Genomic DNA, 51,921 nt, shown 5'->3' with positions numbered 1-51,921 from the left:
GTCTATGGCCTCTTCGGAGCCTATGGGCCCAGGGGGGGGGGGGGGGCACGGCCTCATTCTCCCTCTGGATCCGCCCTTTATACACACACACACACACACACACACACACACACACACACACACACACACACACACACACACACACACACACACACACACACACACACACACACACACACACACACACAACACACACACACACACACACACACACACACACACACACACACACACACACACACACACACACACACACACACACACACACACACACACACACACACACACACACACACACACACACACACACACACACACACACACACACAGTGTGTGTGAGTGTGTGTGTCTCTGTGTGATCCGTTTAGGCAGTCTGTTGATTATTTATTTATGTACTCAAATGAATGAATTGTCCAGAATATACGTGGCTATCGCGACTCATTTACATGCATGTTCTCGATACGCCAAAATCAATCGGCAAAGCAGATGCATTTCAGTTTATGGTAATATTTCACAGTCAAAGATATTGAAACAAACATCGGATATGATGAAATAAGCTCAGCTTTAACTAATGGTGTGCCTTTTAAGTGGGAAAACTGCTCTAGACGGCACAATTCTCTGTTCAGTAAATATGCTCCTCAATGAGGCACAGGTTGATTATGTTATTGTGCGCTGCACAAAATTGATTGAGAGCCAATTGACGGTCGTTACATCTGGAAATCATGCTCACGAACTCCAGATAAGAACGCCTCGACGATGCTATTTTTGGCCTTGGTGGCGCCGTGGCTTATGAAATGGCAAAATTTGAGTTACGTTATGATGATGTTATAAATGCCAAGGTGACTTTGAAATACTCTCCCTGCAGTACTCTCCCCATTTTCGAGGGCGCGCAGCTCAGAAACTAGAGGGGCTTAGGACTTGAGAAGGGCAAGGCTGTAAACATCACTGACAGGACTTCAAGATGGTCATTTCGGCTTAAACGACATTTAAGTGTGGAACAATCCCTTTAATATAAAACGATGTATGCATACTCTCCCACACACCATTTAAGACGACAGAACTCAACCTCTTCTCAAATACGTTTAGGCAGATGCTCTCCTGTTGCGAACGTCTTTTCCCGCTCGTTTCAATGAACACGCATTGCGAGCCTGCTGTATTCCTTGGCTTCATTGTTCCTAACTGCTCGCCCCTTAAACAGAACGCGTCCCTCTTTCGATTCATTTCGAACGTGCGGAAAACAAAATACGCATCATGTCATGCCAGTCATGCGCAGTGCAGGTTAATTGTAGCAGTGTTACTATTTGAGCTGGCTCTTTAGTGGCCATGCAACTTTACTTGAGTACGCATGCTCGATGCTCGATGAGCTCACCCACGCTCAGCCGGCCTGACTACCTCCGGAGTTCCGACGGCACTGACGGTGATCGTACGTTCGGAGCTTCACTATCACTTTGACCGAAAAAAAATAGTTTCGAACGCTGCACCCGTGCAGCGCCCGCTGCCTACAGCAGTGATGCAGTAGAACACCCTCAGATACACTGGAGATTGCGGTGCTGGACGAGTGAGGTTTTTTGGAATCAGATGACGATGATGTAATAGCACATCTGGAATCCCTGTGCACTTCCGTACAATTCCATGGTGTAATGATGTTCTGGAAGGCGTTTCACAAAACTTAACACCAAGTAGGCACCAAGAACATAAAAAAACAATCATTTCAGTTGTTAAATACCAACAAATTTATGGTTCAAATGCTTCGCGTCCGCGCTGCTGGCGGGAGCAGTGCAAGGTTTTTAAAATTAATCTTAGATGTTAAGCCGACTGCCAACGATGCAACGCTTTGATAATGCGTGTGAATGTATCGAATGGGTCTAACGTCTCCATGCGTGCCTGCTGATCGCTCTAGGTTCAGCGTGTCGGTTAATGCCTTTTACATAACGTGGACGATTTTGCAGACACGTCGAATACCTTCAATGTGACGAACCGACTGCGCATACCTTGAACGCGACGAACCGACTTAATGCTACAGCTCTTACATCACTGACAAATGTGGCCTTTGAGTGAGGATTGTTCTGGTTTTTGACGGAATAACAGTGACCACATTCGAACTCACTTCTGGTAGTCAGGCGCTACGGAACACGTTAGTGAATTATTTAGCGACGCTCGACTGCCTCGGTCAGTTGCGTGAAAACCTCTATCAGATTGCGCCGTCGGGTCTAATGAATTATGGATCGACCAAACCCGGCTCTTGAGATGGCGCTGCTCGCCGTTACGCCACTCACCCTCATGCGTGCGGAAACTACCGGTAATTCAGGGCTGCTAGTGACGCTGTTTGTTAGGAACCTTTAACTAATGATCCGCTGGTACAATTCAAAGCAATGCTGCAGGTTAAGACAGGTTTTCACGTTTGTTGAGGGCCACAATATGTAGGAAATGTATGACCTGGGTTGGTCCGATTAACTAAGGTGATATTCTAACAGCGCAGATACCCCACTTCAGGTTCACATTTGCGGAAGTGTGCAACTCAGTGCATGGGTTCCGAGAGCTATGCAATGTATCAATGATGAATTCAAACAAACGCAAATATAAATCCCTATATGCTCTTTATTAGTGCACTTTCACATCAAACACGCTTATTGGTGATTGGAGAGCGTCAGGGATGGGCGGAGTCTGCTGTTAGTGGCCACGTCATTGGCTGACTGATCACGAGCTCCGCCCCTCCCGTACGAGACGTCCGGTTCTGGCGAGTCTGGCAGAGACCAGGACGCCGCTGTAGAGCCTGTTGCTCCCGCCGAACCAGAGGTGAGACCATCTTCAGAGCCTGTTGCTCCCGCCGAACCAGAGGTGAGACCATCTTCAGAGCGTGTCGTTCCCGCCGGAGCAGAGGTGAGACCATCTTCAGAGCGTGTCGATCCCGCCGGAGCAGAGGTGAGACCATCCTCAGTGTGTGTTGCTCCCGCCAGAGCAGAGGTGAGACCATCTTCAGAGCATGCTGCTCCCGCCGAACCATAGGTGAGACCATCTTCAGAGCGTGTCGTTCCCGCCGGAGCAGAGGTGAGACCATCTACAGTGTGTGTTGCTCCCGCCGGAGCAGAGGTGAGACCATCTTCAGAGCATGCTGCTCCCGCCAACCAGAGGTGGAACAACCTTCGACTTCGACTTCGGCTCGTGCGTGTTACATCATCTACTCTGCAGACCGCTCTGCCATCCTATGGCAGCGCTTCATCCGCGCCCACTTTTGTACGCTACAGCGAACACAAAACCAGACTAATTGACACGTCATGGGCGTTACTACTGCGTGACCGGTTGGCTCCCGCCTGGGCCCCCATGGTTCCTGAGATCGCCTGTTTGCATTTATTGATCATATCAGACGGCAACAGAGAGAATTAAACATCAGCAGTATTTACTGCGTGATCACGCCCATGGGTGCCTTCTGAAACCCTTCCGCAGGTCATTTTGAGCCATGCCTCTCAGTTCACCAGTTGGAATTGCTCAAACAAGCTCATGTTCCCTTCTCGTATTATCGACGGTAGTCACAACGTACCCAACGTTAGTTCAGGCCCGGGAGGACCTGAATTGCATAATCCCAGCGGCGCACATGCACTTGCACAAGTCTTCACAAAAGTTGGGAAAAGTTTGACGTTTATGAACAGACTATCAAGTAATGTCGTGCTTGCACTCATTGTTTTTCAGGACTGAAAAAGACGGGTTGGTGACCGGCGTCCCCTCCTTGCGCTGCCCTTCTATGGACGTCTCTGGTGCTCGCGTCCATCCTCAACCAATGGCTATAGGAACGTTCTCAGATGCGTGGACAGAGGCTAGCGTAATATCTGGTGCAGATGCGGATGTAGTAATGCCCAAGCGGCGCCAAGTTGACTGGCTGTATCATTTTAGCCCTTTCCTAATTCTGAAACACTGCGCGCTGGACAACCCTGGGCTGCCCACCGCCCTCCCGTTGCCCGACGCTGTTTGAGTGCAGGTCCCGCCCAAACACCTCTGGCAGGTTTATACCTATTTGTGTATACATGACGTAAATTGAGTCCGTTCATCAGCATCAGCATATCAGCAGGATGTCTTGACGGAGAGCTACCTGGTTCCGTCTTGTGGAATTCGCAATGCGCCGATTCATTCGAATGTCCAAGGACGTAATGTTGGAAGCGCGTGATTTTCGTGCAAAACCGCCTTGGAGACAGTCATATTTTCATGAATCAGGTTTGACCTACGTCAGATGCTCGATGGCATTCTAAGGCATGTAAAAAATACTAGAATCTCCGAGATTGGATGACAACGATTGGGCCACATTCCAATGTTAATCATGGTCGTGGAACTGCAAAACTGGCAGCAAACGTAGGGCGTTTAGTGCGGGGTTAAGAATACGTATGGTGATATAATTCGCAATTCTCGTGATGATAAGGTTTGGTTCGGATCATCTAGAGCAGACAACATCTAAGTTACGTTTTCGTGCCTAACCACTTCAATTCGCACCGTACGAAAAAAGCATGACAGCGAAGACAAAAGTTTATAAATACTACACGTGATTGAAACAGGATTTAAGAGTATAAATAATATTAGCCTATTGCAGACTCATCTGCTTGCATGGAGTGGTTTTCGAATGTTCATGTTCGCCACTTCGTTCTATTATTCTCGACCTGGCTGTCCATGCGCAGATATGATAATGTGGAGGTCCAAGAAGACACGTTTCTGCTCCAACCGGCAGCGGTGGTCGTCGGATACTCATTGGTTCCGTGCATCAGCGATTGCCCGCTATCACCTTAATGCATGTCATGGCTAGAAATCGGGAGATGGATGTGGAAGTCTTGGCTCAGGATTGTCCCCTCCCCCCTTCAATAATGCAAAAGTACGACATCAGTCTTACGCGCACTACATCAGACCCACCATGCCGTGCACACCAGACACCTTGAGCCCGAAGCGATATGACGACCCTAGCCTGAGGAGTTCCCTCCTACGACGTAAATGTTTGACCCGTGATCGCCAGAGGGGACTAAAAGTGCCCCTTCCGAGCTGAGGAGGAGGACAATTAACACCAAAACTTACCAGGTAGGGCGACCAAGTTTTCAGGGCTTGTCAGATAAGCAGCTTGGCACAGGCTGGGATACAAGCCGTTATATGGCCATGTCAGGTTACTGAATTACGGTGTCATCAGAGAGAGAGCTGGGCTGTGTGTTTTTCCCACACTCGCGTTCGTACACATTTGAAGTTACATTTTTCATTTGGATTGTCTTAGTGCAATTCATTGTCCGGATGACTGTCATTTAAGGTTAGTCGCGCTATAGGAGGCCACATCAGCATGGGTGTAGCTGTACTACTCATTGCAGGCTCCTCTGGATCCCCACATATTAGAAAGTCAGCATAAGGTCCATTGCGGTGCAGAGAAAGAATGAGCCCAAAAAAGTAAGTTGTATTCCTGACATTTTCTGGAAAGTTTCACTTCTGCATATCAGTGGCGTAGCCAGGATTTCGCTCAGGAGAGCTCAAGTCGGGCCATAGGGGACCCTTCCATTCAGGGGACCCTTTCAGTCAGGAGACCCTTTCAGTCAGGCCCTCACATTCAATTCAGATGTTCATTTGAAGCGAGAGGAATCCATACATGAGGAGTGTTGGAAAACAGGTACACGTTTTGTGTCGGTTTTCCGCATCAAGAGACAAAGGCCATAAATGATGGATGAAATGTAGAAATGTGTATATATGCATCCCTCCTTAAATCTGCCGCGTGATATTCCTGTATTGAAAGATGTTGCAGGCTGTTTTAGTCCCTTTCACAGTCAAAACCTGCGTGTTTCGACACAGGGAATGAGTTGCCAGGGTCTGTGCCGTGCATGAAGGCAATATTGATTCCAGAAACAATTCATCCACTGAAATAAGCAGGCGGCTCGGGAAAGATGGTGTGGGCCTCCTACTACGAATGGCAAGCAGACGCTGAGAGAATATTCGCTGAGATCTGTCCATTCTAGCACATGCACTTTCCAACGGTGTTGGAATCGCTGTTAAGATGTTCCTGGTATAATTTTTGTAACTGAACCTAAAGCATCCCATGTTCGATGCTCGCAAGCATGTTTGAACACGAGAGACAACTGATTCCTATAATGTCCCTATCCATACGCGTGTCATGTTTGCTGCCTTTGGGGCCGACGTCTGCCCATTGTGATTCCAGAGGTTCCAGTATTATTGGCTTAATCGCAATAGCTGATAGGCTTTGCACAAGTGGCAAGGACTATCTTGTGATTATTGTTTGGTGCTAATTGGACATGTACTTACCTCGACGTTTGAATACGGATGGATCATCGGTAAGGCTTGATGTGGATTAGGGCAGCCACTTTTTCGGTCGAACGTCTTTCCCACTGCACAACGCACTTCGAAAACCCATAAGGGGCCGGCAATGCAAGCAAACACAAAACGCAACAGATACCCATGTAATAAACATCTAAGCCCAGCATCACAGCTCGGATTGTAACTACAGATACACCACATCGATCGTATAACTATAGAGTTTCCGTGTCGGGCAGGGGTTGACAGTTTAAGCCAAACCGCGTCTTTTTCCTCGTTTTTTTTGTCCAGTTTGATAGTTGCTTCTTCTGAACGACCGCAAAACCAAATGCTGGTCGTCAAAGGCGGAAGAAAGCCCGCTGTCTCACGCATTGTGGACCTACAGGCCCAAAAGTGGCCGCAAGGGCAGGGTCAGCTGTATTGTGGATCCTGAGGTTGACACATTCACAACCGTTTTGGGTCGGTGAGGGTGAACCGGTCAACCGGTCTTATTCCGGAACAAAGAACAGTCTCACAATAATAAATTAAGCAAGTGCTGGTATGCAAAGCCAACTGCCAGGCGAATGCGTCATGCAGTGGTCACAATATTCCAATCCTTACGATAATATGTTCGCTGTAGCTTGTCTCCGGTGTTGTGTGTATGGCAAGACGGTTTCTCACATAGATCCTCGATGGTATACTCCATGTAGTCGATTAATAGGCATAGATAAACCATGGTTTGTAGGACAGGTACGCCAAACATAATGACAAGATTGCACTGTCTGATAACTCTGCTAACAAAATCAGCAACATCCTTCGGCTCTCAAAAGCAAAGCGTCCGAAGTGCGAGTTTTTCGTCTCAAAAGAATGTTAGGTTTGAAATGCATCTTGCCCCTGAACAAAGTCCGTGGCGCCGACCCTTGAAGTAAAATGTGTCGCACTTTTACCCTCCTCCCAGGCGGTTGCGGTTGGGGATGGTAAAATGCCTCAGGCGGTGCCAGGTTACTCATAACTTTACGCAGAAGTGCTCATCACGTACATGAATGCTATCAACCGCGGTTCCTATGCAAGACCAGGGCCTGAGCTTGGGGAGCTGGCACAAATTCTGGGACGCAACGGGAATATGGACCTTTTTATGTCGCGTCCTCTGTTTTCAATGTCATTAAGTGCAGGAAAAGTTTGGGATCGGAGACGGTTTCCAAAAATGTGTTTTTATTCGATAGAACGAATCATTTCTAGGCCAAAGCGTGAAAGGCACTCTTTGTGCACAATGCCGATTACAGAAGCATAAAATCCATCATGGCAAGCATTGTGTGTGAAAACGAAGAGCTAATGCGTGGTTGAAATGTTTAGAGTTTTCGTCTCATAAATCGCGTTCCAAGATTCATGTCCGGCTGCAAGGATGCCGTGGGCAAGTCGTAAGCCGCTGAAATTGGCTAACCATGTTATTGCAACGTCTCTTATCGTTGCACGTGTAGTGTGCGCCGGTAAGTAAACATTTATACATCAAGCAAACGTTGAGTGATGAGCAGTAAGCAGGCTGGGGTGTATGTTTACTGCTCCGAATGGAGACGAACCAGTGCAGGTAACAGGCTGCAGCATGTTCAGCAACGCGCAATAATTTTGATACCGGTAAAGTTTTAACACGCACTCGGGTGAGGCCGATTCGACCACCTCCCCCCAAAGGTTTTCCGGAATAGGGTCCGAACGGCGTGGCGGGGCCGCGCCAAATTTTGCGGAACTGTAGAAAATTAAACAGCGGATTGTATGGTGTAAAAATTTAGATGTACCTTGTAAGGTCGCTGACCTCTAGCAGGTCAGAGTCAGGTCATGGATCCATCGAAGACAATTTCTAGGGGATAGTTCAATCTGACGCAGCAACGGGGTGTTAGACGAAGCCATACATCTCTAAGAGAGTTTCTTAGCCAACACAACAATTGCATGAGCAAATTCCATTGATTTAGGGTCAGGTATGAAGGTCAGACTAAGGTAAGGTAAGGTCAACCTATTTAATTACTCTAGAGCCTGCTGTATTGGGTACTCTCTGGTGCTCATTTTGAATTTGTCCATGACAGGAAGCGCATTATGCATATCCCATGGTCTTCTTAAACGTCAGAATAGTTCACTGACCTAAAATGACCCAGATCATCACCTTGTTTTAGGAGCGTACTGCCTAGTGGCATCTTTGACGCTTATTCAAATGCAGAATCCAGAGCAGTCTGGTATGATTCTAGTTACCATGACCTCCGAAAGATCAAACAAGGTCCCCGACCTTAAATGAGCATCAGCGACCTTTTACTTAAGACAGTTATCTAGGTTCTGGGGGTACTTAAGACGAAAACCTGGAGCTTGACCTTGTTTGACCTTATTTGACCCAAAGGCCATGACTTATAAACACAAAGTTTTGATCAAGTGAGTCCACGTTCAGGCCAACACACCCTGTGAATTTGGTGTTCGTGCCTCTTAATTTTTGAGGTCTCAGGGGGTCAAGTTGACCCCCGCACGAGCGAATATTATCCAACCGGCCACCCGGCGTGTGTCTTAACATTGCTTCAGCTCAGGCACCGCTTAAAATCACCACTCAGACATGCTGTAAACTAGGTAGTAGCGTGGGGAACGGCCCACCCGTAACATATTTTCCCGCAGGCAACAATGTACACCTTTCATTTCCACGATGGCGCCCCTGGTTCTGCTAAGGCTTCCTTCATTAATGGCACTGACCCTGGGAGTACCGATTACCATATACAGCCACATCCCTATCCGGAATGTTTGGCACACCTGCCGCTCTGCGTGTAACTAGTAGCATTGATAGATCATAGATATTTGATTGATAGGATAACTTCCACAATTTGTTAGTGTTAAACATTGCTTGCGGGGACACGCAATAGAGGCGTAGGGATGCACCTATTAAACAGGGAAGTAAATAGGGACATATTTACGAAAAAGACCTTTCTCTCTCACTTAGTCCGTACCCTAAACTAAACGAGGAACTTTTAAGCGATCACACGAAGGAACACTGAGGCTCCACCCGATAACAACGGAGGGTCCCGCGCGGCTGATTTCTCCGCCGATTCGACCCCATTTCTGAGATGGGACTTGAGTCCCCCTCCCCTAACTGAATAGGAAAGTGCACCTCAGGTTCTTGCTAAGCAAACATTTTTCTGACCCGTACCCACTAGAAAACCATGTCCCTTCCCACAACTGTACGGTCGTCAGGTGTTCAGGACTATAGGTGCCATTGTTATACCAGCGACTGTCATTGTTATAAAGCTCTATGGAACAGCGCTTTACGAGCCTGCTGCCTTACGAGTCGCGCCTCTAGACGCCTAATGTTCACTATGGCGGCATACCTGAGGTTAAGGTGAGGAGTTTTAGGGTGCGTCGCTTACAAATCTTTGTGCAGCTCATGTTGGGGCGAAGCGTTTTAGGGTGCGCCGCCTACAAATATTCATGCAGCGTATGCTGAGCTAAGTGGTTTCAAGTTAAACGGGATATGTACACAAATAAGATAGTATTAATAGCCTTATTCTTCATAAAATATCCAGGAAAATAGAGTGATAGAGGTATTGATATTCCGACCATAGATGCATAATGTTCCTCGCAAATGCACTTCAAAAAGTACGGGATGTGTGCGCACTGTTTGCTAGGTTTGGATGCACATTTCCGCGCAGTATTACACCAAAAATTATAAATGTATGGAAGAACCTCTGATGTGTTCTAAAAAAAACAACGAAAAGCTATCAACCCACTTGACCCTTAGAACGCAAGCCTCTCGGTACGCCCCGCCCCGAGCACGCCTCTGTTCAAAATGGTCTGATTACGGAGCATCACGCGTGTGGACGGCGCGATTCAGTTCATTTCTGTCGGCTGACGGAATATGCCACTGCTATGCAGCTTCCATCGTCAAACCTCCGCGCTATGGTTACGTGAAAAACGAATAGGTCATGGGTGGGGAGAGAGGGTGAGGGCCGTCGCTACCTGTTATGAACACATTTCTCGTTAGTTTAACAAAAATCTGTTTTGATGGAGATCACAAGATGCAGGGGTAGTTCCTGACTTTTGAAACCGGCTTATTCAGCTATTGATTCAAGACGTAATTATGGGGATTCTCCGCCCCCGCCCCCAGCAAGTAAACAGAAAACAGTTATATCCTAATTAGTCAGCGTTCTTACTCAGTTCAGCATATCAGCCTGATATATCTGTTTTGGTTACATGTAGCAAAACGGTATGTCTATCAAGTATTTCAGGAAAAAACCGCCTATCCGGATAGGGCGTGGAAAGCTAACAATGCCACTTTGACGTGCAAGCAAAGCATGTAGTCAGTTTGTTAGGTGTTTTAATTCATCTATTCCCGTGTTACCCAGAATTACATCTAAAATCTGATTTTGACTGTCAGACTTAACTTCCACGCGAATGCACTGTTCACGGCAGCATACCACACGCACATGTTATAGAGTGCGCAACACCAACACTCTCAGCATGGCGTCAAGCCTAGCAGCCTCCCGATGAAGCCCGGTGAGACAGAAACGTTCGCCTGCTTCACACCGCAGATGAGGGATCACATTCGATTATGCCGCCACAATCAGACCGACGCCATCATTCGCGCTTCAGCGAGCATTGCTACCAACTTGCTGTAACTGCATCAACCTGTTGGATCTTGTTAGGTGAAATCTGGCCGTCGGAGCTGGATAACGCTTTGCGTGGACGACGTAATTGCTTGGCGTCAAAAAGTATAAAAGTTTTTCAAGCGAACACAACCGAATCAAGGCATATATGTTTGCATTTGTAAAAACTCGCTACGCTCCAGCTAAAGCTCACGCGCGAGACAAGAGACGCTTAATGACTGAAAAACAATGTGCGGCTGCTAGGAGCAAGGCACTTCGGATGCGGGAACAGGCGTGTCCATTACAAGAGAAGGAATGCTGTCAAAAATTTGTACTTAGCTGATGTCAGACCACGACTGGAGTATTGTGTACAGGCTTGGTCTTCATGCTTCCAAATAGATATGAACATGCTTGAAAGAGTAGAGCGAAAAGCAATCGGATGTTAAATAGGATTGGTGACTTAGAATATAAAGATAGTGGCAGGCCTTGGATTTGTATTCACCGAAATATCGTAGACTTAGAGGGGATCTGAGGTATTCAAGAGTACAAAGGGATAGACAGGGCAGATCTACATGGAACACTGGAAATGAGGCCGAGACATAGAGGAAACCATTTGCATTTAGCAAAAGGTAGGAGTAGAACTACGAAGAGGCAGATGCCATTTAGTCAAAAAGTAGTAAACCATTGCAATGGGCTGTCAAACGAAGTTATGGGAAGTCCTTCTCCAGCAACATTCAAAAACCTTTTGGACAAGTTCAATCGGCCTAAAGATCCTATTTAGAGCTAGATTCATACAGGTCAGGTGGCAAGATTAGTTTCGAGCATTTATCGTTTTCTTAGCACGACAAGGCGTCCAAATCGTTGCTTCTCACACGTCTTCTTGATGCAATACCAGACGACAGTGCGCTGCGCTGCCGTAGTCGGGCGGTACCACCTGCGCCTGCCGGCCCCAGCCTCCTGCAGACATGCGGGTAGCGCCTGCGCGTCTGACCCCAGTTTGCTGTAGACATGCAGGTACAGCCTGCGCCTGCCGGCCCCAGCCTGTTGCAGGCATGCAGGTACCGCCTGCGCTTGCCGACCTCAGACTGCTGCAGGCATGCGGGTACCGCTGCGCCACCTGACCTGATCTGCGCCGCTGTACCTCCTGACCTTTACCCCGCTGCGGACAGCTGGTCGTCGTCGCTACTCCTGACTCTGCCCTCGTCGCAGCCATGTGGGCGCTGCCGCGCCGCGCCGCCGCGGCCGGGCCGCGCCGCTGACGGCCGCGCTGCTGAGCGCGATGGCGGCCGGCGCCGGCGCGCGGCCGCCGCCGCCGCGGCCCAGCGTGCCCTGGCCGCGCGACACGGAGGCCGCCCCGCCGACGCGCCCGCCGCCGGCCGACGCCGCCGCCGCCGCCGCCGCCGCCGCCGCCGCCGCTGCCGCCGCCGCTGCAGCCGAGCCCGGCGCCCTGATCAAGGCAGCGGACGCCGCCCCACCCCGCGAGACCTGGGACAAGAAGGTCGAATTTCTGCTCGCTGTCATCGGGTTCGCCGTCGACCTCGGCAACGTATGGCGCTTCCCCTACATCTGCTACAAGAACGGCGGCGGTCAGTGGCGTGGGGTTAGCGACAGGGCAGGGCGCTCGACACCGATTGTGACAAAAGTTGGCCTTTGCCTCTTTTGGAGCCCTTTGGATCTCCAGGGTTCGTCCGGATCGTCCGATGTATTATTCATTTTGCCCTAGATTTGCTTTAAATATTAATACAAAGACGTCAGAAAACCTGGGAGCTCGAGGATATCTGGTCTCGCTCATCCTAATTCCAATACTCGTGGAGTGCTGTTTATGTGCCGTCATGTGGGCAGCTAGGGGACCCGAACAACCCGTGCAGCTGTCACATGGGCCGTGCAACCGTCATGTGGGCAGTAAGGGGGACCCGAACAACCCGCGCAACTGTCGTATGGGCCGTGCAGCCGTCATGAGAGCGGCTTGGGGTCTGAACAACCTGTGCAAACTAAAACGAGCGTTTTGCCAATACGACAGATGTCAAGGAGCCCTTGCCGACCTTTTGTTAGGATGGGTTATTTCGACATAGGCTATAAGGCTGTGTCCCCTCCGAGCCATGACGCTATGTCCCCAGGCTATGGTGCTACGTCCCCTCCAGGCTATGGCCCTATGCCTCCTCCGGGCTATGACGCTATGCCTCCTCCAGGTTATGACGCTATGTCCCCTCCAGGCTATGATGCTATGCTGCCTCCAAGCTATGACGCCTTGTCCCCTCCAGGCTGTGACGCCTTCGCGTCGTTTTTATGCGTGAACGACTCGTTAATCTCTAGCTTTTCCTATCTCATTACCAACCGTTCCACCTGGAGTGCTGAAGTTTGATGATTTTTCCTGACTATCAAATTAGCGTTTCCAAACAAAGTTTGGCACACTGCACGAGCCAGGAACGGTTTACAGTATGATTTATCGGAGGCAAGCCAGAAAAAGTTACGACCTTTTCGGGGGCATTAAGTGTTACATACTGGAGATAGCCGATGTTTGGCTACAATATTAGCAGGCCGAAGGAGAACGTGTTATGACAGCCGAGGAAGCCCCCACGTTAACTATCATTTAACATAACACAATTTAACAATTTCATCTCAACAGGTCCTCACTGGAGTTTTCTGTGCGATTTTATCCAGTACTCTCATCCTTGACTGAGATAATTTCTCGCGGCAACTGCTTCCGTGGGATAGCTCAGCTGGTTAGAGCGCCTGTCTTCCGATCCACCCTGTCGTGGCGGGATGGGTTCAAGTCGATTTAGACGCTCGCTGTTTGCACTTGACCGAAGTGGCGCGCAGCCGGTGGCAGTGACCACGCGAAAAATTTGGTTGACGTCAGAGGGCAGGACGAACCGTGCGGAACAATATGTCTTGTTAAGCTTCCGTCGCAAAATTCTGCCGTTGACCCTAAGTGCCACGATCGGGTGGTGGGGCCAGGCCCCACACACCAAGCACTGCTTAGCGTTGGTGCTGGCCGACGAGTTCCTCATCCTGACCTTCGCCCATTAGCTAAGTGCTACATTATCCCAAATGTTGGGGAAGTCCCAACCACCCAAAGATCGATACAGCGCGATAGCTCCCGCACCTTTACCACCAAATTTACAGACTTTTACATGGCAGGTGCGTTCTTGATCCCGTACCTGATCATGCTGATCTTCGGCGGCCTTCCGCTCTTCTACATGGAGCTAGCTCTCGGCCAGTACCATCGCAGCGGCTGCCTCACCCTCTGGAAGAAGATCTGTCCGGCTCTGAAAGGTACGCCGACTCACTCTCTGGAAGAAGATCTGTCCGGCCCTGGAAGGTACGCCGACTCACTCTCTGGAAGAAGATCTGTCCGGCTCTGAAAGGTACGCCGACTCACTCTCTGGAAGAAGATCTGTCCGGCTTTGAAAGGTACGCCGACTCACTCTCTGGAAGAAGATCTGTCCGGCTCTGAAAGGTACGCCGACTCACTCTCTGGGAGAAGATCTGTCCGGCTCTGGAAGGTACGCCGACTCACTCTCTGGGAGAACATCTGCCCGGCTCTGGAAGGTATGCCGACTCACTCTCTGGGAGAAGATCTGTCCGGCTCTGGAAGGTACGCCGACTCACTCTCTGGGAGAACATCTGCCCGGCTCTGGAAGGTATGCCGACTCACTCTCTGGGAGAAGATCTGTCCGGCTCTGAAAGGTACGCCGACTCACTCTCTGGAAGAAGATCTGTCCGGCTCTGAAAGGTACGCCGACTCACCCTCTGGAAGAAGATCTGTCCGGCTCTGAAAGGTACGCCGACTCACTCTCTGGAAGAAGATCTGTCCGGCTCTGAAAGGTACGCCGACTCACTCTCTGGGAGAAGATCTGTCCGGCTCTGAAAGGTACGCCGACTCACTCTCTGGGAGAAGATCTGTCCGGCTCTGGAAGGTACGCCGACTCACTCTCTGGGAGAAGATCTGTCCGGCTCTGGAAGGTACGCCGACTCACTCTCTGGGAGAAGATCTGTCCGGCTCTGAAAGGTACGCCGACTCACACTCTGGGAGAAGATCTGTCCGGCTCTGAAAGGTACGCCGACTCACTCTCTGGAAGAAGATCTGTCCGGCTCTGAAAGGTTCGCCGACTCACTCTCTGGGAGAACATCTGTCCGGCTCTGAAAGGTACGTCGACTCACTCTCTGGGAGAAGATCTGTCCGGCTCTGAAAGGTACGCCGACTCACTCTCTGGAAGAAGATCTGTCCGACTCTGAAAGGTACGCCGACTCACTCTCTGGGAGAACATCTGTCCGGCTCTGGAAGGTACGCCGACTCACTCTCTGGGAGGAGATCTGTCCGGCTCTGAAAGGTATGCCGACTCACCCTCTGGGAGAACATCTGTCCGGCTCTGGAAGGTACGCCGACTCACTCTCTGGGAGAACATCTGTCCGGCTCTGGAAGGTACGCCGACTCACTCTCTGGGAGAACATCTGTCCGGCTCTGGAAGGTACGCCGACTCACTCTCTGGGAGGAGATCTGTCCGGCTCTGGAAGGTACGCCGACTCACTCTCTGGAAGAAGATCTGTCCGGCTCTGAAAGGTACGCCGACTCACTCTCTGGGAGAGCATCTGTCCGGCTCTGGAAGGTACGCCGACTCACTCTCTGGGAGGAGATCTGTCCGGCTCTGAAAGGTACGCCGACTCACTCTCTGGGAGGAGATCTGTCCGGCTCTGGAAGGTACGCCGACTCACTCTCTGGGAGAACATCTGCCCGGCTCTGGAAGGTACGCCGACTCACTCTCTGGGAGGAGATCTGTCCGGCTCTGAAAGGTACGCCGGCTCACTCTCTGGGAGGAGATCTGTCCGGCTCTGGAAGGTACGCCGACTCACTCTCTGGAAGAAGATCTGTCCGGCTCTGAAAGGTACGCCGACTCACTCTCTGGGAGAACATCTGCCCGGCTCTGGAAGGTATGCCGACTCACTCTCTGGAAGAAGATCTGTCCGGCTCTGAAAGGTACGCCGACTCACTCTCTGGGAGAAGATCTGTCCGGCTCTGGAAGGTAGGCCGACTCACTCTGGGAGAAGATCTGTCCGGCTCTGAAAGGTACGCCGACTCACTCTCTGGGAGAGCATCTGTCCGGCTCTGGAAGGTACGCCGACTCACTCTCTGGGAGGAGATCTGTCCGGCTCTGGAAGGTACGCCGACTCACTCTCTGGAAGAAGATCTGTCCGGCTCTGAAAGGTACGCCGACTCACTCTCTGGGAGAACATCTGCCCGGCTCTGGAAGGTATGCCGACTCACTCTCTGGAAGAAGATCTGTCCGGCTCTGGAAGGTAGGCCGACTCACTCTGGGAGAAGATCTGTCCGGCCCTGGAAGGTAGGCCGACTCACTCTGGGAGAAGATCTGTCCGGCTCTGGAAGGTAGGCCGACTCACTCTGGGAGAAGATCTGTCCGGCTCTGAAAGGTACGCCGACTCACTCTCTGGGAGGAGATCTGTCCGGCTCTGGAAGGTAGGCCGACACGGTGATACTGCAGAAGATTGCCACAGTTTTGACCGTCTCAGCTGGGATGGTGATTAAAATTAGGAAAATGGGGAGACCATATATTTAAGAGAATCAACTGTTGTTTAATATTTTACCATATGGGGAATCATCTAGTTAGTACCTAGACTCATCTAGTTTGCAATACAGCATTTGGGAGCAAGCGTGTTGTTGAAGTACGTTGACGTTCTGTCCGGTAAAAGGAAGTTTATATCGATAGTAGATAGTGTGCACTTTCATCTGCCATCGTGCCAGTGCTTGAGCTTTTAACCCTGTACTAAATTAACCCGAACAACGAGACCGATATAGCAGGGCACTGCGCTGCCGTAAGGGCACAAGGTCCCCATCCTGCAGCGAATGCAATGTCGTTAACGAAATGAAGGCCACTGACGCATCGCAATGTCCATCACCACCCTGCTTAATTTCACCTTTCCCTGATGGCCTCCCGTCCCGTGGATGCGTCCATTTTTCCCCGATTACCTCGAAAGTGGCGTCATCATTTATCATCGGCGCCAATCTCGGCGCGTCCTTCGACGCCATCGAGCCCGGTCGTTAGCCGCTCGGCGCAGGACGTCATCGGCGCTCCCCGCGGCGCCGCCGGCACGCTCCGGCTCGGCCCCGGCCGGGTAATGGTGCTCCGAGCGCCGCCGGCCTCCCCAGCCGTGACCGATTGGCCCCGCTGGGAGGCCCGTCGCCTGGGGTGTTGAGCGTGCCGCGCCAGCGACACTTGTGGCGCGCCGGGCGACGCGTACAGGCTCGCGCTGAGGGTTGTGAGGTACACGACGGCGGCGCCGTGCATAAATTCTTATTCCTACGCAATGGCGTAATCGTTGCGAGTCAGGTGGATTTGCTCTGAACAAAAAACATTAATATCCAAATGCATCAACCATCCCAAAATTTCAATCCTTTATTCGCAGCTCCACCTGTTCATTAAATGTTCTGGGTGACTCTTGCAGCATACGTCAACTGTCGATCACATCTGTTGTTCAGCAGTGCAGCTAACACAGAACCCCACTCAATTCCTACGTCCATCTACTCCCCTGCCGGGCAGGCATCGGCTACGCCATCTGCATCATCGACATCTACATGGCCATGTGCTACAACACGGTGCTGGCGTGGTCCGTCTACTACCTGGTGCAAAGCTTCCGTAACGAGCTGCCGTGGACGCGCTGCCAGAACGCCTGGAACACGGCCCGCTGTCGACAGACGCCGCTCAACGAGAGCTGGCCGCCGCCGGACGGCAACGCCACCAGTCCCGCCTATGAGTACTTCCAGTGAGCCCGCACCCACCCGTTCTCTGTGGGGGTGTCGTATGTGACGGAATTCGGAGCCCTAACGCCGGACTGCGGTCTATGCGCAGATCTACAATCAGTACAGGCCTCTAATTTGATCATGCGGGATATATCTGCTTGCAAGTCGTGCAGTACTGATCTATCGTAAGGCGTCCCTTGCCATTCAGGGGTAGTCTAATGCCATATCATCCTGAGGATCTTTTGCAGGTGAGCTTTCTGTCCGAACCTTGTGGCGCGAGCAGGATCTATTCTGATAGGTGTCACGGCCGATGAACGCTGAAAATTGAAGTTGACCGAGACGGAAACTGGAGAGGAAATGGTACTTCGGGCTACGACGCATTCGTGTGACATTTCAGCTACGCTGTATTGGAAGTTCAGAAAGCGGACGGAATCAACGATCTAGGGTCGGTCAAGTGGCCGCTGGCTGTCTCTCTGCTGGCTGTTTTCGTGCTGGTCTACTTCTCCTTGTGGAAGGGCGTGAAGAGCACAGGAAAGGTAACAAGGACGGTGGATGAGAGCTGAAGTAGATGAGATGTGCCATGTGCGTAGGCTGGTTTTGCCATTGATTTGAGTTAGTTAGTTAGTAATTGGGTTTTAAGGGTGCGTTAACTGCATTGGTTACTCGCGCCTGGCATTAATCCAAACGATAACACGTTCCAAGAAGCGTCTGTGTCGTCACCACCAATTTTCCAGCCGAAACATGACTTAGCGCGCAATTTCGGCCAGCAGGAGCACGCGCAGTGCCGTTACATTGATGCAGCATTTTGGCATCGCGAGGTTGGGGTAGCCGTCTCGATTCTTTAATGAAGCATTCAATTTCAAAATATTAGCCCATGCTCACTTGTCATCTTTTTCTTTCTCAATATTCCTGAGCCCCATGGTAGAACGGAGAAGTGAGCACATTGTAGAACTCTAAAGAGCTCGAGCCGCTGAAGATATGGAAACGCCCCCTCCCACCGTTATAGCAAAACTGAACGCTGCGCCTGAAAACGTCATGACGTTCCATAGGAATAAATACACCTCAATAACCTGGTCAAAGAACCCCAGAGGCAGACCGGGCCCGGGACATCGTGCACTGTTCCCACAAGCAAGCCATGAACCGGTGGCACTGCTTTGGATCCAGGGGTCTGGTAAGCACACGGCACGTGGTCCAGACACACCCCAGTTGCAGGTTTCCAGGCGTAGTGGTCTCGACCCAGGCGTCTGGCTCAGCTCCCGCAAAGGCAGATCACGCCGCCCCGAAAGAAAATGATTCGTATTGGATTTAAAAGTTTTTGCATAAGCGCTGCGAGAACGATCCCAAGGCACTACTAGCCTCAGTCTCATTGACACATGCGCTGTTTTACGCTACCTTGACCCCCATATGACCAATTTGACCCCCACACGCTAAGGTGGGGGTCAAATCAACCCCTGGGGGATTATCCGGAATGGTTTCTAAATGGCGCGGGGTAGCCCGACAAATTTTTCGTAGCAGTAGACAGTTGAATAGCGGATCGTGTGGTGCCAAAAACATATTTGTACCTTGTAAGGTTGCTGACCTACGGCAGGTCGAAGTCAGACAATTGATTCAGCGAAGACAATTTCTAGGGGTTCGTTCAATCTGATGGAACAGCGGAGTTTTAGACGAAGCCAAACATATCTAAGATACTTCCTTAGGCTACGCAACAATCGAATCACCAAATTCCATTGATCTGGGATCAGGTATAAAGGTCAGACCACGGTCAAAACCAACCGGTTCATTTACATAAAGCTTGCCGTACGAGGCAGTTTCTGTTGCCCATTTTGAATGTATTGATAACAGGAGCCGCAATAGATATATTACATGGACTTCTTAAGGACCAGAATAGATCACTGTCTTAAATGACCCCGATCAACATTTCGTTTTTTAGAAACATACTGCCTAGCGTAATCTTTGTCGCTGATTCGAATAAAAAAAACTCAAAACAGTCTTCCGTGCCTTTGGCCACCATGGCCTTAGAAAGGTCAAACAAGTTCGCTTAGCTTGAATGAGCATTTAATTTTTTGCTTCGAGCAAGTATCTAGGCTCTGGGAACACTTTGAAGACCAACTTAGAGTTTGTACGTTCTTGAACTTACTTGACCAGAAGGTTATGAACAGGGAGCCTCAAAATTTGACCTAAGTGAGTTTCTCATACAGGCCAACACACCTTGTAAATTCGGTGTCTCTAGCCCTCCTAGTTCCTGAGATCTCAAGGTGGTCAAATTGACCCCCCACCCGAGCGAAGGGTATCCAGCCGGCCACCCGGGCGCATGCCAAATAATGTTGAATAGCCTCAGCCTTTGCATAATGGGGGCGGCAAGCCATCCCGCTCCGCCCCGTGAACATCCCGCTCAGGCAAAGCGACTTGCAGCGATCGGCTGCGCCGCAAGACACGTGTCTTGCGGCACAGCATAACCGATACCAGGTGCTTGACACGTTAGAGAGTACGTTCTCGGGAAGGGGAGAATCACGTGAGCCTTGGATGGAGGTCAGATAAGATATTATGATGAATCACCAATCAGGTGATCAATCACCAAATCACCAATCACCAATCAATCACCAATCAATCACCAATCACCAATCAATCAAGGAAAAAAATCACTGAAGAAAATATGCAAACCTGTTAGGTAGTTTGCGCCCAACGGCTGAAATGAGCCGGTCACTGAACGCTTCTTGCGAACGGAACAGGACGCTCCGATGTTGGCTGTTTGAGCACACGCCACGCAACATCGCGCTGATTCACACAACTCTGCCGTGCCACAGGTGGTCTGGATCACAGCTCTGTTTCCCTATGTGGTCCTGTTCACCCTGCTGTTCCGCGGCATCACCCTGCCCGGAGCCTGGATGGGTATCAGATACTATCTCACTCCCCAATGGCACCGACTTAAGGACGTTAAGGTAAGGATAGCCATTCTCGCTTTCGGCAATTAACCAAGAGAATCTCAACGCACCAGTTACGTCGCCGTGATTTCTTCTAATGATTCCACTCTGACTGGGAATCTTTCCGAAATGCTGCTATGGCTTATCTAAAAAGCGTTCATAAAAATCAAGCTGCCTGTCCCACTAATCGACGAAAACCGTGTCGCTGCTGGGTAGGCTGCCCTCCGGCTTACCAGAGTGCGAAGTTTAGATGATTTTTGCGGATGCTCAAGCCTCTGTGGTGTTAAGCGTACACCTCCAAAGCAAATTCGATTCGGCTAGTTCATCTAGAAGCATTGCACGGCGATTACAAGGCGAACATCTTGACAGGTATGGATAGATGCGGCCACGCAGATCTTCTTCTCGCTAGGGCCCGGCTTCGGAACACTTCTGGCTCTCTCTAGCTACAACAAGTTTAATAACAACTGCTTCAGGTGGGTATCCAGCCACCATCGCCCGCGATCTTCCAGGAATATTTGCACCGTGAATAAGCTATTCGTTAACAATGATAGAATTGGGAGGGCTATGAGAAACGCCCACTCGTCATTACGTGTACTTAATGCATACTTTATGTCATGTCAGAAAACACTTTTATCAAAGTGTTCAGGAACTTTTGAAACCCTAAATATTCTAATATTGCCACATGGCAGCAAAGAAGGTTGGACCTAGCTTTGTCTCACAAGCAGCATTTGAGGCGACACTAAGCTGCGCTGCGCATGTGATTGCTCGTGATTGCTCGTGATGTGTTGCCACCTTTCCCTCTCTCCAGGGACGCAATGATTACGAGTACAATCAACTGTCTGACCAGCTTCCTTGCCGGCTTCGTCATCTTTTCAGTTCTGGGTAAGTTGCTCTTTTTCTATCGATATCATAATGACATTACTGGGATGCCGATGCTGAGAGAATGTTCTGATATCAAAAACGCTCCGCTTGCCAGAGACAGTACATGCTTGTTACGCTATTTATATTGTAATGAACTCCATTATATTTATTTTCCATTATATTGAGCGCATTTTACGTCACGAACGGTCACTCCTAACACGCGGTATGGGGCGAGCGATGTGATAGCAGGCGTAGATATTATCATAATGAAGATGCAATCAGAACTTGAGCAATAGGTCCACATCCCATTAAGGATACATGCGAATAGACGTCACTGCACTGGAATATTCTCATTCAATTCGTTCGGTAGGCAGAGATCCATTGATGTAACTTTTCAATGTGCCTACACGTGGCGGTAAGTTGAGCTAAGTTACGTTGGATAAGTTAAGTACATAAGTCGTGCACAAATTTTATTATCGTAACGATACACTGATAAATGTATGCACGAAGTGGTGCGTTCATGCACAAGACTGGAAACAACATGTCTTTAAGATTGCATGATCTTGGGCCTAAAATGGTCCGAAAGTTGATGTTGAAAAAACTAAGGAATTTTCGGCTGTTTAGGTTTTGGTGACTTCAACCGAACTCTTGATAAAAACAAAATATGCTGAGTGGATATCGGTTGCAAGAAAATGAGCTACTTGCTTGAGGAGTTTTCATGGTCTAACTTTTTCAAAGTTAGATATTCGATGGCGATGACGGGAATCGTGCCATTGGGCTTGTCCCGTATCTTTTACTGAAGCATCAGTGGATTCTACAATGTTGAAACCACCCAGGGATTTGTGTGTGGTACATCCGCTTATGCCGTGTGGTTTGTGCCAGCCATTGCCGGCTTTGGTAGCCGAGACGCAGTCCATTTTTTCATTAAAAAAACGTCCCAAGACGTACGCATTCACGGCTTGTGCACCAGAGTGCTTAGCAGCGTGTATGCGTCGATCCCCACTTTTGTCAACATGGTCATCCGTTCTCTCCTCCATCAGAATAAATTGGTCCCATATTGCTGCGACGCAGCGGCACGGGCAAAGGGGAGGGGGCACATGGGCACATGAGGTATGTGTCCATCCCCACCTTCTTAGGTTCCGGGTCATCCTTCGGAGCTCTCGGGACCGACGATTAAGGGCCCAAAGGACTGACCAGAGGTCGTATTAAGGGGTTGCGGCCGCAGGGTCGGGTCCTCAGATGTCATTCAGCTGGTCCTTTGGACCGATGGGTGCCTCCGTTGGACAATGTCAGTCTCTTTTTTGGGCAGAGACCATGAACACCAAACAGGCGGCTCTGTGTCGGTCTGAGCCCTGAGGGCCCACTTTTCAAGCGGGGACAAGGGCGGGCCCCGTGACTTACATTGGTCGGGCCCCCGGAGACAATGCGGTGTCCCGGTGTTTATCAGGGACCCACAGTTCCTGACATGGGGTCTTGTGTCGGCAAGGGACCCCAAGTCGGCTGGGGAACACTTTTTGCTTTGGTAGAGGGACTGTTATCATGAAAGGAGATATCAGAACCTTTGATGCGAGTCCACAAGGAGAACATGAACGCATCCTGCGTTAGTCAGGGGCTCCAGCACCGAAATACATCATCATGTTCGCCCGCCCGTTACCCGCGGCCTAGTGTTACCCGCGGGGCCGGCACCGCGCGGCCTAAGGAGACTGCAATGTCGGGCGTCTAGGTTTTCGCTTCTGAATAAAGGTTGAGCATTTCCAGACGAGCATGGGCTGGCCACGTTAATACAAATTTTAAAACCCATTTCGATCTACAACCTACGGTTCCGTGGTCCTCAATGCATGCACGGGGCCAACACAAATTCTAACGAAGCGTCTGGACACTGTGGGATTAGAATGAGTCCAGTGGACCATTGTAAAATCAATCGCTTTGTCGGCTTATTCCGTGCAGTTGATTAACGCCCGCATGCTTCAGTTTACTAACTTATGGCTTCTGTCACAGTAAAATAATGTAAAAATGATCTTACAACGACGAAAATTGTGCTCCCTCAAAACCAAGTGGATCGCATCCAGTGATTTATTTTGGGAGGGACTTTCGGCATCAGAGGCCCTTTATCAGCCCGGTGCCCGTTCCCACTTACCAGGACTCTGACTGCGCCCCTGCTGCGACGCTGCGTTATCGACATCTGGGTGTGTTTTTGGCACGTGCTCTACATTTTTTGCGATGTGAATATCTGTTTGCATGTTAAAAGGTGAAGCTATGTTTTGCCCAAATTGCAAAATTCAGTAAAATTACAAGTCGGGTAGCTTGCAATTTGTATGAATCGGCGGATACGAGGATGCTGTTTTCTGGACCTCGCGACGCCGGTGCTAGGCCCCGTAGTTCAAGTTAACAATACCATTAGGGGTCACCCATAAATAACGATTTCACTGAGAGGAGAAGGCACGTTTGATCGAGCGTGATCGAAGCGCAGCTAAGGGGGGGGGGGGGGGGTGGTAGGTTTAGACACCGTAACTTAACGCTAAGGTATGTTTGCGAATCATGCTAGCATCTTTGAAACATGTTTTAAAAGGTTGAAGGTGGGTGCTGCTGGCTTCCTTTCATTGAAAGCTACACTCTCGTCCTTTGTGTCGCACGTCTAGACAGATTATGGGCGAAACGGATGAGAGTTTTTGGGTGTTACATTTAATGCGCCGTAACCAGGGGATGAAGTTATGGCCTAGTGTAAACAGGGAATAAAAAGAAGAGAGGGTTGAAATGGCCAAAAGCGCGTTACGTAATTAATACATTGCCCCTCATAGTAAAGGAACGACTCGCTCGACATACAGTCCCACTCGTAACTGCAATCACACGCCCGCTCCCTCTCCCTTTTTGTCTTCATCTTCGTCTGCTCCATGGTCTCTCTCTCTCTCCCCCTCCCTCTCTCCCTCTCTCTCTCTCTCTCGCTTTCTCTCTCTCCCTCTCTCTCTCTCTCCCTTACTCTCTCCCTCTTTCCGTGGCACAAACGCATGTATTTGTCTTTACAGGGTACATGGCAACGGTCCAGAACAAGGACATCGACTCGGTTGGCACGGACGGTGAGAGAAGCTATACAGAAATTTATCTACCTCAGCATAGCGTCTTTCAACAAGCACATCAACAGATGTTTTCTTATCTGGCCGTTCTCCTCGCACAATGTAGCAATGTGCTCGCACTCATCGGTTCGATCGCTCTGTTAAGCTTGTGTGTGTGTGTGTGTGTGTGTGTTTGTGTGCGTGTGTGTGTGTGTGTGTGTGTGTGTGTGGTGTGTGTGGTGTGGGTGTGTGTGTGTGGTGTGTGTGTGTGTGTTGTGTGTGTGTGTGTGTGTGTGTGTGGTGTGTGTGTGTGTGTGTGTGTGGGTGTGTGTGTGGTGTGTGTGTGTGTGTGTGGTGTGTGTGTGTGTGAGGGAGAGAGAGAGAGAGAGAGAGAGAGAGAGAGAGAGAGAGAGAGAGAGAGAGAGAGAGGAGAGAGAGAGAGAGAGAGAGAGAGAGAGAGAGAGAGAGAGAAGCTGCGCCGTCCGCTAGATAGTCGCTGACCCATATAATTTACTTTACAGGTCCAGGTCTCGTCTTCTACGTCTATCCCGAGGCGGTGGCGATGATGTCTGGCTCGGTCTTTTGGGCCATCATCTTCTTCCTCATGTTGATAACGCTAGGTTGGTAGAAGTTTATCGCACAAATTTTGGGTTCATCGGGCTTACTACATCACAAAAAACGCAACTGCACTAAAATTCATCGAGGTATTAGGCAGAGCGTTTCAATTTGAGAAAAAAAACGTAACGTACGTACTCAGATTTTATGAAATTTGAAATAAGTGCATTAGCTAAGCACTAGAGCCCTGAAGCGTAACTGTATAAGCGCATCTGCGTATCTGCGTGAGCGTATAGGGCTTACTTACTTACTACATCACAGCGTTCGGTTAACAACTCTGTAGCGTAACTGTGTAAGCGTGTCTGAGTCGTACCTATCCATCACTCACCGTACGTCGTAGGTCATCTGTGGAGCTGCCACAGAGCACCACGATGGCTCGAAGTCACTACGTCCGGACAATGCAGTGTCTCTTCCACCCGCAGGTCTGGACAGCACCTTCGGAGGTCTCGAGGCCATGATTACCGGACTCTGTGACGAATACCCGAACGTGCTCGGCAAACATCGCGAGATCTTCGTTGGCTGCCTCCTGGTCTTCTGCTACATCTGCGCGCTCCCCACCACCACATACGTAAGGAGCCTGACACCGCGCCTTGTGACAGCCAGAGAACGCAGCAAAGAAATGTAAATGCCGATCATGATGACGTTACATTGGGTGATGACAAAGACACTAGATGATGTCTGCCTATGTCTGCCGAGTCTATGATGATGATTAAATGACCATGCCGTAGATGGGTGGGAGGCAAATGGAAGGAGTAAAGTATGGCTCTGGCCCGTTTTGTTGGGTGCATCACAAAGTACGCACACGATAGAAAGCATGCTTTCGCCTCCGCAACTGCTGTTATTGCATTGTTCGGTTAACAACTCAAAGCATTCAGCACCATTCTTCTTTACAACAGCGGCCACCAATTTATCGATATCATCACATGGTCCACGCGCTTCGACATCACGGAAGCCACCGACAGGGAAGAACAGACGCTGCATGCGCCGCACCTTGAGATCGCAGGGACTACCGTCCAGAGCACCGGAACTTAGTAATACCTGCCTTCATTGCGAGAGGAGCTGTTGAAACAGTAAACATGCAATTGCGTATCCACTTAGCCCTAAGAGCTAAACGGATCTTATTTGGGTACTCTCACATCTGAGAAATACGTGACACCACATCAGGTTTCTTATACACCCTTGATACATTTAGGTAGAAAGCGCCCAAGGAGCTTGAGGTCCTGAGCCAGTCTAGATAATATCAAATCCTACAGCAACGATACTTACACACTTGTCGCATTCATTTAAATCACTGTATCTTTACAAATCCAGCGTGGTGGAAAGCGGAAGCATTTATGAAAACAATGCGGGAGCCCCGTTTAGCCTTTGCCAGGACAGGGGTTTGATACAGAATTCCTCCGGGAGTTTCTGAACAACAGTTCTGCTATTAGAGCCCAATGTCACTTATCTACCATCAAACACGACATACTGTATCGATGTGGGAATCGAAGAACTTTGTTTCTCCCGCAGCTTTCAGCTCATCACCATTTATCCGTTTTCAGCTGCCGTAATAATCTTGTTTACGCTTGACAAACGCACGCTTTGTTTCTTACGTTACGTTCCGTCCCATTCCGACACCTTCTCATTCCGCAGCCCCGCTACTCCGCAACCCTGCCACTCCGCCACAGTCCACTCCCCCAGCCTTGCGCCGAGCCGGCACCTGCGAGCGCGCTGTGCGCCGTCGCGGCCCCGCTGTATTGTTTGCGGAGATAAGCGCAGTGCCGGCGGTCATCGCTCCTGCTGACCCGGGCCGATACGGTGCGGCGCCGGTGCCGCGCCCGCCGTTGACTCACAAATGAGCCGTCCGTCCATAAATTGTCGCCGGGAGGAGTCCCGCGAGGGTCGGCGAGGCGCCGCGCACCACCGATCAAACCCGCCCGCCGCGCCGATGGATCGACGTCAATAAAATAAACATTTCATCGGCTGATGGACTCTCAAGTGGCGCGGCCGACCTGGCGCAGCCTCGGTGGCCGAGGTCCGGCGACGTTACTGGAAGCCCCCTGGCGACATTTCGGGGCTGTTGTCTGTCTTCTTGTGCTTCATTGATGCCAGCGGTCCCCTCGAATCCTCTCGCTCTGAATGTCTTGGTGTTTTTCTGGTCTTCCTGGTTCAGTCCATTAAGCAGACGATGAATCGTACTGCGCCTGTTAAGTCGAGAGGATGGGTTGTTGAAAGTCTCCCGCGTGCAACGTTTACGAACCGAAAAGATTGCCCGTCCTTCAAAGTGATGTGAACACATGACTTGTGTTCATCTCGAAGCACCCGCTTCTTCTCTGATCAGTTACCGATAATAATCATAGAAGGAACTACCTAGTGACGAACAGGTGAATTACTTTGCAATAATTTTCGTCATTTTATATCTGGCCTGCAAATCTATGCATATGGAACGACACCGGCGTTCAAACTGTTTTGACGCATCGATCATTAATGGTGTTTATGGGAGAGTTAACTACCAGGATCGTTCTGCATCCATATTTCCACGCGCTGCTCCTTTTCTTTTCCCAGACTTTGTCTTATAAAGCTGCAAGTGATACATGAAAAGCCCACAGTACCGCAATTACGTTGACAACTGGAGACAATTGGAGCAGGACAAGTGAAAAACGCGATGTTTGTCGCGTTTCATTCTATGCAACGCCATGCCAATTTTTTCCAAGCGTATGAGAGGCAGTTTCTCGCCATACCCATCACGCCTCCCCGCTTCCTCCATCGTTGAGCTCAGGGCAGAAGCTAGCGACAAGGTCTGTCTGTCTCAGGGCGGGATGTACGTGGTGGACCTGCTGATGATCTACGGCCCCGGCATATCCGTGCTATTCATCGTGTTCGTGGAGGCGGTCGCCGTCTGCTGGTTTTACGGCGCTAACAGGTGGGCGCAGATAGCTTTTCACTTTATTTTTCACGCCTTTCATGATTTGAGGTTCCAAATAGAGGTTGTTTGGATCGTGTATAATGTGACAAAAAAACCTTTATATATGTACCTGATGCTCAAAAGTGTAGTTTTCTGCCTGGATCGTCGTGAAGAACGCCGGCAAATTCCCTTCTGGAACAACTAATTTCAAATGGATTTCTCAATAATGCAGTTCCGATCGTGCATTACAATGTTCGAAACTTGACACGTTCCTTGTCAAACAGTGACTATAAATGTCTCGATGCGCTATCACAAGTCTCTTTGCTGTTACCAAAAAAAAATCATGATTAGGCACATGAGCATCTGAAGGCAATGTGGCCATCTTTGGCTACACTTCGATGTTCTGCACGGCTCTCCAAGCGTGAACCTCAGCCCGTGTCTTGGTCCATGGCCACCTGGATTCAGGGATCAAATAGACAGTATTCTACGGTGTTCCCTGGCTATATTGCGACATGTAATCGTCCCACTCTTGCAATTGACTTGGTGCTCTGTCTTTTAAGGGATCATATAAAACTGGAGAATAGCGATCTCTAATTGGCCGGTTCTCTCCGAGGCCATGGCTGCTTCGGATTCGGAGCGTCGTGCACATATGCCCTACGTGTCTGCTTCCTCATGGCATATAAATAAATGACATTAGACCATACCTTTGAGTTTTTTATTCTTGTTCGCCAATAGCTACACCTTCCTGGCGGGTATTGCATTTCCTGCTGGTTTTGAATCGGCTCTCTAATGGCATTCATTTGGCATCGATAGAAGAAAGCGGACATGAAGCTCTCACTGAACTCGTTGTTCGTGGCAGGTTCGCGAGTGATGTCCGAGAGGATGATTGGATCCAGCCCGGCATATTCTGGCGCATCTGCTGAATTTGTCAGCCGCTGTTCTTATTGGTAAGTGATCTCCCGTTATTCTTACCATTTGTGTTGGTGGGGAATTTGCTTATGTATACATATGTATATATAATAATATCTATATATATATATATATATATATATATATATGTGTATAAATATATATATATATATATATATATATATATATCTCTCTTCTCCTCTCTCTCTCTCTCTCTCTCTCTCTCTCTCTCTCTCTCGCTCTCCCTCCTCTCTCTCTCCCTCTCTCTCTCTCTCTACCTATATACGCATGCATTGCAATTGTTGATAAAAGATCCCTGCTACGCAATTTAACATAGGCTTAAAGAACAATTTCACAATAAGAGGAATAGGCGGGGCAAGGTTTGCAGTTTAACTTCTGCCGAGGACACAAGCTGCCAAGAGGACCCTTTCTATGTGTGTGACATTTTCCGCATCTTGCACAAGGTGCGTCACAGGTTCAATGGTGTCCGTTCCCTTGCCACCGCCTTTCTGCATTTTTACGCTTCGGCAATTTCCACGCTGCGACGGAGGTTTTTGTCTGTTGACGCCTAGCCAGAACCCGTCGGTTTCTAGTCTTTATCAGTGCCCACTTCAGTTCCCATCCCGTATTTTATTTTCGCCCCGATCCAGTTTCCCTTTTCGACGGTTATTTTCCGTTTGTCGAACACAGTACTCAACTTTGATGGTTCACCCTTTCTCGCCAAACGCCATTTAGCTGCTCTCAGTTTTGTCAGCTTATTGTTGTTTGCTGAGTGCGATTCCTCTCTCTTCAGCTCGTTTTAGACAGCACTGTTGTTACCTTGGCCACACTTTTGTTCATTATTTAGGTACAAGATCAAAATTTCCTCTACTCGGAACTCCCTTCTGTTTGAATGGCTCACTTCTCCGTCTTGACGACCTCGACAGTAAACAGTCACCATTCCAGTCACCAATTTCAAACAGACACATTCCAAACAGTCACCAATCACCATTCCACGCCTCGGCAGCTGTGGGGCGTTCAACCTACGGACCCTGTGGCAGCATTTTAGTTTTACCTGTTGGCCCGTATCCACCACCATGAACACCCATTTTCGTCTACCAGCGCCTCTCCGCACCCAAAGGTCATATTTGTGGCGTCAGTGCAGTCTCGTCCGCTAATACCAGTTTGGTCCCGCCGTCAGTTCATCTTTGTGTGCTCGCTGGTGACGTACGAGGACCTGCGCACCAAGGAGTACGTCTATCCACGCTGGTCGATCGCGCTCGGCTGGGGCATGACGGCCAGCTCGCTCGTCTGCATCCCCGCCTACATCGTCTACATGTTCCTGACCACGCCCGGCTCTTTGAAGCAGGTCAGGGGCGCCACGGACCGGTGCAGGTCCGGCTCGAGAGCGGTGTGTCGAGCTGCACGAGGCGGTGCACGCATATTCGAAGGAACTAAAATGCAGGAGCAGTGCAAAGCATCACGGTAGGACGTAACAGGCACTGTTCCTTGACAAACGTGCGCCTGCGCTTGAAAATAGGCAGTGGTATGCAGCGCGCTTCTGTTACATGGCGATGACACATCCGGTTATCGTCAAAGTGAACCGTTCGCTCGTGTTGTGCGCTCGGAATCTGACCGTCGGCTGGGCCGCAGCGCTTCTACGTGTGCATCACGCCGGAGGGGGACCTTGGGCTGAACTCGACCCTGGTGCCGGCGGCGGTCACGGGGAAGGAGGCCGAGGCGCCGCCCACAGCCGTATGACTGGCCGACGGATGCCGCCGGCGCTCGACGCCCGACTGCAGCGCCCTCTGTGGCCGACAGCAGCGCTGCCAGCGGGAACTCTGGGCAACTCTCGACAAGCGGCTTTCGCTCCACACAAACGAGTGGTTGGTGTGAGGAGGAGGGCTGGAGAGGAGCATTGCACTGAATGCTGCTTGTTGTCTTACGCCTAGGGACCAAACTGGATGTCCGTCTTCAAGCCAAACCAGGTGCAGTGTGCAGAACACCCTTGATTATCTGCAAGTGCGCGCATTTTCCAAATGTAACGTGATTTGTGATCCTCACGGAAGTCAGGATTTTGGTAAACTCGGGCACGCCGGCCGTGTTTTTTGTAGAGCCGTGTTGGTCAATAACATAAATGTGCAGCACGCTCTCGGGGAGCTCGTAGGGAACATGTCATAGATGTTAAGTGGCAAGTGCACAGTGTTTGAAACCCTCAGACATCTTCGTACGTTTGTTAACGTTTAATGTAATGTCTTCTTTGTTATTTTGTGTGTGTACATGTCCGTTCGCGATAGTAGCAAAATATTGTGACTGTAGTGTCCGTAAAAGATGCTCTGTTTCTTGTCAACAGGAGCTAATACGCTGTCTGGGCCCCGCTGCCGAACTTGTAATACCAACTACCCCTCAAACAGTTTCAAAATTGTTCACATATAATTTAATGCATTGCTTTCGAGACTAACACCCCTACTCAATTTCCTCGGCCTCCATTGACGTCTTTAGGTCACAATGACCGGATTCCAGTCAGTTTCAGAACATACCCTCTTGCCCATCCTACCCCCGACTGTTGAAACAGATTCCGTGACCCATCGGACAGCACTTCTTACCGCGGCCGCCGGCGCCAGACCGCGGCACTCACAGGCTGCGCCACCGCTCGTCAATCACTCCGCAGTGGCCAGCGTGCCGCTCGAGCGCCCACGGCGGTGTGCTCCGCCCCAGCCATGCGGAGCACACCGCGGCGGCGCTCGTCAGCCCCGCTCTCGACGTCGTGAGCATCGAATACAGTCTCGTGATCGTGTGGAGACCACGCCTCTTCTCGGACGTCAGCAGATGCTGACGCGAGGCTTCGCCGTGATCGTGTGAAGACCACACCTTTTCTCGGACGTCAGCAGATGCTGTGAGGCCTCGCTGTGAGCTTGAAAGTGCGGCCAGACGCGACGCCGGCACGACCACCGGCCACGGCGAATAGAGTGGAAACACACATGCCGACCTTGGCGGTTCGGATGGTACTGTTGCACTGTACGAAGCCAAGAGAACCATGAAAGTAATCACGACAGCAAACACATGGCAGGCGGTGTACTGCAACTCTTTTATCACGAAGCGGAGAAGTCGTGACTGGACCGTGACGGCGATCGAGATCGGGATCGCACCCACATTCCCGCATTTTTCGAGAGATAACTGCCTTGCTGCGCTGCCTAGATATCGTGTCGCGTTGCCACCAGGCGCTTGGAAAGTCGGCTGGGAATGCATTCCTTTACGTTTGACGTTTACAAGTAAAGAAGACGGCAAAAACCGCTAACACACTGCTTCCCACCGGTATAAAATATATATTTTCGGTGTCCTGTTGTTACACAGATGCAGGTCACACGCCCATCCCGCGATCACCAGGTCCATCATACGATCAGCGCACCCACCAATCACACGCGCAGATCATGACGTCATCGCTCAATCCGCCAATGGGCACCACGAACCACCACCCGGCGGCCCGCGTCCTCGTCCTTTGTTCGTCGCGAGAAATACGGAAGTACACAAGCCTAACAAGTCGCACCTGGCTCGCGCCGCCGTTGGCACAACAGAAAACAACACCGAGCGAGAGCGCGGCATCGACCTCAACAACGTTGCGACATAACTCATTGCACTGTCTTCGTATCGGGCGGCTGGAGCGAGCCGCCTGCGCCCGCCACTCTCAATCCGGGCGAGGACAGCACGCCCTCGGCGGGCTGGTCCTGGGGCCGGTGCGTCACGCACTGCGATGACCCGTCATCCATTCCACCACGCGGCTCGCCGTGGAGCTTGGACCAGACGCAGCACGACTGCATGTGAAGAGGAGACGGGGGGGGGGGGGGAGATAAACGAGGTATAAATATTCCTCGTGGCAACAAGGTCCGGCCGGAGCGCCAGCGCGAGACGGCCGCCCCGCGCGCTCCGCTGGCGTTGAGCAAGGTTGAACACGGCCCGGGTTCCGGCGCCGGTCTAACAGGACAAGGCACCTCCGCCCGGCCGGAGCGCCTCGCACCCGCAGGCTCCGCCCTCAACGTCACCGGCCGGCCCGATTTACGGCCGGTTGGCTGGCGGCTGCGCACCGGCAGGTTTACGCACCCGCCGACGGCCGGGGCTGTGGTGATTGCTGCAGTGCTAAAGGACGACAATTTCGGTACCGGCGTCATGATGATTGCGACGGCGGCCCCGGCCGAATCATGGCCATGCCGCTGACGGGGCCCGGCCGGCCTCGCGGCTCGGAGCTGACGCCCCGACGCGACACCACTTCCGACACCGGCTCCGTCATCGGTGAACCACAGCGCCACCGGCTCCGTCACCGGTGAACCACAGCGCCACCGGCTCCGTCATCGGTGAACCACAGCGCCACCGGCTCCATCATCGAGGGCCGACAGCGCCACCAGTTCCGTCACCGGGGGAGCACAGCGCCACCGGCTCCATCATCGGGGGCCGACAGCGCCACCTGCTCCGTCATCGAGGAACCACAGCACCGCCAGTTCCGTCCTCGGGGACCACAGCCGCCACCGGCTCCGTCATTGCGAAACGACGGCGCCACCACGGCAGCCCACAGCCACGATGGGATCAGCTGCTTGCTCTATGCGGACCTGCCATCGCTACCACGGCTCCGCGTCCAGACCAAGCGTCAGGGCCATGGTCGTTAACCACTCGGATTCTGTCTCCGGCCCAGCCGTCCCAGCCATGGCCGCCCCACTCAGGACACCAACCGCTCCAGCTGTCCACTCCGTGGCTGACACACGCTGCCGGGCCTGCTGTCGAGCCTGTGGCCGCCATGCTACGGGCAGTGCTTGGTCACGATGTGGGGAGTGTGGCCACACCATCGGGTGAAGCCGTCCGGACGGCGACCGTCCACTGCTGCCCGGCAGGCCGCCACCCGCCGCTGCCTCACACCTCTTCAGCCCCGCGCACACCCGCGTCCCGCCCACCGCTCCGCCCGGCGAGCAGTCCAGCACGACCGGGCCACCGCGGCCCGGCTCCGCACACCGGCGCGTGGCACCGGGTCCCGCCCGCCGGAACGGCATCACACACCGGGCGGTCGCCGGCCCGGCCCGGCCCGCCGCTACTTGGTCCGACTGGCCAAATGGTTGGGCGCGTCGGCGAACGTGTACTTGAGCTTGTAAGCTTCGGCCACCAGCAGGCTGATCTCGGAGTTGGTCCAGTCGTGGGTGGGCAGGTTCTGTAGCGTCAGCATCAGGCCCTGGCGGTGCGAAGCGGCGGCTCAGGGGGATACGAACGGAGCGATCGCCTCTCGTAAGAGGTGGCAACAGCGTACGCTTTCAGCGGATAAATGACCACCGGAATGAAAAAAGGCGCCCACTGGATGGCGAGAGGCACTGCCAAGCCAGGCGAAAAGCCGCATGGCGCGAAATATATGACCTTATAGCGACGAATGTCACGAGTCATTTTCAAAGTTAAAACAGTTGTTGAGGACTGCCACCATTGTACGAGCAAAGAGAAATTAATCTAGATATCCGAAGCGGCATCAGGATTGTAAACCGGAAGGATAATCGAATTCAAGCATGGCAACTGGCGACTTCAACCCCAAAACGCTCCTCTTTTAAAATGAACTGAGCACAAACTGTAAGTCAATCATAAAAACAGCATCCAATGCATTAGCGGGTCCGGAAATGGCTTGACAGAAGCAAACTCAACCCGCAGACACGCGACCATCCCCACACCCTCGCTGGCGCTCCATGTGTCCGACTCAGACCCTCCATGCTTCTGGCCTCTGCACGCCTCCGCCGCGGTGGTGCTCACCTGGAAGTCCTTCTCCTGCATGAGCCGGCGGCTCCACCAGGTGAGGAAGGCGGCGCACACGTACAGGTGGAAGCTGGCGAAGCCGTCAGCCTCGGACAGGTACGTGTCCCACAGCCGGATGGTGCAGTGGAGAGGCAGCTCGCGCATCAGCAGGTTGTTCATCCAGCGGAACGCGAACTGCAGGTAGTCGATGCCTTGGCGCGCGATGTGAGCGTCCAGGGGCGCTGCGGGACAGGCGACCGCCACGAGACGTGAGACGGGCGCGTCCGATGAGGGAGTGACGTCCGGTGTGGAGGGGGAGAGAGGAGGTGGGCAGCTGGCACGAGATGGCGGCAAGGCGCTGTGCCGGTCAGGTGTGGCGACGGCCGCCCTGCCACTGCTCCCAGTCATACCACTACCGCCAGATCCCAGTTAGATGGAAGGCCCTTATAGCCCATACAGCCCGGCGAACGAGCTCTTTACGCCCGTGGACAGTTTCAGTCCAGCGGCCGCGGACTGCTGCCCCGACAGAAAGAACGTCCCCACACCCTACTCCGACGCCCACCGCCCTCCAGTCAGTGCCAACGTCCGTCCAACCGGGCTCACCGTCTATCCGCTGCACCAGCTCCTTCAGCTGGGTGACCTTGGTCTGGATGCCCGGCTGGGCGAACGTATAGTTGTCCTGGATGCCGTCCAGTAGCAACGACATGGACCAGAACGAGTCGGCTTCGATGACGCGCCGCTCCGGCTCGCTCAGCGACGACACGTCATAGCTGTCGATGTCGGCACCTGGCCGGCGGGGAACGCAGCGCGTCAACAGCGCGGAACGGGAGGCCCCCAGTGAAGGAACCTCGCGGGGTACTGAAGGATGGATGGACAGTTGACATACACGCATGGTAGGCGCACTCTGTCAGCCATTGTTTCGCATGGAAGAAAGCAGGAGCCTCTAGGAAATGGAAAGCTCGGGTTTGTTGGTATTAATTAAACGGAAGCAAAGGTGCTTGAACGCACACTTACAACTGTCCCAATTGTACGTCAATTTTCTGAGTAACGGCACCATTTACGCATCCTTTCTCACACAGCACACCAACATAAATGTGAGGTGGGTAGCAACACTGTTAACTGCCAACAGAACGCATTAGTCAAGGAATATCCCCTCTGCCCGCGACTAAGACAAAGTCTGCACCACGCCGTCGCGCATGGGCCTGCTAGCCACCTGCGCCGCTGCCTGAGTCCAGCCGACCGACCGCGTGGAAGACCGATACACCGGCCGGCCAGCGCTGGATCCAGCCAGTCGGCTCGCAGCCGGTCACCCCCGCAGCCCGGACACGCTCCCGGGCCAGTGGCGGCACGATCCCGCCGGCTCACCGGGTGGCAACACCTCCTGCAGGAAGACGATGAAGTAGGGCGTGACCAGGTCGTTGACACCCTGCACGTAGCCGGAGGCCGGGTGCCGGATGGCCCAGATGTACAGCACGCGCTCGAACATCTCCTGCACGCACTGCTGCTGGAACAGCGGGATCAGCGGCGACATCCGCGGAATGTCGATGTGGATCTGCCGGCACGGGGTGACACGGCGTCAGGCGGCAGTGACACGGCGTCAGGCGGCAGTGACATGGCGTCAGGCGGCAGAACGACACGGCCTCGGGCGGCAGTGGCACGGCGTCAGGCGGCAGTGACACGGCGTCAGGCGGCAGAACGACACGGCGTCAGGCGGCAGTGACGCGACGTCAGGCGGCAGTGACGGCGTCAGGCGGCAGTGACACGGCGTCAGGGGCAGTGACGCGCGTCAGGCGGCAGTGACACGGCGTCAGGCGGCAGAACGACACGGCGTCAGGCGGCAGAACGACGGCGTCAGGCGGCAGTGACGCGCGTCAGGCGGCAGTGACACGGCGTCAGGCGGCAGTGACACGGCGTCAGGTGGCAGTGACATGGCGTCAGGCGGCAGACAGCCGAGGCGGCAGTGGCACGGCGTCGGCGGCAGTGGCACGGCGTCAGGCGGCAGTGACACGGCGTCAGGCGGCAGAACGACACGGCGTCAGGCGGCAGTAACGCGACGTCAGGCGGCAGTGACACGGCGTCAAGCGGCAAAGTGACACGGCGTCAGGCGGCGGAGTGACACGGCTTCAGGCGACAGAGCGACACGGCGTCAGGCGGCGGAGAAACAGCCGCAGGTCGGAGAGCGACAAGCTGCCACGCGCCCCACACACGGATCCCGTGAGGGCCGTGAGGACGGTTGCAGCGCATCAGAAGTCACCACGGCAACACATCACGCACGCAGCACTCACAGAACAACCTATGCTACGTCGCATCCCATTAGAGACCACGCCGCGCGTGCTTTACGACACTAAAATTGGATTGGAAAGTGCTTATGCATCCCTGAATGCTATTCACGGTAACTTAATCACAGTATCCTTTATTCGTTATTATTATATATATTATATCACGTTATTCGAGACTCATCTATGCTCTGTCCAGACGTCCACCGTTGCCCGCACGTCTCAGTCATCAAGCCAGTCACCACGCGCGTCCAAGCGACTGCCGCTGCGCAGTCGCACGCCGGGACAGCCCTAGCGCCCCCCCCCCCCCCCCCCTCTTCCTGGGCGCGCGGGTCCGCACCTGTCGGTACGTATCCTGATGAATGTCGTCGTGGCGCGTGTCGTAGTACTGGTGCACGAAGCTCCAGTACTCGTCGCGCTTGCGTTGCATGGTGGGCTGGCGCCGCTCCAGCGGCAGCGGCAGGTAGCCGGAGAGGAGGCGCCAGGCGACGGCGCGCGCCGCGGCCGGCACGCCGCCCCAGCATAGCTTGCGCAGCTCATCCAGCGAGGCGGCGCCGCTGTCGATGGCCGAGCGCACCTTGACCAGGCGGGCCGCCTCGCGGTCCAGGCCTGAGGAGCCAGGCGGCACTATTGAAGGCTGCACGCACACCCTCACCAGAATCACGGCCAGCCTTGGACAACTGATAGCGCTCCATTGAGGGGGTGAAGAACGAGTCAAATGCCAGGACACGACACGAATCGGGCGGTGGTAATGGTGCACAAAGTGAAAAAGCACGATGACACCCAAAAAGTGAATAATGAAGGGCATTTAACAGCAGACCTTAGTACCTGAGCTTGAACGCCGCCTAAGGCTTGCAAACGCATTCATGACGCCTTACTAATGCATCAATGGCCAAACGAGGAGCGTTGCTACCTCTTGCTTCGGCCTGCTGATACCCCTCCCACGCATACACCACATCAGCGTTCAACCGGGCTCACTCCCCAGCGTCGTTCCCCGCCTCGGCTCGCCGGCCGCCGCTGGCACCGCGCGCCCTACCTGCGTTGGCCTTGTCCTGCAGGTAGCGGACGGGCGGCTGCCGGAGCACCGCGCCGGGCCGCAGCGGCTGCGGGTGGCCCGGCATCCGGGGACAGCTGGACGGGTTCATCAGGCCGGCCGGCTGGCCCTCCGCCGACGACGGCCCTGGCGCCGCGCACACACACGACGGTTATGCACCGCTCACAGCTCCCCCCCCCCCCCCCCCCCCCCACGACAGAGACGTCAGCCGGCGCGCTCGTCGGCAGTGCAGCCGAGCTGGGGCTACGGTGATGTCACGATAACGGGACAATGACACGGACGAGGAGCAATCCGAAGGAGCAAAGCTGACCGAGCGTTTGCTCTCAAATACTGCCAGTCGGTCACAAACGTCCGTAGCTTAGCCGCCCGGCGGCCCTTGCACCCACTTTTAAACCCGGTTACCAGGCCAACGTTGCTGCACTACGCTTCAGTAAATGTAGACACCACCCTCGCTCACACCCAGCAGTGTAGCGGACCAGCACAGCCGGTCATTACCAGACAACTCGCTCCGGGTCCCTGCCAATCCCCGTCAATATTCGATCCACCGCCGCCCGTCACGCACGGCACACGCCACAGCATGGCCGCCGCCCGCCCTACTCACGCTGGGCGGCCAGCCGGATCATGGCCTCAGCCTTGCCGGCCTCCGAGACCTCCGTCTTGCACGGTCTCGCCGCAGCTGGCGGCGGCGGCGGCGGCTCGCTGAAAAGGCGCAGGCAGTCCCTGTAGAACATGGGCGGCGCCCCGGGCCGCAGTCCGAGCTAGCCGGGCTGGGCGGGACAGCTACTCGGCACAGGAGACAGCGACGGCTACCGACGGCTGACGGCCGCGAGCAGCTGGTCGGTGCTCTGGAGCGCGGCGGTGGGTTGCGCAACAGACGCTTGAGCGGGCCGTGCCCGGGCGGCGGAGTCCGAGGCAAGACGGTAGATCTCGACCGCGCGCGGGTCCCCGAGCGATGGTGCCACGGCCCGGACCCGTCGGGGGCCAGTCCGCAGCGTCACGAAGCGCCCCGCAGCGTCACGACGCGCCCCAACTGCGCCTCGACAGGCACCGAGCCCTCGCTGGCACCGCAGAGCGACCGTTCCTCGGGGGCTGCGGGCACCCGTGTCCGACGCACCGCACCGGACCGTTCTGACCGCCCGCAGACCCAGGCCACGGACCCGACACCGCGACGCGTACGCGACTGTAGATCCGATGCCACGGCGGCAGCGGGCGACCGCAGGGCGACCACGCCGCTCGGCCGCGCGGCGGGTGACGGGACGCAGCTGTGACCCGCCCCCGCCCCATGGGGGTGGCCAGCTGCACACACCGCGTGACTGGGTGTCCCCAGAGCGGGGCCCGTTACACAGCGGTCACTCAACAACAGGTGTGCGACCCCGGCCGTCGTGACAACTGGGGGCGGGGCACACATCGCAAGATCAATCGAAACCAAAACAAACGGGCGATGGCCGGAAAAAGAGCACAGTTGCGACAACCGACGGAAATGGCGATGGCTGAACAGCAAAAACGTGTAGGTGACTCGCTTCGACACTAAAGCCGTTTCACAACGTGTTTTTTTCCTTTTGTTAGCAAACAAAAGGAATGTCACTTCTTTATTAGCGGAAAAAACGGGCGCTGGAAAGGATATTGTGAGACCATTCCGAGGAAAGCGTCCGCTGCCATTCAACCCAGCGTCTACTGATCCACATGTCAGAGCAAACCACACCGCAATAATGCATTGCTAGATACCTACGACCTTTAGCAGACCTGCTAACACACACATCGCAGGTGCTAATCATTGACCCTGCAATAAAACACGTGGCGCATTACACCACACCTTACCAAGGCACATCCTGCACCATCCGTAGCGCAGCCGGCATGGGCCGAGCTGCTCGGTATGTCCTCCCCACCTGTCGGTGTTGGGCGGGGCGGGGGGTCTCCCGCCGCCGCCGCCAGACCGGTGGGACCGGATCACGCTGAGCGCCGTCGACTGGGCGATGTTGGCCGAGATCTGGACGTCTGCAGCACACCGGGCAGCGTCACACGTGGGTCACATCCGCCGCACGACCGTGACAAAACCGGCAGAAGCGGGATTACGGCAGAGCTTGTATCGGTTCCCCGATGCGGCGCGGGCTGTTGGAGTCGCTCGCAACCATGGGGCGGACTGTTGGAGTCGCTCGGGGCCGTTGGGGCGGGCTGTTGGAGTCGCTCGGGGTCAATGGGGCGGGCTGTTGGAGTCGCTCGGGGTCACTGGGGCGGGGTTGGAGTCGCTCGGGGCTATTGGGGCGGGCTGTTGGAGTCGCTCGGGGCTATTGGGGCGGGCTGTTGGAGTCGCTCGGGGCTATTGGGGCGGACTGTTGGAGTCGCTCGGGGCTATTGGGGCGGGCTGTTGGAGTCGCTCGGGACTATTGGGGCGGCACTCGTAATACACTATGCGGTGGACTGGTTAACGTTTTGCAGGCCACAAGTCAAGCGACACCACTTTCCGCACCTGCCTGTGGGGAGGAAAAACTACGCGCAACTTCGCTACGCGCACCGATGTTGTTTCAAACCCAATCCATAGCTGATGGGCGTCTCCGGCCAGACCGACCACCCCCCTGAAATATGCACAGCAGCTGTCTGAGCAGTCCGCTCCCATCGGGGCTGCTGCGAGGCGGGTTTTTCGCCCACCGACCCGCCAGCGCGACCTTCTGCGGCCGCCGGCGGGCGATCACGTGACGCCGGCGGCAGCCCCCCAACCGTCCGCGGTCGGGTGAGGCGGCCGCGGCGGCGGTGGGCATACGGGAGTCGGTGGCTGTGCGGTCTGCCGGCCGGCCGGATGGGAGCCGGCTGCTGGTCGTGACCGCTAATACAGATGGCATGCGGGATATCAAAAGCCGGTCACGGAGCAGAGCGAGCTGCGCGGCCGGCGCCGAGCCGGTCGGTCGTAGTGAGCACCTAAAACAATGTGTTTCGCGTATCGCGGGTCTGGAAGTGCATTCGTATTACAAGCTCGCGAACAGGCGTGATCCGAGGAGTCACCGGCAGATCATTTAGACATTGAGGTCCGTGACGACATCCCGATAATCATGGGCGAGCTCGCAGGTATCAACCAGCGGACCTGGCTGTGTTAGCAATAGCCAGGACAAAGAAATGCGAACATTACCGTTGCCAAGCCAGCCACCTCAGAGCAACACTTGTTCGGCGGGGCTATCTGACCAAGAGAGCAGGTCATTTGCTCTGACAGACAAGCCGAGCGCAGGACCGGACCATAACCCCGGCATCCGCTCGGGGAGGGCCTCAGCGGAGCTCCCCGCCTTCCCCCCCCCCCCCCCCCCCCTCCCACATTCGACATGGGTGCGCCGACCCGAACCCAGACATGCACTAATGGCGTGTCCTTTGATGAGCCGTCGCTGGGGACTAACGTCTCAGCGCAGTAATGGCTGCGTGGGTGGGATAATGTCTCGTGGCGGCGAGGACGGGACTCGACTGACGCAAGAAACTATCGATTGTCCTAATATCCACGGAATGTTGCATCAGAAAACAGCATCACACATGTGTTGACGTATGCTGCATGGAAACGAATCACCGTATCTGCAGCATTGTTGTTGGTTCGTGATCAGTCAGTGATAAGGAGCACCTGTTGGCATCTGTTTCAGAAGCCCCTCTCCCGCCCTCAGGCGACCCGACCAAACATGTTCGTCATGACGGCAAAACCATCCACTGAATAAGTCTGCCCCACAGCGTTACGCTAGCCCCATACCCGACTCTCCGCGCTCGTCCTTAATCAGACACATGCACTCAGTTCACTCCGAGCAGTCGCGGACCACTCGCCTTTCTGGATTTTGCCCGAGATGATGCAGAACTCGTCATCGCCGTCGTCCCAGGCGTCGTCCACCGACTGCTGGAAGTCTTGGAAGTTCGCCGCCGACACCGTCTCGGAGGACGCATGGCGAGGACTGGCTCTGCAGAGAGCAGATTGGTCAGTTACTTACCACAGGGAGGACCCCATGCCTGACAGCACATGACATGGGGCATCATTTTCAGATGCTTGTAGCTCAGCTACTGGTTGGTGCTGTAGAACACCTGCAGGTCTCGCAAAACTAACATATCTATAAGATTGCTGAGCAGCAAAACCTCTGAACAAGTCATGCAGGAGTTAACTGTTAGAATAAATATTAAATAAATATATCCAACCACAGTAATGATCATCTCAATATTCTAAGACACATGCTAACACTCATGTTAATTATGCTCTTGTTAACATGGTTATCATGCCCTGTGCAGACATGCCACATTGTGTGCACTGTAACACCCACATGCACCAGCAATAATGATGTTAAGATGCCACAATGAGCAATTTTGAGCATGGTATGCAACATGATAGAGGCATGCAAATACCATCATAACTTTAATGACAGACCATGCAAACTTTACCATACTTGATATCCATAATTAATAAGCAGGTGTTAAAGCACCACACTGTATGCTGACTTACTGTGGGGACCAATCAGATGTGATAGGAGGATGTTGAGCTCCATAAACAGACTTCATACTGAATGCAGCATGTGTGAGAAAAGTTGTGAGATAAAATGCTCTCTAAAAGGAATCATACAATTTTCTGCATAAACTGATTGTGAAGTAATTACATACATGTGCACACAAAAATATTGGTCTACCCTAGCTGTGCTCCCATATCTTTTACCAAAATAGCTGCTCACAATGACAACCAATGCCGTTCCAGGTAACCCTGAGAATGGCGCCTTCAGGACACAATACCACATCTTAATGAGATCTTAAGGTAGTTGTGTTTCCAAAACATCAACAAATCAAACTGTCCCAGTATCCTTTCACATACATGCTGGCTTGCAGGCTTCATGGCTAACAGAACAAGAGTATCATCCAACCAATTTGTTTCATTACAAAAGCCTTCCATGAAAATGATTACCATATCTCTATACCAAAAAGCCAAACAACAATCATCTTCCAGATTTAATAGCTTATACCCTGAATATATCATAATATCTAAATAATACATAGATAAGTAACAAAATAATAAAATAAAAGATAACCCAAAATATACATAAGCAACACTGAAAATTAGGATTCAGGGATTGTTCAATAGTTACCAGTTTGTAAAGAATGTCTTCAGCCTTTAAAAGCACAATTTAAGTTATGAAGACAGATTGCCTTCATGTGTATATGCTTATGTTCAACCAACAGCTATAATCCTACAAATGTGGCAATGAAACCTTCCCATGACATATATGACATCTTACACAGTTGTATTCTTCATAAATCCAACTGTACCCTGAATAGGATTGGAACTCATAGTATGACACTGAAAAGAGAAAGTGGAAAGTGAATCCAATCCAATCCATTCAAAGAACCAGCACAAACTTGTCCTCAGTGGATGCTGAGGGAAATGAGGGGAAAATGGTTAGTGGTGATCCATGCTGGCAAAACTTCTGTGAACTGGGGGAAATCTGATTTTTTACTTCTTTCTCTGCATGCACTGCTGTGGGCTTAATGTCAACCACTCCATTAAGTTGGTAAGGTAGATGCCACCTGTCCAAACTGTAAAAATGCATGTTATGCTGAACAGGTACAGGAACAATTTCAGCACATGCAAGCTGTAAATTCAACTAATGAGAGCATGGAGCCTGGTTGGTTCGTTTTGATGCAAAGAGCCAATGTGTAAAGGAATCATTATTGCACAAAGGTCATTTCAAATAAAAATACTTCAAAAGACATGCCATTAACATTTATAGAGGCAGACTTACCCCTGACCCAACCCCAGCCTCCCTAGTTGAGCAGTGATGTCAATGCTCACCCCACTAGTTGAGTGTTGGCATCACTGCTCAACTAGCGGGGCTCTCACACAAAGCCTGAAGACAACCCCAATCACAATAGATGGTAAGACAACTTCATGATTACCAAACTTTGCACATGCTGCATAATTAACTGCAGCATACCAGTCTGGACAAACCAAAGGGGGCCTCAAAATGCGGATTGTCAGCAAAAAAAAAAACTCATAAAAATATTATAGAAAATGACAGAGTACAGAAATGCTACAGAACACAAACCTGCCAGGCACATTCTTGGTATTCTTCTTCCAAAAGGCGTTTCTGTTGTCCCGTGCAGACGTCTCACCAGAAGCCTGCATTATCTCAATCACAGTCGAATCGCCTACCCAAACCTGACCATCACTGGCAGTCCCTTACAACACACAAGCCACCCACCCACACAGCCGACGTCAACCGCAGACCAAATGCCAGACAGTTGTCCAACTATCCACCCCCCGCCTCCTAAGTTCAATGAATACCATCGCGTTATATTCCCGATCGCCCCATTCAGCGCCGCGCAAAACAAAACACGTCAGATGAAGGCTTCACTTTCGTCGACATACAACAAGGTTGAAAGAAATGCACGTAGCGGTATCACACCGCTATCCAAAAACACAGCTTTCAGGGGATGTACGATCTTTCACCGTTGTTGCAGGCCAAATTAAGGCCGTATGTGCCAGATACCTATTAGCTTGCTGAACATATATTGTTTCGCATATCTGCCGCCGCAGAATACTAGGGCTGCTTTTTAGGAGCTAAATACAATCATTCAGTGCTGCGGAAGCTTTGGTGACGAAACATTAGTGAAAATAGTATGGGGTTGAAACCATTTAAACCATGCAGAGCAAAAACGCCGCTGAGAACGTCGTGTAATTTTGCTATGACGCTACCAGGGTCAACAAAAGTTCTTCCGTGTTGCTAGGTCTGATATACATTTTTGGTTACCAGATATGATCAACGCTCAGGACGCTAAATTTTCGGCAAGTTCGGAGCTCAAGCCTCTAGTCCTTTTGGATCCCCTTGGTTCGGACGCTATGCCAGGTTTTGAGCGTAACACAACAAAAACAACCGATTCGCTACAGAAGGTAGAAGGTAGCCCAAAATCACCCTCCGCGCGTCTGGTCTCATCCAGGATTTCCCTTTGGGGTAGTGTCCATATTGCTTCCAGCTTCGGGTGGCGGTGGTAATGCCACGTTCTCGACAGTCAGTAGCTTGCTTTGCGGCCGTCAGATTGTAAGTCTGAGCTTTAATAAGTAGGAGCGGAAATTTGAACAGATGCTTTCTGTTCCTAGTAAATATAAAAAGTCAGAACCTTCAACCTCTATCCCACGTGCACTTCAACGCCACGGGGGTACTGCTCCAGGCAACGTACTCAGACACGCCGAAACGCATGACCGTCAAACTAAATGCTCTCATTTCTGGAGTCACACGCAGGACCAGACTAACGACCACAAGTGCGGCGAACGGCTCTCCCGTATCCACAGGAGCCTTTTGCGGACCACAGGCGCGAAGATGTTTCCCCTCGCATAGCCTGTCGTGGGGCCACTTCGCGCTTCACAGAAAGGGCAGTCCGATTTGCTGGAACAGGGAAGGGACTACTCCACATACCCCAACCTTCAGTGACTCCCCGCCACGGTGTCAATGTTGCCACTAAAAGTAATATGTGAGTGAACTCCATGAGTCGTGAAGTAGGTGGGGAGGTCAACTCACCTACCCGTGATGAGCTGCTAACTGCCATTGCTAGCCATGATAGTGTGCATACAATATGATCCAGACGCCTGCAACAATACAAAATTTATGGAAGGAAAATCCCAGCCCGTTACAGGACATCGCATATAACAAACAGAAAACTCCATCACTAACAAACGAAGCTTGACAGCTTCTTTGAATGCTTGCGGCAAGGTGACAGCGGGTTAGCCCAATCAGGTACACCCAGCTACACCTCTTAACGTCACCCAATTCCGAGAAAGAGGCTCGCATGTCAGCACGGACGCAAACAAGAGATCACTCTACTCGCCTCCATTAAAGCTTGACCGAGCTACTCCGCGCCGTCGAGCAGCTCCACAGCGGCCGGCCGCGCCCGCTGCCAATCCCACGCGCCCGTGCCTCTCACACAGCGGCCGGCTGCGCCCGCTGCCCATCATACACGCCTGTGCAGTTCCCACCGCAGACGGCCGCGCCCACTACCCATCACACGCGCCTGCGCCGCTCACACCACAGACGGCTGCGTCCGCTGTTCATCACACGCGCCCGTGCCGCTCACACCGCGGCCGGTGGCTCGGGGTGTTTGCTGGCGATGTGCGAGAGCATGTTGTCGCGGCGTGCGAAGGCGGCGCCGCAGCGGTGGCAGACGAACGGACGCCGCTCGGCGCCGGCCGGGTCGTGCCGACGCCGGCAGTGCTCCAACAGCCGGCGCCGGTCGGCGTACGACTGACCGCAAGCGGCGCACACGTGCGGCCGCTCCTTGGTGTGCGAGCGCCGGTGGCGCGAGATCCGCGACAGCGTCGACGTCCTGCGGGGCGGACAGCGGCGGCGTCAGACGGGGCACGGGGAGCAGCAGCGTCAGGCGGGGCACGGGGAGCAGCAGCGTCAGGCGGGGCACGGGGAGCAGCGGCGTCAGGTGAGGCACGGCAGCAGCAGCGTCAGGTAAGGCATGGGGAGCAGGGGCGTCAGGCGGGGCACGGGCAGCAGCAGCATCAGGTGAAGCACGGGGAGTAGCGGCGTCAGGCGGGGCACGGCAGCAGTAGCGTCAGGCGGGGCACGGGGAGCAGCGGCGTCAGACGGGACACGGGGAGCAGCGACGTCAAGTGAGGCACGGGAGCAGCGGCGTCAGGTGGGGCACGGGGAGCAACGACCGCCACAAAAAAACGGTTTGCTCAAAGACGCCCAAAGACGCTGGATCGTGAATACCGACATGACCGCTGGGGCTCAGTTCGCTTTACGAGTGGGTCGAGATGCGGTAGCGAACGGGAAGATCAAAAAGCCTCACGGCGGAGAGATCCAAGACAACGTCACAACGTTGGCGTAAGTAGGGATGTGACGGGCACTTCAGGTATCCGGTAGCATGGTGCATATCTGCCGCCTCGGGGTTGCATACGGTGTGATATTACTGCGGGGTACATCACTTCCGTCACATTGCTAGAGCCGAAACATTATCCTGCGCACTGACCTGAAGTCACATATCTCGCAGCGAAAAGGCCTGAAGTCCGTGTGCTTAATACGGACATGCTTGACTAGGGCATGCTTATCTATCGTGCTGTAAGGACACTCGGAGCACTTGTAATCTGCTTGTCCTCCGTGTGCCGACGGCGCACGTGTATCTGTGGAGGCGCACGATGCTCTCAGAAAACCACTAGTCCACACCGCAGCAGGATCACGGTGACTGACACACTCTTCAGGCGCGGGCCAAGCGGATCAGCCAAGCGGAACGATTCACCGTCAGCACCTTGTCGATTGTCATAGCACGCACGATGTGATAATAGAAGTGGGCAGCCATCGCGTGTAATGTTAAAAAGACGATTCCACCCATATCAGGCCCACATCAATAAAAAGGACACTGGCTAGCTGCCCGACCCACCAAAGCCTGAAGCCACGTGACTGCGAATATCCACTTCATCGTGGTTCGTCACAGAATGCTAGACAACCATATGCTGAGACAACACTAGTGTATGTAAACAGCGTATACCACGTGAGGCTGTCTTTAAAAATGTCTGCACCCGTGATTTCGAGCTCAGACAGCACACATGGCCCCCGAGTTCGAGTGGGCTGCAGAGAGCACTGCCCCGCCACCCTGCCCTGGCCTTCGCGGAACAGCGCGCGCGCAGTTACCCCTGAGCTTGAGAGCGGCTGCAGGTGGTGGAACTCGCAGTGCGGGCAGCGGCGGTCGAGCGGCAGCGGCTGGCCCTGGTCGTCCTGGCCGTGCACGTCTCGGAGGTGGCGACGCACCTGGCTCGGACGGCCGCTGCTGTATTTGCACAGGTGACACTGACGGACACGGGACGCAGCGTCAGGGGCTCGGCGTCCGGCGGCGCGGCCAGAGCCCACGCCGTGGGGCAGAGAACGCACCCGAACCGGGGCAGGCTGACAAGGACTTTCCAGCAGCATTGCAGCAGCACCAACATATACCGTGTTCCAGCCTGACTGACATAGAAAGCGGAACATAAACAAGCGGCGACAGGCCGCCACCACACGGAACAAACCCGGGCCCGGCATTTATCGGCCCAGGGCCGCGGCAACCTGGGATAATACAAGCACAGTACAGGACGTCTCATGGATAGCCCGCGCATTCTGCTTACTTAACAATACTTCAGAAAATCTTGCAAAAATATTCCTGCGACAAACTGTACACGATGTCCGTTACTAAACTTGAAAAGCAAGGCTTCTGCTGAGTTAATGCATTATTATCACACATGGCACAGGTAACGTCTGCGCATGCCTCACTTTACGGCAGTGTGGCCAAATAAATCAATGTCACATTGGTCACTCGGCCTCCCCAATCCCCCACCAAAAAAACTAACTTGTCTTGGGCCCGCCCGAATCTCGGCATGACCTTCTGCCTTGAACTCCAATATCCCGCACGCGTCCTGCCTAACATGCACAGGATCTCCAGGACACACCGATCGGTGGGAGACGACACAGGCCGTTGGACGGGCCCATGAGGCGCAGGCGCTGACCTGGGACGGCTTGTCGGGCAGCCCGGGGTGAGCGGTGCGCACGTGTCGGTACAGGGCGGCCGCCTGTCCAAACTTGAGGTCGCAGTACGGACAGGCCACGTGCGGCAAATGCGGTCGCAGCTGGTGGTCCCGCAGCAGCTCGTCGGACTCCGCCACGAAGCTGCACTCTGAGCCTGCAGCCGCACAGCCACCGCAGACGTCAGACGACAGCCCCGCGTGGTCGGCCGCCCACCAGCGGCCGTGGTGAATAATGACATGGGTAGGGAGAGCCCAATACCATGCGGACATCGGGCAGAGACGAAAACACTGGCAACGCAAAGAAATCTGCATCACCGCCTTCACAACACCCATCGCCGAAAGCGGCATGAGCGGAGACGTTGGCCGTGGCTGCACCCCTGTCCTGGCCGGAGCAAGACGAATCGTCACTCACACTTCAGATCCCCGCACTGCGACGTCTCTACCAACGCCGGTGCCGGCGCCGGCGCTGGCACCTCCACCCCCGTCTCTGGAACCCCAACCGCGGCCTCCACCAGCGGCAGCGACGGTGGCAGCGGGGGCGGCGGGGGCGGCGGCGGCAGCGGGGGCGGCATCGGCGACGTCGGCGGCTCCTCGTTGGCGCTGCCCTGGCCGGGCCCGGCTGCGCTCAGCCGAGGCCGGAACTGCAGCAAACTGGCGCACGTGTCGCGTGGGTCCGAGATGGCGCTGGCGTCGACCGTCGACGGCGGCGGCCGCTCGTCGGCCTCCTCGCCGGCGGCGGTACGATCCGGGTGAGCCGACGCCAGGTGGCGCTGCAGGGCGCTCATGCGCGCCAGGTCCCGGTGGCACACCTGACACACGGTGGACTGGTCGAGCGAGATCAGCTCTGGCAGCTTGCTGCGGCAGCGAAGACAGTGCCCGTCAACGGGGCGAACGTCGATGGCCATGGCCGGTGGCGGCGTGCGGCACACGGCACACGGCACACAACACACAGCACACAACACAAGACACACGACACACGACACACGGCACACGACTCACGGCACACGGCACACGGCACACGGCACACAACACACAGCACACAACACAAGACACACGACACACGACACACGGCACACGACTCACGGCACACGGCACACGGCACACGGCACACAGCACACGACACACGACTCACGGCACACACGGCACACGGCACACGGTACGCGGCACACGACTCACGGCACACGGCACACAACGCAAGACACACGACACACGGCACGCGACTCACGGCACACGACTCACGGCACACGACTCACGGCACACGGCACGCGGCACACGGCACACAACACAAGGCACACGACACACGGCACACGGCACACGACACATGCGACGGCTCGGCACCTATCTCCGCATGATTGCATTAAAGCATTCTGTTGTGCACAAGAGCTTGTTTTATCTTCATTCATTTCGCTAAGAACGATACATCAGTCATAACCCGGCACACCGGCGTCGCGCCATCTCACCGCTGTCGGACGCGCGTCACGCGGCGGCGAAGACGACGCACGCGCGGCGGCTTGGCCGCCATCGGCGACTTTTCTTCCTCGGTCAGACCGCTGAAGTCGTTCTCGTTGAAGTGCGCCAGCGTCTCGGGCGTGGTGGGTGGCAGACCGTAGCTCTCGATCAGCGCCTGCTCGTCGTCGAGGCCGAACCCGGCGCCCGCCGGCGGCGTGGGCGGCGGGGGCGACAGCGCGAGCGGCGCCGGAGGCGGTGACGCCGACCGCGGCGGCCGCGCCGGCAGCGGCGCCGCTGCCGGCGGCTCCGGCATCAGCATCGTGGGCCACCCGCCCGACGCTGCCGCCGCAATTGTAGAGGGTCAGAAACGACAGCGCGCGGTCGTCAGCGTTCCACGTAACACACCGTAAACATTCGGTTTGACCGAGTGACATGTCATTGCTGTGCAAGACGTTCAGACCGGGCTGACAAAGCCTGTCGTCCAGTAAGTGAAGCAAAACGGACCCGTGGGGTAAGAAGAATACTTGTGAACAAAGAGTATACATGGGGTTGTCAACAAGCTTCTCACTACCATGCCGATGTCATTGAAAAACTCCCCAAACCAATCCTTGATTTTTGGGTTTCATGTCGCATGTCTGTCTTCAAAAGCCCGATATACTCCATGTAAAACGTCCAACTAAACGCACAGTACGGCACCCTGGGACGGGCACATCATTGGAAAGTCTGAAAAGGGTGGGGAAGTTAAATAGGAGCCCTCGGCTATTGGCTAATCGGCAGCGACGAAGCAAATGAATGGATTCCATGGCAAATCAACGAAAGATAACTCGCTCTTCATGAAATTGCGGAGCGTCTCACCGCACACGCACGCGCGCACGTACGCACGCGCGCGGCCAGAGGGCGCGCAACATTCATCAGTGGCGCCCCGTTCCCGGTGCTCTCACCTGGTTCGGGCTCGTGTCGGCCACGTCCAGCCATTTCCATGCCCACGCCCCAGGGACAGTGCAACTCAACTGCGTGCGCACGCGCAGCAGCGGCGCGCCATCGTGGCCGGCAGCCGGCGCTCCCTCCTGCGGCAGCGGCCCCGCTGCTCGGGCGGCAGTGGCAGTGGCAGGGCGGCGGCGGTGGCAGCGGGCCCGGCTGACCCGCTGGCTGAGAGCGGATCGGGCGCCGGGTCCAGCGCCGGACGGACGCCGGGTCCAGCGCCGGATCGGACGCCGGGTCGGGCGCGGGCGGCGGGACGGGCGGCGGCGGAACGGGCGGAGACGAAACGGCCAGCTGCCGACACAGCTCTGGCGCCGTCAGCAGGGCGGCGTCCTGGTGGCAGAGGCCCGACTCGACATCTTGGTGGGCGAGGCCCGACTCGACGTCCTGGTGTGCGAGGCCCGGCTCGGCGTCCTGGTGGGCGAGGCCCGGCTCAGCGTCCTGGTGAGCGATGCCCGGCTCGACGGCCGGGCGGCGGCCGGCCGGCGCCGCCAGCTGCACCAGCTCGTGCACGCCCAGCTCTGCCACGGCGTGGCATGGCTCCCCGGGACACAGGGCCGCCTGTAGCGCGCTGAAAGACACCTCGCCGCCTGCCAGCTGGTCGAGGCCCGGCTCAGCGGCGGCGTACGCGGCGGGCGTGGCGACCAGCGGCGGCGCCGGCGCACCCCGCACCTGCACCGTGCGCTGCAGCAGCTCACAGACGTCGTCGAACTGCAGGCAGCGTGCTGTCTCCAGCAGGGAGCCTATGCTCCGCTCACGCAGCTGAGCCCAGCCGCGGTAAATGATATGCAGGATAAGCTCCAGCTCCGCAAACACGGTGCCATGGCCCTTGGACTGAAGCAGGCCATGACACTGCAGACTGCTCAGTTCAAGAGCCAGAGGCACTGCCGAGACGGCCCACAGCCGCTGCCGGAAGAGTGTGCTGCTGGCGGCCAGCACCACCCTGTGTGCTGAGATGGATCTGTTCATGTGGCAGACATGTACATCAGCAAACTCTTCATAGTTGAGAATCTTTTGGAAATTGGCCACCATGGTTCTGGAGTGGTCTGTCCACATCACCTTGATCAGTGGGCTGCT

General features: G+C 53.8%; 3 protein-coding genes across 4 annotated transcripts; 1 reads left to right on the top strand and 2 right to left on the bottom strand.

Annotated features, from left to right (window-relative positions):
* Window positions 1-12,295: 12,295 nt before the first annotated feature.
* LOC119112055 (sodium-dependent serotonin transporter-like) lies at window positions 12,296-31,631 on the top strand. The gene is given in 14 exon segments (XM_037236031.1): window positions 12,296-12,448; window positions 14,004-14,138; window positions 17,420-17,642; window positions 18,017-18,155; window positions 20,424-20,558; window positions 20,910-21,013; window positions 21,349-21,422; window positions 24,425-24,475; window positions 24,973-25,071; window positions 25,489-25,634; window positions 27,859-27,968; window positions 28,810-28,897; window positions 30,040-30,207; window positions 30,492-31,631. Coding segments are annotated over 13 exon segments (1,554 nt in total). The 5' UTR covers window positions 12,296-12,448; window positions 14,004-14,029; the 3' UTR covers window positions 30,600-31,631.
* Window positions 31,632-33,855: 2,224 nt separating this feature from the next.
* Window positions 33,856-44,144, bottom strand: LOC119112981 (TBC1 domain family member 22B). Of its 2 annotated transcripts, XM_037237285.1 has the most exons (11): window positions 43,964-44,144; window positions 42,376-42,432; window positions 41,712-41,842; window positions 39,809-39,917; window positions 38,524-38,621; window positions 37,905-38,048; window positions 37,209-37,477; window positions 35,958-36,144; window positions 35,196-35,378; window positions 34,611-34,834; window positions 33,856-34,050 (listed from the first exon to the last, which is right to left on the bottom strand). In XM_037237285.1, exons 1-11 carry the CDS (start codon window positions 44,041-44,043, stop codon window positions 33,913-33,915), a joined length of 1,620 nt encoding a protein of 539 aa, XP_037093180.1. In that variant the 5' UTR covers window positions 44,044-44,144; the 3' UTR covers window positions 33,856-33,912. The 2 variants fall into 2 exon arrangements, with proteins under 2 accessions (XP_037093180.1, XP_037093181.1); XM_037237286.1 differs by lacking the exon at window positions 42,376-42,432.
* Window positions 44,145-48,725: 4,581 nt separating this feature from the next.
* Window positions 48,726-51,876, bottom strand: LOC119111094 (uncharacterized). Its single transcript, XM_037234919.1, has 5 exons — window positions 51,517-51,876; window positions 51,133-51,258; window positions 49,875-50,038; window positions 48,994-49,269; window positions 48,726-48,732 (listed from the first exon to the last, which is right to left on the bottom strand). The coding sequence occupies exons 1-5, from the start codon at window positions 51,874-51,876 to the stop codon at window positions 48,726-48,728; spliced, it is 933 nt and encodes a 310-aa protein (XP_037090814.1).
* Window positions 51,877-51,921: the final 45 nt, after the last annotated feature.

This window comes from Pollicipes pollicipes, unplaced genomic scaffold (genome assembly GCF_011947565.3).
Source record: "Pollicipes pollicipes isolate AB1234 unplaced genomic scaffold, Ppol_2.1 Scaffold_7261;HRSCAF=8764_pilon_pilon_pilon, whole genome shotgun sequence".
In the NCBI taxonomy this organism is placed as follows: Eukaryota; Metazoa; Arthropoda; class Thecostraca; order Pollicipedomorpha; family Pollicipedidae; genus Pollicipes; species Pollicipes pollicipes.
This window is presented reverse-complemented; position numbering and strand designations above follow the sequence as displayed.

Coding starts and splice junctions, on each gene's coding strand:
- LOC119112981 (XM_037237285.1), bottom strand. CDS start 44,043: ATGCAGGCTTCTGGTGAGACGTCTGCACGGGACAACAGAAACGCCTTT. Junction 39,918..41,711: donor CTCGGGCAAAATCCAGAAAG/GCGAGTGGTCCG, acceptor GGTGTGCTGCAG/ACGTCCAGATCTCGGCCAAC. Junction 34,835..35,195: donor GCTGGTGCAGCGGATAGACG/GTGAGCCCGGTT, acceptor CCTGTCCCGCAG/CGCCCCTGGACGCTCACATC.
- LOC119111094 (XM_037234919.1), bottom strand. CDS start 51,876: ATGGTGGCCAATTTCCAAAAGATTCTCAACTATGAAGAGTTTGCTGAT. Junction 51,259..51,516: donor TGCTGCAGCGCACGGTGCAG/GTGCGGGGTGCG, acceptor CTCGCCCACCAG/GACGCCGAGCCGGGCCTCGC. Junction 50,039..51,132: donor AGCTGTGTCGGCAGCTGGCC/GTTTCGTCTCCG, acceptor GACGACGAGCAG/GCGCTGATCGAGAGCTACGG.